General features: G+C 37.5%; 4 protein-coding genes across 4 annotated transcripts; 2 read left to right on the plus strand and 2 right to left on the minus strand.

The window, feature by feature from the left end:
* The first annotated feature begins 27,915 nt into the window (after positions 1–27,915).
* On the plus strand, positions 27,916–28,290 carry LOC142165238 (uncharacterized). The gene has a single exon (XM_075223836.1). It carries the CDS (start codon positions 27,916–27,918, stop codon positions 28,288–28,290), a length of 375 nt encoding a protein of 124 aa, XP_075079937.1.
* A 9,290-nt stretch (positions 28,291–37,580) lies between these two features.
* Positions 37,581–43,949, plus strand: LOC107797620 (SEC14 cytosolic factor-like). Its single transcript, XM_075223109.1, has 11 exons — positions 37,581–37,978; positions 38,071–38,099; positions 39,164–39,247; positions 39,349–39,402; positions 39,910–39,987; positions 40,124–40,177; positions 40,338–40,397; positions 40,482–40,577; positions 42,689–42,790; positions 42,870–42,950; positions 43,232–43,949. Exons 1-11 carry the CDS (start codon positions 37,924–37,926, stop codon positions 43,550–43,552), a joined length of 1,014 nt encoding a protein of 337 aa, XP_075079210.1. The 5' UTR covers positions 37,581–37,923; the 3' UTR covers positions 43,553–43,949.
* Positions 43,950–44,417: 468 nt separating this feature from the next.
* Positions 44,418–49,040, minus strand: LOC107797619 (uncharacterized). Its single transcript, XM_016620518.2, has 5 exons — positions 48,536–49,040; positions 46,161–46,246; positions 45,771–46,076; positions 45,575–45,658; positions 44,418–45,045 (listed from the first exon to the last, which is right to left on the minus strand). Exons 1-5 carry the CDS (start codon positions 48,905–48,907, stop codon positions 44,604–44,606), a joined length of 1,290 nt encoding a protein of 429 aa, XP_016476004.1. The 5' UTR covers positions 48,908–49,040; the 3' UTR covers positions 44,418–44,603.
* Positions 49,041–52,095: 3,055 nt separating this feature from the next.
* LOC107797618 (WEB family protein At5g55860-like) lies at positions 52,096–58,545 on the minus strand. Its single transcript, XM_016620517.2, has 3 exons — positions 57,871–58,545; positions 54,727–54,919; positions 52,096–54,168 (listed from the first exon to the last, which is right to left on the minus strand). Exons 2-3 carry the CDS (start codon positions 54,892–54,894, stop codon positions 52,309–52,311), a joined length of 2,028 nt encoding a protein of 675 aa, XP_016476003.1. The 5' UTR covers positions 54,895–54,919; positions 57,871–58,545; the 3' UTR covers positions 52,096–52,308.
* Between the last annotated feature and the right edge of the window lie 13,544 nt (positions 58,546–72,089).

The following is a 72,089-nucleotide window of genomic DNA, read 5'->3' on the forward strand; positions in this document are numbered from 1 at the left end:
TATACGCATGTCACCTCGTATATACATCACCTCCGCATGTAGAAAATAATATCATCCAGTAGGAAAAATTCTCCAAATAAAGCTAGGAAAGACACTTATGTCATTCCAGAACACAATCAACCACGGATTTCCATTTAGAACAAGCCTCCAAACCAATCAAATCTAGCCAAATATCTTTCCAATAATTCAAAACAAGCTTTAGAAACTACTCATGAATGATAAAGATTTAATTTTTATCATAATTTAAAAAGTCAACCCGAGCCCACGTGGTCAAAATTCGAGATTCAGACCAAGTTTTAATTATTCATTTACCCCCGAGCCTGAATATGTGATTTGTTTCGAAATTCGGCCTCAATTTGAGGTATATATCTCAATTTTATAAAATCTCTAAATTCTACCCAAAACCTCCAATTTTTACTTTGAAATTCATAGATTTCACATTAAAATTCATGAAAAAGTAGATGAAATTGATTGAAAACTAATTAAAGATGCTTACCAATTAATTTGGGAAGAAAATTCTCTTCAAAAATCGCCTTTATGGAGTCTAGGATTGAAAATTAATATGAAATGAACTATATCCTGAAATTCCCATATTTTACCCAGCTGCAGATGTCGCAATTACGAACTCTTATTGGCAATTGCGATCATCGAAAAGCGAATCACTGTTTGTAATTGCGAACAATGTCTGAGCAAAAAAAACTAAAGTAAATGCGAGGAACTTCCCATCTTCGCAAATGCGAAGCTTCCCCAATCTGACTAGTGTCGCAAATGCGCCTCAGACTTCGCATTTGACTAAGTCTCCTAGCCCATTCCAAGTATTGAAAATGCGAGCATTGTTTCGCAATATGCGAGGCTCGCATTTGAGATCAGGTCCTTGCAAATGCGAGATCTGCGGATCTAATGCACCAGCATTCCTCAACAGTCCAAAATCACCCTGTAATTTTTTGGAACTCGACCAAGCCCGTCGGACTCCAAACCGAACATGTAATAATATCATACAAACTCACTCACCAACTCAAATCATCAAAATAACATCAAATATCAAGAATCAAGAATTAAAACTCAAGAATTTTAAGTTAAAATTCATTTTTCCAACTTCTCACATATTATGCCAAAATGCGCTCGGGTCACTCGGGACCCTAACCAAACATACGTACAAGTCCAAATTATCATACGAACCTACCAGAATCGTCAAAATACTGATTCGATATCGTTTACCAAAAACGTTGCCCGTGATCAACTCTAGTCATTTTATTAAAGTAAAAAATCACATTTTCTTTAAAAATTAACGTTTTAAATTTTTCAAAAATCGATACGGACTCCGCATGCAAATCATAAATTATAAAATAGAGCTATGAAAAGTCTCAAAGTACAGAGAGGAAAGCTAGTACTCAAAATGATCGATGAGATGGTTATATAGATGCAAGTTTTTCAATTTTGGAAAAAGAAAACTTACAGATTTGATAGTAACAAAAATGCTTATTTTATGAGATTTTAAAATTTTGCAATTTCTTTTTTGAGAGTTTTCACTGAAGATCACATCTAAAATAATAGAATAAAGAAAAATATAAAAATAATAAAACGATAAACTAAGAAATTGGGATGTTGCCGAAAAAGAAAATAAATGAGACAAAAAGGAAATAAAAAGCACAAAGAAAAGGAGGAGTTAGAAAAAGTTCAAGATAAATTCGAACTTGGATTTTATAGAGAAAAGCTATCAAAAAGGATTACCACCCTTGGCACATGTATTTACTTTGCGACTGCGGCTGGTAGGATCAAATATATAACCTATCTTTCAAACAAAGAAAAATGATTGAAGTTTTTCTATTTGAAATCGTGTTAGGTCTAATTCCTATTACTTTGGTTGGATTATTCCTAACTACATATTTACAATATAGGCGTGGTGATCAGTTGGACCTTTGATTAATTAACTTCTCTTTTTTTTTATTGACCTCCTCCTTTCCAATCTAGCGGGTGTCATGTCGTCCCGTCTCTAAGGGTGGATTCGCTAGTTAACCTGAATCAGTTAGATGAATTATTTATATCCATTCCGTTTCAATCAGGCCAATCTCATTTCAAGAAGTTTCATCGTATATATACTGCTTTTACATTAATCATCAACTAATAGTAATTAACCCTCTTTTGCTTTAATTCAATTTTAGCAGTAACTACGTTTTGTGCGTATACGATATTGCTCATGCATATATTTTTTCATGGCCCAATTCCATCATAGGCCGTGATGGCGCCAACACCATTGATAGGCAATCAACACTGATCAAACTAGTGATTTCCTATTTTTATAAATTTCTAAATAGATTATAATTCTTTATTTGTTAAAATATTTAGAAATTTACCAATGAAACCAAAATAAAAGGAAGCAACGAATACAAGCTGTAGTGATGTATACAATACCAAAATCATAAGTCTACTAGTGCGTGTGCCAAGACCTATTGTTACAAGTATGTGGTCAATCTAGCAGAATGTACAAAAGAATACTAGCCTACTGTCTGAAAGAAAATAGACAGAAAAATAAAGCATAAAGAAGACTCCAGCTGTTGTAGAACGGCTCAGAAGATAGCTCACCGCGAAGTCTCGAAAGAGGAATCAAATCTACGCGCCGGACTGGTGACCAGATGCACCTGCCTCAAATCCTATACAATTAAGTACAGAAGTGTAGTGTGAGTACATAAAAATATGTACCCAATAATTATCTAGTCTAACCTCGAGAAAGTAGTGACGAAGGGTCGACTCCGACACTTACTAGGGTCAACAATATAATAATATGAAATTTCTAATTCAAGCATAATATATGGAGATAACAATAAGCTCAGAACAAGAGAGAAAATAACTGAATAATTCTTCCATAATGTTTAACAACCCAAAGCATTTCCTTTATTTAAAAGAAGTGATCTCTCAACAACAAATTCATACAAGTTATAAAAGAAGTTTCCAGTTCTACAATTACACAGGAATACCATCGAGGACGTTCGGCCCGATCCAACATAAATGTAAATTGTGCACTGTCGATGGTCAAATGGCGCAAATTAAATCATAAATGCATCTATTCACCCCGCATGAATCATACGTGTGACACGATCAAGTATAAATTTAAGAAATGACCCTGCTCGCGGATCATACATGCGACGCGATCAAATATAATTTATCATTAAATCATAACCCTTTCTTGATTCTTTTAAAAAATTAAAGACAATTTAACTTGAAGCCTTTAAATCCTTGAAAATCCTCAACTTAATTCCATTTGTTACAATTAGCAAATATAATCATATAACGGTGTCCACAAAGCATGGTGAACCTAAAACTGCCCGGACATAATCAGGAATAGTAGCTATGTACGAACTCTCGTCACTTCGTACTTACGTAGCCCCCACAAATAATCACATATTAATTAAGTTCACCTATGGGGAAATTTCCCTCTTACAATGTTAGAAAAGAGACTTACCTTGTTTCGAGCCTACTTTCAACTCAAGAATGCGCTCAAACCCTCAAACCGGAGCCGAACGATCCAAAACTCACAATGCTAGGTCGAAATCCCCTACCTAAGAGCTCTCAAATCGCCCAAGAGTGTAATAAATGACCCTAAAAATGTCCAAGTCCCGTTTTTAAAACTCACTGCCCAGCTACCTCCTTCATCGTGAACGCGGAAGGGGCCTCGTATTCGCGAAGGCAAACGGCTTCGACCCCTGGAGCCTCTATACCGCGAACGCGACCAAGGCCTCGAAAACGTGGAGGCTGGCTTGGCCTACCCTTCGCGAACACGAAGAACAAAGCGGCCCAGCCCAGCCCAGGTTATTCTACGCAAACGTGAGTCGCCTCACGCGAACGCGAAGGTCACTGGCCCCTGACCTTCGCGAACGCGTAGCACACTTTCACCCTAGTCCCAATTCCTTTTACGCGAACGTGATGGTCCCATCGCGTTCTCAATAAGGAAACCAAAACTGAGATTTTTTGGTTTCTCATACTTCGCTCAAGGGGTTCGAAACTCACCCGAGCCACTCGGGATCCCGTCCAAAAGCACTAACAGGTATGTAATCATAATATGGATTTGCTCGAACTCTCGAAACATGAAAAACAACAACGAACCTAAGAATCATACCTCAAAACCAAATTGAATCAAACTTTGAACTTCAAGTTTTCTAAATTCTCCAAATGCGCCAAATCATACTTAGACTACTCAGAATGACACCAAATTTTATGTGCACGTCTTATATGACATTACGGAACTATTCCCAATCTCGAAATTCCATTCAGACCTCGTTATCACCAAAACCTACTCCAAACCAAATTTAAAGAACTTCAAATCCTTCAAGAACCAACTTTCACTATTAGACACCAAAACGCTCTCGGGTCATCTAAAACCCATTTCGAAGATACGCCCAAGTTCGAAATCATCATACGAACCTATTGGAACCGTCAAATCCCAATTCTGTACTCAAAATATTGACCGAAGTCAAACTTGGCCTTTTAAGCCAACCTTAAGGAACCAAGTGTTCTGATTTCAATCCAAACTCTTCCAAATCCCGAACTAACCACCCTCGTAAGTCATAAATCAGTAAAAGCAAGTACGGAAAGTCTTATTTAGGGGAACAGGGTTCTAGAAAGAAAAATGACTGGTCGGGTCATTACATTCTCCACCTCTTAAACAAATGTTCATCCTCGAACGAGTTTAGATTCATACCTAAAGTGTTGAATAAGTGTGGGTATCTGCTCTGCATGTCCTCCTCGGACTCCCAAGTCGCCTCCTCGACTGGTTGGCCCCTCCACTGAACCTTTACCGCAAAAATCCTCTTGGATATCAACTGGAAATCCTATCTAGCAATAATAGCAATTGTATCATCCTCATAACCCAAGCTCTCATCTAGCTGAATGGTGTTGAAGTCTAACACATGTAACAAGTCGGCGTGATATCTCCGGAGCATATACACGTGAAAAACTGGGTGAACTCCTGATAGGATGGGAGGTAAACCAAGCTTATAAGCAACCTCCCCAACTCGTCTCAACACCTCAAATGGGCCTATAAACTTTCGGCTCAACTTGCCCTTTTTTCCGAATATCATAATACCCTTCATCGGTGAGACATTCAAGAGAACCTTATCGCTGACCATAAATGATACATCACGCGCCTTTTGATCCGTGTAACTCTTCTATCTGGATTGTGCTGTGCGAAGTCACTCCTAGGTCAATTTTACCTTTTCCAAGGCATCTACCAAATCAGTACCATATAACTTAACCTCGCCAAGCTCAAACCACCCGATAGGAGAACGACATTGACGACCATATATAGCCTCAAATGGAGACATCTCGATGTTGGACTGATAACTGTTGTTGTAAGCAAACTCAGCCAAAGGAAAGAACTGATCCCACTGTCCCCCAAAGTCAATCAGACATGCTCTGAGCATGTCCTCCAATATCTGAACTATTCGCTCTGACTGTAAGTTGGTATGTGGGTGAAATGCAGTGCTGAGCTCTACACGGGTCCCCAACTCACTCTGTACGGCTCTCCAGAAATACGAAGTGAACTGAGAGCCTCTATCTGATATGATGGAAACAGACACACCGTACAACTGGACTTTCTCCCGAATACAAATCTGGGTCAACCTCTATGAAGTATAAATACTTGCAACTGGAATGAAGTATGGTGACTTAGTCAACCTCGACAATGACCCAAACTGTATCAAACTTCCACAAGGTCCACGGAAACCCAACTACGAAGTCCATAGTAATGCTTTCCCATTTTCACTCTGGTATAGTCATTTGTTGGAGGAGGCCACCTGGCCTCTGGTGCTTATACTTAACCTGCTGGCAATTTAGGCACCTAGCTACATACTCAACTATGTGTTTATTCATCCGTCGCTATCAATAATATTGCCTCAGGTCGCGATACATCTTCGTAGTACCAGGATGAATGAAATACTGAGAGTTGTGTGCCTCCTCTCGGATCCTCTCCCTTAAGTCATCGACATTAGGAACACATAGACGACCTTGGAGTCGTAGAACATCATCCTCGCCCATAGAAACCTCCTTGGCGCCACCCTGTAATACCGTTTCTCTGAGGACTGCCAAGTGCGGATCATCAAACTATTGAGCCTTGCTCTTTGCCAATAGTGAAGACTGGGCAAAAACACATGCAAGAACTCGGCTGGGCTCTGAAATGTCCAGCCTTACAAGTCTATTAGCCAAGGACTGAATGTCCAAGACTAGTGGCATTTCCTCTACTGAAATGAATGCCAAGCTACCCATACTCTCTGCCTTCCTGCTTAAGGCATCCGCGACCATATTTTCCTTGCCCGGATAATAAAGAATGGTGATGTCATAATCATTTAGTAATTGAGATCCCTTTACTTGAAAAAATACTGTAAGCTACGATGATCAGTTTAAATCTCACGTGACACCCCGTATAGATAATGCCTCCAGATCTTAAGAGCATGAACAATCATGACTAACTCTAGATTACGCACAAGGCAATTTTTCTCATGGATCTTCAGCTGATGCAAAGCATATGCAATAACTCGCCCCTCCTGCATCAATACATAACCCAAGCCAATACGTGAAGCATCGCAATACACCGTATACATCCCCGAACAGCGAGGCAACACTAGAACCGGTGTTGTAGTCAAAGCTGTCTTGAGCTTCTCAAAGCTCGCCTCACAATTATTGGACCAATGGAACGGAGCACCCTTCTGGGTTAATCTAGTCAGAGATGCTGCAATAGATGAAAAACCATGCACAAACCGGCGATAATAACCTGCTAACCCTAAAAAACTCCTGATCTTAGTCAGCGAAGTGGGACGAGGCCAACTCTGAACTACCTCAATCTTATTAGGATCCACCTTAATACCCTCTTCTGATACAACATGCCCCAAGAATGCCATAGACTCTGGCCAAAACTCACACTTGGAGAACTTAGCATATAGCTTCTATTCTCGCAACGTCTGAAGCACCACTCTCAAATGCTGCTCGTGCTCCCCCAGACTGCGTAAATAAATCAAGATGTCATCAATAAAGACAATAATAATTGAATCAATATAAGGCCTGAACACCCGGTTCATCAAATCCATAAACGTCGCTAGGGCATTAGTCAAACCGATGGACATCACTAGAAACTCATAATGGCCATATCTAGTATGGGAGGCAATCTTCGGAACATCTGAGTCCCGAATCTTCAACTGATGGTACCTCGATCTCAAGTCGATCTTAGAAAACACCCTAGCAACCTGCAACTGGTCAAACAAATCATCAATACGTGGCAACAGGTACTTGTTCTTGATGGTAACTTTGTTCAACTGGCGGTAATAAATATACATCCGCATAGTCCCATTTTTCTTCTTCACAAATAGCACTGGTGCACCCCAAGGTGATACACTTGGTCTGATGAACCCTTTTGATAGCAACTCCTCAAGATGTTCCTTCAACTCTTTCAACTCTTTCGGAGCCAAATGGTACGGTAGGATAGATATAGGTTGGGTACTTGGAGCCAAGTCAATACAGAAATCAATGTCACGATCTGGTGGCATGCTTGGAAGGCCAAAAGGAAACACATCGGCAAATTTCCAGACAACTGGCTGTAACACTCCTCAAATTTATAAAAGTTTCAAGACTCGCTAAATATAGAAATTAATTGTTTTCCCTTAAATTATACTTCTATAACGGATTAAAACTCTTGTGATTGATTTTGAGTTACTTATCTATTTTTAAATAATTGGATGTACAATTAGGGGAATATTAATAATTTTAATATTATTAATTATTAGAAGTGAGTATCAAAAAAAAAGAAACAAAGTAAGTTTTTAAGAATTTGGGCTTAAAGCCCATATAGTACTCCTCTATTTCACGACCAAATCAAAGGCATAAAGCCTTGATGAAAGTCAAAACAAACCAAAAAAAAGAAGATTAAGAAACAGAATTGATAGAGAAATGCATGCACGGAAATAAGAAATAGAAGCAGCGAACAAGTCACGCAGTCAACGGAAAATCTAGGGTTCTTTACAAATCACTAATTGTTGAACTCAAGCATATAAAAATCCCGTATTGTGAATTACCCTAAAGTAGTAGTAGGTAAGAATAGAATAGTTAATTTCCTTCTTTCTCTATATCAACATTAAATCTCATGTTTAGGTGTGAAACTTTGTAATTAATTAAAAAATACTGGTTGTTATAGAATAAATTATTTGATGGGTATAAATTGGACTGAGATCTACGTATTGGCTCGAAGTTTTGAGGTGAGTTGATATAACCCTTTACCAAAGTGGTAACTCACAAAAGTATGCATACAAGGTGTTTGATGAATTGGCTAAAAGAGTGAATATGTACTTAATTGAAGTGAGTGAGTTCCTATTAGCTTAGAATTATTTATTTGTCAAAGTTAGATGATTTATTTTGATATATGTGCATAAATTTTCAGACTTTTGTGTTATTCTTTTATGTCATTTTCATGTTGAAAATTCATGAAAAAGCAAGAATATTTAGAAATAATTTTGAATGTTTATTTCATTCTTATGCCATACCTTACCTTTAAAAATTCTAGAATAAGTATATTTGAAAGATTTAGACTTGAAAAGTCACAAGAAGAAGTTTTATAAAAAAAATATTTTGGGAGTATCCTTTATTCTGAGAAGGGGTCATCGTCCAGGCCGAGCGTCCTGACCAAGGCGTTGATTTCCTTAAACTACTTGTGCCAAAGTAGAGAGCGCACAAGCCGAAGGTCTCATTGCTGAGAATTTACTTAGCCAAGCTAAGATATGATACATGAGCGCTGAGAACCATGAAGCGAGTGGCACCTCGTGGATTGGGCCTATTCGATCAGGTTGGGATTGAACCTGTGCTGATCACATGGTGATCGAACCCGTGCCGATCACACGGTGACTGAGACAGAATTAAGTCAGGATAGTTGGAAATCCCAAAGTATAAAGTGAAGTATTTTTTTATAAGAAAGAAAAGAAAAGAATTTATTTTAGAATATTCATAAACTGTTATTATGCAATTATTTTAGAATTATTCTTATAAACTTTATATTTTACATGCATGTAGAACCTTTGCCCGTAATGTATATATTGTTAAAGTTTCGCCCCCTGTTGTTGAGACTCACTGAGTACAATGGATGGTACTGACCTTCTCTTTTGGGAACCTACGTTGGTATGTGGTACAACATAGGAACCAGATTTGTAGGCGAGCAGGCTACGAGTTAGGACTTCGTTCTCTTCTAGTGCTATTGGTGAGCTCCGCTTTTGTTCGTGGAGTATTCCTTAGAGTCATTTTAATTTAGCTATTTCTTTGTCTACTTAGAGAACTGGCCAGGAAATCTCATGTCCTGAGCAGTGCATCAGTTTATCAGTAGAGGCTTCATGGACATAGTCGTTGGGTTAAGATTCAGATGTTTTTTATAATAACTTAGCAGTAATTCAGTAGTTACTATGAATAAAGTTTTAGAGTTAATTTATTTAAATATTTAAATTAATCAAAAGTATTTGGTTAGAGTATTGCCTTGTTGCATATAAAGTTTGGAGTTATAATAGATTTGATAAGCAGAGATGGTTCGCTCGGTCATGTTTAGTGATCGAGTGCTGGTCCTGGCTTGTTCAGAAAATGGGTCGTGACACTAGCACTAAATCAATCGTCGAAGACTCTGCAGTGGTGTCCCGAACATAAGCTAAATAAGCCTAATAACCTTTCTCGACCATATGTCGAGCCTTTAGAAAAGAGATGACCCGACTAGTTGTACTAGCGGAGGAACCCTTCCACTCCAATCTCGACAACTCTGGAATGCTAAAGTAACAATCTTGGCATAAAAATCAAGGATGGCATTATATGGGGATAACTAGTCCATGCCTAGGATGACCTCAAAGTTGGTCATACCAGGTAATAGAAGGTCCTCTCTAGTCTCGTAACCACAAAATGTAACCACACACGACTGGTAGATTCGATCCACAACCACAGAATCGCCCACATGAGTGGACATATAAACAGGAGTACCCAAGGACTCACGAGAAGTATCCAAGAAATGAGGAAACAGAGATGTTACATATGAATAGGTATATCACGGATCAAATAACACTGAAGCATCCCTACCGCAGCCAGAAATAATACATGTGATCACAGCATCTGAGGCCACTACAACTGGTCTAGCTAGAAAATCATAGAATCTAGCTAGAGCACCGGTTGGCTGGCCTCCAGCTAACTGAACAATAGTTGGCTGAACTCCCCCTGCCTGGCCTCCACCTCTAGGACGGCCCCTACCAGCATGTCCCCTACCCCTGGGCGTCGGGCAGCTGGTGCTGCAATCATGGGCTGATGACCCTGTTGTACTGCCTTGCCCCGAAGTCTGGGGCAGGCCCTCTTCATGTGACCCGAATATCCACACTCATAACAACATCTCGGTACCATAGACTGCTACCCCGAAGTCTGACCCTGATGGCTTGAATATCCACTAGAAGGACCTTGAATGGCTGGTAGGCGATATGAACTCTTTGGCACGGCACTAAAATAGGGTCGTGCTGGAGCACCCCGAGGAGGTGGTGGTGCTAGATATGTGGGCTTGCTAGGTTGACCTCTCCCAAACTGACCTCTTCCCCTAGCCGGGGCACCTCTAAAATCTCCAGAGAAATGGGTCCTCTTGTCCTGCTGCATCTGCTCTCTACCCCTGGCGGTAGCCCTCAATCCTTCGAGCAATCTCCACTACTAGTTGATAATTAGTACTCATCTCAACCTCTCGGGCCATACTAGCCCGAATACCGGGGTGCAACCACGCAACAAATCTTCGCACTCTCTCTGTGTCTGTAGGAAGTATCATAAGTACATGGCAAGACAACTCAGAAAATCTTGCCTCATAATCGGTCACTAACATCTGACCCTGCTCGAGCTGCTCAAACTAACACCGCAACTCTTACCTCTCGGAGGCTGAAATATACCTATCCAAGAAAAGCCGTGTAATATGGTCCTAAGTCATGGGAGGAGAACCCACTGGCCTGCCGAAAAGATAGGACTGCCACCATCTGCCGGCCCTGCCCTCCAACTGGAAAGTAGTGAAATCCACCCCATGCGACTCTAATATCCTCATGTTGTGCAGTCTGTCCCTGCACTTATCAATGAAGTCCTGGGGGTCTTCATGTCACTCACCTATGAAGACAAGAGGGTGTAGCCTAGTCCATTTGTCTAAGAGCTTCTGCGGCTAGCCGGCCGCAGCTGGTCTAGGCTCAGGTACAACCGCTATAACTGGCTGGGCTCTGCCCATGGGTAGTGTACCCGGAGTCTGATATACTACAGTTGCATGCCCAGGAGCCTGAGCAGTAGGGGTCTGTGCTCTCGTTCCCGCCTGAGATGTAGCTGGATCTGCTGGAAATAAACCAGCCTGGGTCATAGACTCCATGAATCGCAGCATACGGCCCATGACCTCCTGGAATCCCGGTGCTGACATTAAATCTATCGGGGCAGGCTCTGCTGCGGGCACCTCGCCCTGCTCCTCAATAAATGGATCCTCTACTAGGTCCGCTGGTGGTGAAACTGGGGCAACTATGGGATGACCTCGTCCTCTACCTCGGGCCGGTGCCCTCTCCTAGCCTCTGCCTCTAGCAACAGGGGGAGTAGCTCCTCCCGGGTCCAAAACATTTGATGCGCGCATTCTCACCATCTGTGAGAGAATAAAAGAAAGGAACTTAGTATACCATCAACTGCATAATAGGAGATGAATAAAGAATAGTTTCCTAACACCCTATAGCCTCTCGAAGACAAGTGCAGTCGTCTCCGCATCGATCCATAAGACTCTATTAGGCCATGACCATAACTTGTGAGACCTATGTGAACCTAGTGCTCTGATACCATGTTGTCACGACCCAATTCCATCATAAGTCGTGATGGCACCCAACACTATTACTAGGCAAGCCAACACTGATCAAACTAGTAATTTCCCATTTTTATAAATTTCTATGTGGATAATAATTCTTTATTTGTTAAAAGATTTAGAAATTTACCAATGAAACCAAGTTAAAAGGAAGCACGAATACAAACCGTACTGATGTATACAATACCAAAATCATAAGTCTACTAGTGCGTGTGCCAAGACCTGGTGTCACAAGTATGTGGGCAATCTAGTAGAATGTACAAAAGAACACTAGCCTACTGTCTGAAAGAAAATAGACAAAAAATTAAAGCGTAAAGAAGACTCTGGCTGCTGCAAAACAGCTCAGAAGGCAGCTCACCGCGAAGTCTCGAAAGGGGGATCAAATCTACAAGCCGGACTGGTGACCAGATGCACCTGCCTCAAATCCTGTACAATTAAGTACAGAAGTATAGCGTGAGTACATAAAAATATGTACCTAGTAAGTATCTAGTCTAACCTCGAAGAAATAGTGACGAGGGGTCGACTCCAACACTTACTAGGGTCAACAATATAATAATATGAAATTTCTAATTCAAGCATAATATATGGAGATAACAATAAGCTCAGAATAAGAGAGAAAATAACTGAACAATTCTTCCATCATGTTTAAGAACCCAAAGCACTTCCTTCATTTAAAACAAATGATCTCTCAACAACAAATTCATACAAGTTATAAAAGAAGTTTCCAGTTCTATTATCACACACGAATACCATCGAGGACGTTCAGCCCGATCCAACATAAATGTAAATAGTGCACCGACGAGGGTCGAACGGCGCGAATCATAAATGCATCTATTCACCCCACTCGTGAATCATGCGTGCGATGCGGCAAGTATAAATTTAACGAATTACCCTGCTCGTGGATCATACATGCGACGCGGTCAAATATAATTTATCATTAAATCATAACCCTTTCTTGATTCTTTTAAAACAATAAAGACAATTCAACTTGAAGCCTTTAAATCCTTGGAAATCTTTAACATAATTTCATTTGTTACAATTAGCAAATATAATCAAATAACGGTATCCACAAAGCATGGTGTAAACCTAAAACTGCCCGGACATAATCAGGAATAGTAGCTACGTACGGACTCTCGTCACTTTGTGTGTATGTAGCCCCCATAATTAATTACATATTAATTAAATTAACCTATGAGGAAATTTCCCTCTTACAAGGTTAGAAAAGAGACTTACCTCGTCGCAAGGCTCACTTTCCCGTCCAAGATTATGCCCAAACCCTCAATTTGGTACCGAACGATCCAAAACTCAAAAGGCTAGGTTGAAATTCCCGACTTAAGAGCTCTCAAATTTCCCAAGAGTGTAATAAATGACCCCAAAAATGCCTAAGTCCCATTTTTAAAACTCACTACCCATCTGCCTCCTTCATCGCGAACGCGGAAGGGGCCTCACATTTGTGAAGGCAAACGGCTCAGAACCCCTGGAGACTCTATATCGCGAACACGACCAAGGCCTTGCAAACACGGAGGCTTGCTTGGCCTACCCTTCGCGAACGCGAAAAACAAAGCGACCCAGCCCATCTCAGACTATTCTGTGCGAACGCGAGTTGCCTCACACGAACGCGAAGGTCACCTACCCCAGACCTTCGCGAACGCGGACTAGCTATCACGAATGCGTAGCACACTTTCCCCCCGGTCCCAATTCCTTCTACGCGAACGCGATGGGACCATCGCATTCGCGAAGAAGGAAACCAGAACTGGGATTTTCTGGTTTCTCATACTTTTCTCCGAGGGGTCCAAAATTCACCCGAGCCACTCGGGACCCTGTCCAAAGGCACTAACAGGTCTGTAATAATAATACGGACTTGCTCGAACTCTCGAAACGCAAAAAACAACAACGAAATCAAGAATCATACCTCAAAACCAAATTGAATCAAACTTTGAACTTCAAATTTTCTAAATTCTCCGAATGCGCCGAATCATACTTAGACTAATCGAAATGATACCAAATTTTGCGTGCAAGTCTTATTTGATATTACGAAACTATTCCCGGTCTCAGAATTTCGTTCGGACCTCGATATTACCAAAACTCGCTCCAAAGCAAATTTAAATAACTTCAAAATCCTTCAAGAACCAACTTTCACTATTAGGCGCCAAAACGCTCCCGGGTCATCCAAAACCCGTTCCGAATATACGCCCAAGTCCGAAATCATCATACGAATCTATTGAAACCGTCAAATCTCGATTCCGAGGTCGTTTACTTAAATTGTTAACCGAAGTCAAACTTGGCCTTTTAAGCCAACCTTAAGGAACCAAGTGTTTCAATTTCAACTCAAACTCTTCCAAATCCCGAACTAACCACCCCGCAAGTCATAAATCAGTAAAAGCAAGTACGGAAAGTCTTATTTAGGAGAACGGGGTTTTAGAAAGCAAAACGATCGGTCGAATCGTTATATATTTAATATTTTTAATTATTATATAAAATAAGCACTTTTTATCACAAAGGAATAGTGAGATCACTATCAAAGTCCCACAGATCCATTAATCCATGATCGGTCAACACATCATTGATCGGTCAACACATACATTCTTCTTTGTTGAAAGCTAAAGTTCGGTTCTCTATATATGCAAATACCAAATGTCATTTTTAGAAGTGAGATATATCGAAAGCTCAAAGAAGAAGAATAAACTAGTTAAATTTATCATAAACCAATGGAATTGGACCCCCAAAACTATAACACTACTACTTGGCATATTACGTGACATTATCTTACTAGTGGACAAGACTTAACATAATGTAAAGAGGGTATATATAGTGATTAATTAAGTTGAATTAAGAAAGTTCGACATGAGCATGTGTCTGCCAAACACATGTCAAGATTCTCCCTACCAAACTAGCCTTTAACATTTTGCCATAAAACCAATACTTTGAAGAAACAACTTCTTCTTGTGTATACTCATTTCTCATGTTAAATTAGTCTTAAATCTTGTCTGGATTGTCTTCACCTCACAATCTACGATAAAGGATTCCCACCCTTTTGGTGCTCTTCTTCAATCCTCTTTTTAAAAATACCTTAAATTATCTCTAAACTTGGCTCAAATTATTAGTATCCTCCTCGAACTATGTCTGATCTTAATTACCCCATCAACTTGACTTTTTGAGGGTCATTACCCCCTAGACACTAATATGACAAAAAGTGTTGGTGCACTCGCCTGCCACGTAGATTTTTCTGTCTATGTGGTATTTTTTTTTAAAATAAAATATTTTTTTACTTTTTTAAGAATATTACTTTTTTAGATAATTTTTTTCGAATAAAATTTATAATAAAACTTGGATATAACTACATTATTTAGGCTAAATATTTTTATTTGGCCAAAACTAATAAAGTTTTAGTTAATCTTTTTTTGAATTTGACCTGAAAATAAAGATTTATATAATTGAAATAAATAGTCAAGGCATCTAAAAAGTTATAAAAAATACATAGTTGAAATGCACCCACAATTTTTATCACATCAACGTCTAGGGGGATAATGGCTCTCAAAAGGCCAAGTTAAGGGGGGTAATTAAGACGGGGCATAGTTCGGGGAGGATATTTATAATCTGAGCCAAGTTTAGGGTGGTTTAAGGTATTTTGTCTTTAACTTATGGTTATGAATTCCAATTTTTTTAAATTATTAGATTTTAAATTAATAATTTATATATATTTAATAAATTTTTTAAATATTTAAAATAAATATAGAATTTATTTGAAGTTTGTGGGTTAAGCATAATCCATACCTCAAACATTAGCTCCGCCTCTACTTTTTAATACTGCTTTTACCTTTTTTGAAAATTTTGCATTTTAAGATAACCTATTGCTTTAGGTCGGTCTATTATATCTACTTATCATGCTTTAATTGCTTTATTGTAAAACTCAATTTTCCTTTTATCTTAGAGTAAAGGATTATTTTGTTATGTCAATCAACTCCTCTCTACCAAACTAGTGAGTTGGTTGTATGGACTCCCTGCAATAGTAGAGTATTATTTTATTCGAACTTTATTTTAATGGTAAATAAATATTTATCCCCAAAAACATATTTAACGTCACACATATCCCTTCATTAATATATATAAATTTCTAATTAGACCAATAAGATTCTAGACAAACACCATTCTTCGTAAATGCAACAATAACAATAAGAGTATTGTTGGTCAAATTTTCAAAATTTGCTAATTTTTATTTTAGAAAAAATAGTTCTATAAGAATAATTTGTGTTTGGCCAAATCACTTCTAGAATACTTTTATAGTATTATAAAGGTACTTAGTGTTTAGTTAATCTTTTTAAAAGTGCTTTTGAATGTAAATTAAAAAAAACATGATTTTATTTACAATTAATAATATTTAAATAATTAATTAAAATATTTATTGTAAAAGACTTTATTTGATTTTTTAAATTTTATTTAAGTAAAATGTAGAAAAAATATAAAATCCAGAGAAGGAGAATGTATAGACTTTGGTAATCAATGTGTTGTATATAAATCAGGAGGTTAGTTTTTGTAAGTATTCTTGGGATAATATATTTAATATAATTTTTTCTTAAAGGTATTTTTATCCTGAAAAAAAATTAAAAATACAGCTTATTCTATTAATAGAAAGCACTTAGCTTTTATGGAGAAGCTAGGCCAGAATAACTAAAATCTCCAAGATAAATATCTTCTTTTGAAAAATAAGAACTTGTAGTTTCTTAGAATCTTGGCAAAACATGCCATAAATCGTAAATATTTAATATCAATAAGTTTAAATCATTTAAGCTTCAAAAATACGCGTTACACGCAACTATCGATATATATACTATGTATATTTGTACCAGATATAAAGGTACATCGAGTTAATTAATTAGAAGGATAAAGGTGGTTATCTATTGAAAGAATGATTTATTTAGTTAATGGCAGGCACGCATCTAATGTATCGAATGGCTGGTAATATTTTCAGTATATTTTTGCGCCTTTTGAGTATTCTCTCCTCTGCCGCCAAAGGATATGGGACAGCGGATGAGGCTGCTCTTTCCATAATCAGAGGTCTTGGATTCAAGCCTTGGGTATGGAAAAAGTCTTGGTAGGGAGCGCTTCCCTACGCGGCGCGAATCCGAATATAGTCGGGCTCTAATTCAGTGGCAGAGCCAGAATTTTCCACAAGGAGAATCAAAATATAAATATGTATAAAAAATTAAGAGGGTTCAACACATAATATATATACACAAAAGGAAAATATTAACCTATCTCGGTACAATTTCCTGAGAAAAGGGTGTCAATTAACTCCTCGTGCCAATGAGTAGCTCCGCTCTTACTTCAATACGGATACCGAACACCGGATTAGAGAAACCAAAAAAGTATTCTCTTCTCTGAGTTGTCTTCATATATGTGCCTGTGACGTCCACTCACAAAAATATCAACGTACGCAAAAAAAAGACTGTAATTTTTTCTTGTTTATATTATGCATATTCCATTCCAACACTATCTATCGAATTTATCAAAAGAAAGGCTTCAACTAATTTGAAAACCAAGTAGTGGATTGATGTGTCTAAAGGACCAGAATATTATTGTGTAAAAAAAAAAAAAAAAAGGATTGCGTCATTGTATTAAAATGGACCCCAGAAAAACGCTTAATTAGTTTTTTAGTTACAGTGTCTTCATCCCAAATCATATATATTCCCCATGATTAAGACAATTTAGTATTATTAATAACAGTTAAAAGTGAATACTACTATTAGTATTGTTCTTGTTGTTATGGTTTATCTTAGCATGATGAGTAAGGACTGACAATATATAATTGTTATGTTGCATTTTAGACTATAACAAATATTCATATAAATTAAAATCAATTTATTTTCTTGTTAACGTGGTGTGGAAATTTCGGCTTCTCTTGGAACTTTAATTTTTTTGAGATCCAAGCAGTTTTGGTTTTATTATATTAGTAGAAAGAAAGATTCCTTTAAGAGATGATCATTCACACCTAATGTTGGTCTTCTTTCTTTATTTAATCTGTGCACAACACATCGATTTATCCTATAATTTAAGGTATGGTATCACATGGAAAGTTTTTAAAATACTTAATACACCCATCAAGTTGGAAAAGTAGTACATTTTCCACAGGAAAGGAGCAAAGCTTGCCTTCAAGCCTAAGCATATTGAAACTACTAGGGTGCAGTCTTAGCTAGCATTTGGCCATTATTTTCAAAAAATTTGAAAAATTTAATTTGGGTAAAGTTTGGTTTGAAAATAAAAATATGTTTGGACATCAGTGTTCAAAACATATCACTTTTTTTTAAAAAAAACATGAAACATGATTTATACCCACAAGTTCTAAAAACTATCACAAATACCCAACAATACCTTCATTAATAACATTCATTATATTATCGCAAATCATAGTCCTGAACATAAATAAATTGGTACAAAATTATCATTTTTATACTGAACTATATAATACACTATCAGATGACCGAGAAGACGAAACAACATTGTTACACAATAATAAATGGTGGACTCTTTTTTAAAATATAAAAGTTTGAGGCAATTTTTAAAAAATATAATAGTAATATTTTGGGCAAAACCAGCTCTTGAGCTGGTTTTCAGATTTGGGTTTTGAAAATTTGCCAAAATATGGATAAATTTATGAACAAACATGTATTTCCCAAAAAAATCCAAATAAATTTAGGCAAAAGCTATGGCCAAACGGGTCCTTACGTTCCTCTGTTTTTCATTTTTTTTGGTTTAACTATTTAGTATTCAAAATTCGCTGCCTCTGATAATTCATTCCCATCGTGTAGGGTTCATTAATTAAGAGAGAGCGTTTTCTATAAAGAATTTCTCTACTTTCATATATTGAATTCAAAATCTCATGTTAAACGTAAAAATATTGGAATTTTTACCTCATATGGCAAAGGTTAACACCTTATTTATTTTAAATAAATATCATTTAAATAAATTATATTCTATAGATACCTTTTAAGGTTTATAGCAAAATATTTAATATTTGTTACCTCTTAGCCCTGAGCTACTAAATACGCTAATCAGTTACAATATTTTCTTTCTCTCTCTACTTTGATACATCCCATTCTCTTCCCCCATCCCATTAAAATTTCCGATTTTCTTCCTCTTCTTTGTCTAGACAACGATTCTTTCCCTTTCATAAAACAACCAAATTCCTTACGAAATATTCGAAGACCAAGAGGAGTAAACGAAGTTGTTCAACTGAAGTTGTTCAAGCCAATATCTTTCTGCGTTGATTTAGGAATACATAAGTGAGGCAAGGCAAGGAAAACCCTACATCTGAACTTGAATTAGAATTGAAAGGCTTAAGGCTAGGGCACAAATGAGTAGAAATAGCGATTTTCTCCATTTTGGAGTAGAAATTGAGAGGAAAGAGGGAATCTAGGGAAAAAGGGACCTTTTCTTTTTTGGGTTCTTGATTTGGTTCTACTTATCCTCCAGCTCGACGAGACGACATTAGGGTTGTTCTTGAACAAAGACGACGGAGTTTGGGGCTGAGCAACTTGAATTTTCTGTTAATATATTTCAATGTATCTCGTTGTATTTCCATATATTTCACTGTATTCATTGTCTTTTTTTCATTGTATTTCAATGTATCCCGTTGTATTCTATGTATTTCATTGTATTCACTATCTCGCTATATGCCATGAATGTATTCATAAGTTTTTTTTAATTAATATAATTTATGTATTCAGATGTATTATATTATTTCTCTGAAGATTGCTATGTTTTTGAGATATTTTCCGTTGAGAATCTTTTTTAACTGAAAATACAAAATTTGTGTGTTATAATTGTGTTTGTTGAGTTATATTAGGAATCTATTATGTTAATTGATTTACTTTCCGTTTTAAAAACAGTGTAATCCCATATTTTACGTCGTGAATACAGTCGAATACAATAATCTGTCCAACTGTAATCCCATGTTTCACTCCATGAATACAGTCGAATACACTTGGATACAACAACTGATTAGCTGGACTTCCCTGATTCACGCTTATTTTTGTTACTGTATTCATGAATACAATAACTTAAATACATCAAATAATCACAGAAAATGTATCTATAATCCGTAATATAGCAAATGGTGTCTATAGATAGCTAATTACTACTAAAAGATGGTGCTTTATGAAAATTTCTCAAAAAATATTTCATCCATCCTATCACATTCCTTGATATTTTTTTTTAAAAAAATTGTTCTTAGTGGGTATAGGACGAAAGTCACCATTAGATGTATTCATTTGGTACATCATATAGCACTTTGCAGCTGCTATACGGAAAAAGATTTAATGCAACTGATGTTTATCAAACAAATAAATACAAGATATGTGTATTGCATATTAATTTTTATTATTTAATCGCATGATTAATGATAAATATTTATACTTTAATTTGTAACTTAAATTATTTGATTTGGAGTAAACATCTATTTTCTCACTGTACCGTATTTCTTGTTCTAGATTTTGCTATTATTGTGTTTGTCTCAAACAAAAAAGAAAAAGGAAGAACTAAATAGAGACAGCAATATTTGTATTTTAAATTATACTCATCATATGTGAATTTCGTTTAACCGTTCTAAGTTTGAATAAAAGACAGAGAATTGGCATTTGGCATAAAAGTCTAATCGTGCCAATTAAGAATTAAATAACAGCCATGGCTTTTCTTCCTCTAATAAACTAAAATTATATATTCATTCAAGAAAAAGAAAAAATAGTAAGTCACAATATTAAAAATACTTAGTTGGATCAACCATGGCCTTTTAATAAATGTTCAAATAAAAAAAAGGAGGTTAAGATGTTTGGATCGAAGATTGTAGCCCTTTACCAATTCCCTTTTCCTTTTGGGAAGTAAGTCAAAGTTGCTTTTCTATCTGTTTCATCATCAATTTTGTACACCAACTATATTCTTGACCTATCATTTTTATAATAATGGTGTCTGTATCAACTTATGCATATTTTGGCAAATATTAATGAACTTTGCCTATTAAAATTTAAACAAATAAAAGTAAATTATCAAGCATTTTTGTTTCTCGATAAGATTTGAACTCAAGTACTCTACATGTTAAATGGTATTTAATATTTACATTAACCCAATAAATACGTGATATTAATGGACCTAATAATTAGCTACATATTAGATCTTTGGTTTGTTGAGAGTTGAGACATTAGGAGTTGGCTAGTTATTTTTGTCATACACATAAAGTCACATGAACACGTGGTTAAGTGTCACACTTAACGAATTCGCATCAGCTCCCTATATTTTATTAAAATTCTCTTGCCCATAACTGTATATTTTTTCTCTAAAGATAGTGTGAATAACCAATCCACGAAATCGATGTATTACTAATAATAATAATAATATATTTTAAAGTCTTTCTTTTTATTTGTGTATGTTCAATTAGGATGCCACAACTTACTCATAGTAGGCTATAACTATGTATTTTCGTAACTATTTGCACTCTAAATTGGCTGCACTTTACTGATACTTGAGCGTTAAATGGTAGTAAATTGCTCTGATTGAGTATTTTATGCTCTGCAGGAGCAATTCCGGGCTACAATGAGGTTAAGGAGTGTTTTAAGCTAATATGGAGCGTTGAAGGCCAGGTAAAAGCTTATGGAGTAAATTGGGAGTTCGTTCGAAGATCGAAGGAGGTTAGCGCACTTAAAAAGAAGAACGCAGAAGAGTGCAGAAAATTGCCCAGGTGCGCGACCGCGCACTGGGCCGCGCAAGTCAGGCAGAAACTGGCCAAAGTGCGCGATCACCTGCCTAGGTGCGCAGTCGCGCACGCCCTTCCGAGAAAAATTATTCCACGGCTAAAATTGTAATTCCATAGGCGACTTTCCTTGACCTATATGAAGCCTAGCTCACCCAAAAAGAGGGTATCTTGGTTTTCAGAAAAATTTTGAAGGCAAGAACATGAAAGCAGCAAGACGGAAGATTCGGAAACGAATTTTTATCTTTCTTCTTCCCCTTTTTATCATTGATGATGAATTCTTATATTGTGATTGTGAAAACAATTATGAGTAGTTAAACTCTTTATTCTAAAGTTTGATGGAACCTCTTGGAGGATGAATTTTTGTTGCGTTTAATATAAATTTGCCATTGAATTTTCTCTACTTGTTTAACTACGTGATTCTTGTGGTTGATTGAAGAGCCCTTAATCAGCTATGCCTATTTAGTATGTATTACTTGGAAAAGGGTACATATTTAGGGAGTTGTTGAACAACACCACTCCTAACGTATGTAAGGGATCAATACGAAGGGTTTAAAGGTGGGATTAGGAATAACGAAACCTTGGTGCGATCTTAGTGAGAGGTAAAACTAATGCCAGCTAGCATAGTTCGGAAGAATACGTTTAGTAGATTGTTGTATTTGCTCGGAAGAGAATTACGACACCTAAAGTGCTCATGATCGGTAGAGTGTATTGAGGCGAATTCATAGGAGACGTAACAGAGAGGATTCCGATAAGAGGGGAAATCATAACCCTAGACTTGTCCAATCTTGTTTACAACATTTGCTTTATTAGTAGTAAATTTACAGCTCTTTATTTACCTTATTATTGGTTAGTAAACACTCAATTCATTATTCAATATGTTTGAAAGTTGATTACTTGGATTCTTGCGAAATTAAAAGTTGCAATTAATACGTTAATTCCCTATGGGCTTCGACTCCGGACTTGTAAACTGGATTATATTTGCAACGATCGCTTAATCCTTTTTATAAGACATAGTTGAGCGTGATCAAATTTTAGCATCGTTGTTGAGAATTTACGGTGTTATTAATTGCAACAAAAAGAAGTGCTAGAATTCTTAGTGTAGTCAATTTTCTTCATTGTAAATTAAATACACTGTAATTCTAACGTTTGTGGTCTTGGGTGTTATAAGTGCATGTCTAGAAACTCCTCAAGAATTGGTGAATTGTTCGAAGCATTATCAGATCCTGAGAAAGTTTTCAAGGCATTGAATCGTGAAAACAAAAAGGATAAACAACAACAGAACTCAACAGAACGAATCGAACCAGACATGGATGACGTGATAGAAAATCCAAACAACAAAAATAATGCGAATGACCCGAACAACCAGGGTGTGGCGCCTCTTGTGCCAGAAGCAGCCTTGTATGATTGGGCACAACCCATCGCCGAAAATCTGGCAACCGCAATTGCAGTCCCTCAAATACAAGCGGAATCATTTCAAATCATAAACAACATGCTATATTTGTTGCAGAACAAGGGACTGTTCTCAGGTTCTTACATTGAAGATCCTCAATAGCATCTGAAAAATTTTCTGTCGATATGTGTCACGCAAAGGCAACCAAATGTGACACCGGAAGCAATAAGGTTGTTGTTGTTTCCATTCTCGATGACAGGAGAGGCTCAGACTTGGCACAATTCATTCCCTATAAACTCCATCACTACTTGGGAGGAATTCAAGCAATTTTTGAACAAGTTCTACCCATCCAATTAGATTGCCAAATAAGTTGATGAGATATTGGGCTTCTGGCAGAAACCAACAGAAACACTACAAGAAACGTGGGAGAGGTTCAAATGTATGCTAGTTAAGTGTCCACATCATGGCATTCCAGATCAGATGTTGGGGCAAAGGTTCTACATGGATTGGCGGACAGCTTGAAGGCTAATGTTGATGCTTCAGCAGATAGAGCGTTTTTGAGCAAATAATTCAAAGAATGCAAGATCTTACTTGATAAAATGGCTCAAAACTCTGGATGGATGACAAGGGACTCTACGATCCCTCCTGTCGTTCACTCAGTGGATCTGGACCCAAACAACTCCATAGCCTAGAATATGGCCACTCTAATGACGCAAATGAGTATCCTCACTAAAAAGATTGATGAATCAGGCCAGAAGCAATAGGTACAGATAGTTGATGCGACTAATGGGGGCTTATGTACACCATGCATTAACCAACCATATGTATGCTCATGGAGGGCGGAAAGTGACAACCAGAACTATCAGGAAAATATGAACTATGTGGCTAACTATGGAGTACAGAGGCAAGGTGGGTAGAATTGGGGGCAGCAGAATCAGCAGTATAGACCAGAACAACAACAGTATAATAATGGCAACAATCTTGGAGCTATGCGACCACAAGGTCAAGTTGTGTCTTACCCAAGGCAACAGGGATACAATCAGCAAAATCAGTAGCTAGCTTATTAACAACCTCAACAACAACAGATAGTGAGACAAGATGATGGGTTGTCCGAAATTAAAAGAAAGCTACAACAACTGATCGGGTCCAATGGAAAAATGCAAGAGAAAGTCGAAGCACATGAATCAGCGATAAAAGGCATTGAGATTCAATTAGGGCAGTTATCCATGTCTCTAAATAATCGTCCACAAGGGACGTTTCCTGTAGACACGCATGTCAATCCAAAATAGCAGGGCCCAAAGCAGTTTATGGCGGTAAGTCTAAGAAATAGTAGAGATCTTGCTCTAGAGCAAGAAATTGCTCGCGAAAGCAGACCAACTAAGATACTTGTGCTAGTACCAATTGAGGTAGATGATTCAACATGGTTAACAGAGGTGACGGTACAACATGTACCAGCAGAAACAAGCAAAGAAAAAAGAGGTTGCGAATGAAACTGAGTTAATGCAAGAGAAGGCAGTAGAAACAATGCCCGAGTAGGTTCAAACTCAAATCACAGGAAAGAAGCAGCCTCCAGCACCCTTCCCTCAGAGATTGGCCAAATATAAGAAAGATGAGCAGTATAAGAAATTCATGGAAGTTTGAAGGAGATGCTTGGTTATGCAAAAATGATGAAGGACTTAATGTCTCGGAAGTTTGACTTTCAAGACTTGGCCGTTGTTACACTGACTCAGACGTGTAGTGCTGTCGTGACGAGACCCATAGCTGAGAAGTTGTCCGACCCAGGGAGTTTCACAATCCCATGCACAATAAGAAACTATGCTTTTGCTAAAGCAATATGTGATTTGGGGGCGAGCATAAACTTGATGCCCTTGGCTATCTATAAAAGGTTAGGCATTAGAAAAGCAAGACCAATATCCATGTTACTACAGCTAGCCGACCGAATGATGAAAAGGCCATCAGGTATACTTGATGATGTACCGGTACATGTTGGAAAGTTTGTGTTTCCAGTAGATTTTGTCATTCTGGACTGTCTGGTTGACGAGGAAATTCCCATAATTTTGGGAAGGCCATTCTTGGCCACTGGGAGAGCTCTAATTGATTGTGAAACTGGCGAGCTAAATATAAGATTGAACGATGAAGAGATAACGTTCAATGTGCAGAAATCTATGCGGCGACCCAATGAGTTTGCTAACTGCTCTCTAATAGAAGTTGTGGATGTGATTTTGGAGGAGGAAGATGAGACTCTGAATGCAAAAGATCCTCTAGCAGCATGCTTCATGAACTTAGAAGAGGTATATGGTGAGGACTTGGTGGAGTGGCTTTTGGCCCTTGAAGGTCAAGGGTACTGGAAAAGAGAGCTCGAATTCGAGCCTTTACACTTAGAAGAAAGAAAGACCCCTCCAGCTAAGCCATCAATTGAAGAGCCACCATAGTTGGAGCTAAAACCGCTACCGTCTCACCTCAAGTATGCTTTCTTGGGACCTAACTCAACTTTACCTGTTATTATCTCATCTAGTTTGTTAGATGTGCAGGCAGAATAGCTTTTGCAGGTGTTGATGGAGTACAAGACTGCAATTGGTTGGACCATTGCAGATATTAAGGGTATCATCCCGGCATCTTGTATGCATAAGATTTTACTGGAAGATGGGCACAAACCTTCCCGTGAACATCAAAGAAGGCTAAACCCCAACATGAAAAAAGTGGTGAAGAAAGAAGTGATCAAGTGGTTAGATGCAGGAATCATCTTCCTCATCTCTGACAGTAACTGGGTCAGCCCAGTTCAGTGTATGCCAAAGAAGGGTGGAATGATTGTAGTGCAAAATGAGAACAATGAGTTGATCTCAACAAGAACAGTAACAGGATGGCGAATATGTATGGATTACAGAAGGTTGAACAAGGCCACCCGAAAAAACCATTTCCCACTCCCACTCATTCATCAAATGCTAGATAGATTGGCGGGGAGGTCCCACTTCTACTTTTTGGATGGATACTCGGGGTATAATCAGATCTCTATTGCCCCAAAAGATAGAGAGAAAACGTCATCACCTGTCCATATGGCATCTACACTTTCCGTAGAATGTCGTTTAGCCTATGCAATGCACCCACCACATTCTAAAGGTGCATGAGGTCCATCTTCATATATATGGTAGAGGAGATAATAGAGGTTTTCATGGATGACTTCTCAGTGGTGGGGAATTCATTCGATGATTGCCTTATGAACTTGCAAAGAGTATTGAAGAGGTGTATGGAGACTAATCTGGTATTAAACTGGGAAAAGTGTCATTTTATAGTACATGAAGGTATAGTCTTGGGGCACCTAGTGTCGAGTAAAGGAATTGAAGTGGATTGCGCAAAGGTTGATGTAATAGAAACGTTTCCACCACACACTTCTATCAAGGCAATAAGAAATTTCCTTGGCCGCGCAGGTTTCTATAGATGATTTATAAAAGATTTTTCCAAAATTTCTAACCTGTTATGTAAATTGCTTGAAAAAGATCACCCTTTTATGTTTTCTGATGACTGTAGGGTAGATTTCGAGGAATTGAAGAAGAGGTTGGTGACTGCACTTATCATAGTTGCACCCCACTGAGAGCAATCATTTGAGCTGATATGTAATGCAAGCGACTATGTTGTGGGAGCAATTCTTGGGTAGCGAAAAGATAAAGTCATGCATCCAATCTACTATGCAAGTAGAACCTTGAGTGGTGCCCAACTAAATTACATAGTGATTGAGAAGGAGATGCTAGCAGTGTTGTTCGCATTTGACAAATTCAGGTCATACCTGATAGGCTCGAAGGTAATTGTTTATACTGACCATGCTACTCTCAAGTACCTAATTGAGAAGAAGGAGTCAAAGTCGCTCTTGATTCGATGGGTGCTACTGCTGCAAGAATTTGACTTAGAACCAAGTGGTTGATCACTTGTCTAAGCTGGAAGGAGCAGAGAAGAAGGTTGAGGTGGAAGAGATTGTGGAAACTTTCCTGAATGAACAACTGTTGACCACGAACCTTGAGGTAGTGCCATGGTGTGCAAATATTGCAAACTACCTGGAAATCGGTATTGTTCCCTATGACCTTTCCTCTGTCCAAAATAAAAAGTTCTTTCGTGACTGTCGCATGTATTATTGGGATGAGCCTTATCTGTTCAGGATTTTGTTGATAACATGATCTAGATATGTATCCCTGAGATAGACCAATCTCTATTTTGCAGGCTTGTCACGCATCCCCATATGGTAGCCATTTCGGGGGAGTACGGACAGCTGTGAAGGTGTTGGAGTCAGGATTTTACTAGCCGACATTGTTCAAAGATGCATACTTCTGGGTTAAGGGCTGTGATGAATACCAACAAATCGGAAATACTTCCCACAGACATGAGATGCCAATGAACCTAATTCAGGAGGTACAAGTGTTTGATGTATGGGGAATCGATTTCATGGGGCCTTTTGTCAGCTCATATGGTAACAAGTACATACTCATAGCTGTGGACTATGTGTCAAAATGGGTGGAAGTTATAGCACTCCCTACAAATGATGCAAAGGGAGTCATTGGTTTCCTGAGAAAGAATATATTCACCCGATTTGGCACTCCAAGGGCAATAATCAGTGATGGAAGCACTCACTTCTGCAACCGAGCCTTCGCAAAGTTGTTAGAAAAATATGGTGTTCGCCATAACGTTGCCAGCCCATATCACCCACAAATGAGTGTGCAAGTGGAGGTTTCGAACATAGAGATAAAGAGTGTTTTGACAAAGACCGTGAATTCTAGAAGAACGGATTGGGCAAGAAAGTTAGATGATGCACTCTAGGCCTATCGTACCGCTTTCAAAACTTCAATTGGCATGTCGCCGTATAAATTGGTGTTTGGTAAGGCATGTCACTTACCCGTAGAGTTGGAACATAGAGCCTTGTGGGTATTGAGGCAACTGAATCTCGATATGGAGGTTGTGGGTACAAGTAGAGTCATAGAGTTGCATGAGCTTGATGAGTTTCACTACCATGCTTTTGAGAGCACAAGACTATACAAGGAGAGAATAAAGATGATGCATGACAAAAATATTCTTGAGTGGAGCTTTAAACCTGGAGATATGATATTGCTATACAATTCAAGATTGAGGTTGTTTCCGGGCAAGTTGAAGTCAAGATGGTCAGGACCATATCATGTAGTAGAGATGCATTCAACTAGAGCCGTCGAGATCACATCGGAAGATGGCTCTCGCAAGTTCAAAGTTAATGGGCAAAGGCTTAAACATTATCAAGGCATGGTTGAGGAAGATAAAATTATCTCAACCTTGCACTTGAAAGATCCTTGATAAGGGATAGCCCGACTTGTTCCACGACGTTAAATCAGGCGCTTCTTGGGAGGCAACCCATGGTTTTGTTGTAATTCATCATGCCGCGACGTTAAATCAAGCACTTCTTTGGAGGCAACCCAATTTTTGTTGTTGTGTTTTTCTTTATTTTTCATGTTTGATTTTGAATTGTGGAAGTATTGGCAAGTTTATCAATGTTGCAGGGATGAAATTGTACGGTTTGGAATGACTCGGGGTGAAGAAATCAATTTGAAGAGGGTCCAAAAGTAGCTCAAGTTGAAAAGACGGAAAAAAATCAAACGTGCTCGGCCGCACATATGGCCGCGCATTTTTAGAATTTACTGCCACACTTGCGCTATCGCACACTGACCGCGCACCGGGCGACGTTTGTAGGGTATTTAATTAGTTATTTTATTTTGTTTTTTTTTCTTCTTTATTTTTTCCTTTTTTTAAAATACCCCCTGCTAACCTAAAAAAAACCCGATTCCCCCATCTCTTAACCTAAAATCCCAAACCCTCTCTCTTATTCTATACCAACATTGGTTAGGTACGACATTGGTATATTTGTGGTTGAATTGGGGTTATAAAATTATTATCTGGGAGTTCGGGTGAACTGTGCACATCACATGCTTGTATAAATGCCACAATGAGTTTGAGAATGTAATTTTGTGACCAAGTGTGCTGGTGAAGTCTGAGTCACCACTCTTGGTTCACATATCGTGTATTTTGCTGATAGTGGTATTTGTTTCAGGTAGTATGACACCATCCAAGAAACGAAGAACCAGGGGTGCCTCCTCCAGTGGTCATGCAGGCTCATCCCGGCTGCGAGCTTTGGCCAATGCTCGCCAGTATGATAGTACCAAGTCTGTATCCAGTGTAGCCCAGGAATGTTTTGGTCATAAGGCCTCCCAAAAACCCATACCGGAGAGGGAAATTGATATAGGGTCCCTCTTTGTCCCAATATGTATCGTGAATTGGTCCGGCGTAGGCTGGGTATCTTGTTTGAAGAACTAGACGAAGCCAATTTAATGATTGTTCGGGAGTTTTACGAAAACTGCTCGAAATATGTGAACCATGTCTACACGGTATGAAAGAAGAGTGTGGACGCATCCATAGAGGCCATTCGGAGGGCTTACCGGTTGCCAGTGTTTGGGGAAGATCCTGAAGCGGAGGACTACTATGACACCTATGGCAGAGTACCAATCTCGTGGGAGTTGTTTTTTAGAACAATATTTGTGCCCAACAAGGAAGTAGTGTGGATTACGCCGGGGCGGAAGTTTCATTCGGCATTGCTCACCTTTGAAGGGAAACGTTGGCTCTACGTTATCAATAGTCGTCTGCTGCCTTCTTCCAATACCACTAAAGTGAATGGTCCTCGCGCTGCACTGATCTGGTGTTGTATCAACGGCCATGATTTTGATGTGGCTAAGGTTATTCACGACGAAATGTTCATTTGTTGTTTGGTGCAAAGGTATGGGTTCTTCTTTCCATCCTTAATCACTAGATTATGTCGTGCATCACGTGTACCCAAAAATAGGGACTTGGATGGGAAAGTTTAAAAAAAATAGAAGTTCTAGGCTGATAAAATGGTAATAGGGAAGGATCCTGTTGCACCTGTTGAGGCAAGTAGCAATGAGTCTGATGCTCCAGAAGAGGGTAATGAAGGTCAAGCTGCGGTTGTGGCTGCTTCACCCCCGCACGAGCAGGTTGTTGAGGGAACCTCAGTTGTCAGATGGGACACGAGAATGACGGCCTTAAAGCAGGAAATGGCAGGGATGCGTACTTCTGTCACGGACTTGAGAGCTCGGGTGGATGCCCTTCCTACCCAAAATGCTAAATCTGAGAGGAAGGTCCTCGCATGGCTGCGTGTGCTTGGCAGGCTTGCCATCTCGATCCCGGCACTATCTCCGACTAGGACTGACTCTATCAGGGAAGTTTCCTTTACCTTACATTTTTCTTTGTGTGACATGACATGCCACCATTTAAAGTGTAAGGTGGGGGATATGTTATATATATATATATATAGATAGATAGATAGATAGATAGATAGATAGATTAGTGTTAGTTTCTTTGGTTAGTTTAAGTAGTAAAAAAGAAGAAAAAAACTCAAAAGTTTCAACTTTTCTCGACGATGGATATTATTCAACGAGTTTCTTGAAAGATTAAAGTCGAAAGAAAAAGATAAAAAGATTTTCTTTTGTTGGTAGTGTATCAATTCCCTCTTAGTTTTTCTTTGGGTCGCGGTTCTTTTCCAAGGATTTCGTTTGAACCGGGTGTAATCAGTTTTATTTTTTTTGAAGTGGAACCCTTGGTCTATGGGATGAAATGAAAACAAGGTCTCTTAACTTCGTTATGCCTTGAGAAAAGCGAGTGCTTTAGTGTGACGCTTAGGCTCAGTTGTTGACTCTCATATAAGTGCCTTAAATTGTATGTTCTTAACTTGGATTAAGTGCTTTGACTAGAGTGTTGTTGATGATCCAATCTTGAGTGAGTCATGTGCCATGTGCTTGTGAGGTTTGTTGTATTCTATGCATTACATTTGATGTCTAGAACTTGCTCCGTGTGTTTACAAAGTGAAATAGTAATTTGTTCTGTCTTAGAAGTGATATAGGCGTTTCTTTGTTGAGCCAATGATATGCTTTTACCTCCTAATTGTTATGTATCTTAGTTAACCCCCTTTGAGCCTGTAATCATGTTTCTACAACCACATTACAAGCCTTACACATTTGTTTTAATTAACCATATATTTGAACCTTTTCACCTCTCATGAACACTTGAATTGTTATGAACTTTGTAAAAGTTAAAGTGTGGGGTAGTTGGTTTGGCTTTTAAGTGGAACTAATGAAATAAGGAGAAAGGTGCACTGTTTTGAAAAAGTAAGAGCCACTTGAATTGAAAAAGAAATAAAAGGAAAAAAATAATTGTATTGTTGTGAAAAAAATATTCCTTGATAAGTGCTGACTCTAGATGAAAAGGTGCTTAAATAATTGAGAGTTAATGTATATTTAATTGAAGGGGGAGTATGATTTGACATAAGTGTGGGGTTTCAACTGCTAAAGTGTATGTATTAAAGTGATTAGGGAGGCCTCCTTTTTCCGTCCCCCACGAGGGGCGTAGGAGTTTTTCCAATTAAAGGACAATCGGAACGGGATTTATTTATTTATTTCAGAGTCGCCACTTGGGAGATTTAGGGTGTCCCAAGTCACCAATTTAATCCCGAATCGAGGAAAAGAATGACTCTGTATTACAGTCCGCAAACCAGAAATCCGGATAAGGAATTCTGTTAACCCGAGAGAAGGTGTTACTCAAGTTAATTGCCACGTCCCATATATAAACCCCTCATCACACCCCGCGCCCCCTATCCGAACCCCCCCTTTTCCATCGTCTCTCTCAAGAGACTAACCTAACACCCCTTGCCAAACCCTAGAGCCGCCCTTCCATGCCCTCACCATAAACCCGGTGGCAACGATGCCGGTGACCACCAAATTAACACCCCTAGTGCACCTAGACCCCCTGGACACGGATCTGCAAACCGTTGGGTTCGAATCAACCTACACCGTCTTGAATCTTCTTCTGAAGATTCGAGCCAAACCCTGATCTACACCAACCCACCCCAGATTCACACTAGTCATTACCCTGCCCTCACTCGTGACCAAACCAACTACCGGGTTGGACCTTCTCAACTCCACGGGAGCAAAACACCGTCCCGACCGAGTCAGCCCCTGCGCCTCACAACTATCCTCCTCCACTTGCTTTCCCTTATATATTACCACTGCCTTTTCATACTTCCAAGGCACGGCCTTGCTATCAATCATTGGCAATTGGACTACCGGCTTTATGATGGTCGGTTCACCATTAATTCCTAGATGCCTGCAACATGTTTTTTTTTTTTGTATTTTTAACTAATTTAAAAATAAACATGCGCAGACAAAAATGCGAACAATACACGAAAAATAACACAAAACTCACAACAATTGCAAACAAACAAAAATTGTTTTATATTTTTTTTTTTTGGAATTTTGGGAGTAATTCTTATATAGGGCAAAAATCACGTGCTTACAAGGTGTAGTCACTCTTATATCTAAATGTATCCTACCTTTCCCACGGCCTACATTACAACTAGTTAAAAGTCCTACTTGATCCTTGACTGAATGAACTCAATTAGTAGAGTAGTACACTACGGGCAAGCCAATGGTGCATCTTTTGTGGCAAATGAATGTCGTTTCTGAGAGCGAGTGAATTCTGTCTATCTTGGAGTTCCTAATTGTTCTTGAATTTTATTGATTGTGAAACTATTTTCTTTGTTGTGGGAGGGTACTTGATTTATGAAGGAAAGGTAATTCTTGACATCTGTGTTAGAGTAAGTGAGTAAGTTGTGAATAATACATGGTGCTTGTGAGCCAAATCTTGAGGTGAAGATGTTACACTTCTGTGTTTAGACTAGTTGAAATATTTTTGGTGTGATGAGTTAGGAAAGTCGTTTAGTGAGGTTGTGTCCATGTAAAGTGTAGTTTGATTGCTCGAGGATGAGCAATGGTTTAAGTGTGGGGTATTGATAGTAGGCTATAACTATGTATTTTGATCATTATTTGCACTCTAAATTGGCTGCACTTTACTGATGCTTAAGCGTTAAATGGTAGTAAATTGCTCTGATTGAGTATTTTATGTTTTGCAGAAGCAATTCCGGGCTACAATGAGGTTAAGGAGGTTTTGAGCTAATATGGAGCTTTGAAGGTCAAGTAAAAGCTTATGGAGTAAATTGGGAGTTCGTTCGAAGATCGAAGGAGGTTAGCGCACTTAAAAAGAAGAACGAAGAAGAGTGCAAAAAATTGCCCAAGTGCGCGGCCGCGCAAGTCAGCAAAAACTAGCCAAAGTGCGCGGCCGGATGCGCTGTCACCTGCCCAGGTGCGCGGCCGCGCACGTCCTTCCGAGAAAAATTATTCCAGGACTAAGATTGTAATTTCAAAGGTGACTTTCCTTGACCTATATGAATCCTAGCTCGCTCAAAAAGAGGGTATCTTGGTTTTTAGAAGACTTTCAAGGCAAGAATAGGCAAGGACCAAGACGGAAGATTCGGAAACGAGTTTTTATCTTTCTTCTTCCCCTTTTTATCACTGATTATGAAATCTTATATTGTGATTGTAAAAACAATTATAATTAGAGAAACTCTTTATTCTAGAGTTTGATGGAACCTCTTGGAGGATGAATTTTTGTTGCGTTTAATATAAATTTGCCATTGAATTTTCTCTACTTGTTCAACTAAGTAATTCTTGTGGTTGATTGAAGGGCCCTCAATCAGCTATGCCTATTTAATGTGTATTACTTGGAAAAAGGTACATATTTAGGGAGTTGTTGAACAACACCACTCCTAACGTATGTGAGGGATCAATATGAAGGGTTTAAAGGTGGGATTAGGAATAACGAAACCTTGGTGCGATCTTAGTGAGTGGTAAAACTAAAGCTAGCTAGCGTAGTTCAGAAGAATATGTTTAGTAGATTGTTGTATTTGCTCGGAAGAGAATTACGACACCTAAAGTGCTCATGATCGGTAGAGAGTATCTAGGTGAATTTATAGGAGACGTAACAGAGAGGATTCCGATAAGAGGGGAAATTGTAACCCTAGACTTGTCTAATCTTGTTTACAACATTTGCTTTGTTAGTAGTAAATTTACAGATCTTTAATTACCTTGTTATTAGTTAGTAAACACTCAATTCATTATTCAATATTTTTGGAAGTTGATTACTTGGATTCTTGCGAAACTAAAAGTTGTGATTAATACTTTAATTCCCTGTGGAATTCGATTCCGGACTTGTAAACCGGATTATATTTGCTACGACCGTTTAATTCTTTTTATAAGACATAATTGGGCGTGATCACTTACTTTGAAAAAAAATTCTAGATTCAATAAAAAGTGATCTATCTGTGAATATTATTAGTTAAAGAAGACCAAATTTGTTAAGGATCGTGTCCTTTTCTTCACTTGGGACTATACATGCCTTTTTTTTTTACTTAACCTTAGTTAATTAAATTAAGATTAAATGAGAATCCCATGCTAATATAACCTACAATCCCCTAAATTTTAAAGAATATGCTGCTTTAATTAATTATTGTCCTAATTGCGCTGCTGCATCTCGCCAAGGTGCATTTAATGGCTAGTAATTATTCGTTGACAATCTCTTAAAGTAAATTAATTGGAACAGTTGTAGAGAGGCTTTGGAATGATATTCCTTTTTTTTTTTTTGATAAACTAGAAAAAATAAATAAAGCTCAATAATAAAGTCTAGCACCAACGCTTAACATTTTTTTTTAAAGGAGAAATGGGGAAAACAATTACAAAGTGGGGAATAGAACCTTTAACAACAAGATGAAAATTCATGTAGCCTATTTAATATTATTTCCTTATTATTAAGTTGTTTCCGGAAAAATTATCACATCTTCATATTTGAAAATAATTTAATACTTGATAAATATTTTTTTAAAATATTAATATTTTAATATTTAGCTTTTCATTTAATCATTTTATAGTTATAAGAATCTCCCATGAAATATATATTTAAGAAGATAAGTTCCGAATTTGTTTAACTTAAATTTCGTGCTCAAGCAAACTATATAAATTGAAGTGGTAGTACTAGCACCAGTCCTTTTTCTTTTTCCATTGAATTGAAAAGGGATTATTGATAAACAATGGGAATCTCTTTCCTCAAGATATGGTAAACACAAATGGGAAAGGAACACTTGTATAATTATATTGCAAAATTGTTATATTTCATCAAAAGATAACTGTAAAGAGAGACTTGTTCAATTAAAAACAAATGATTTCAAATATTTATTGGAAAATCCTTACTTGAAAAAACAATATATCACTGTTAAAGGTCATTAATTGTATATACAACTAGTGATGGACTAACTGCTAAAGCTCTTCAACTCAATAGTTTACTTTCAAATCCCTTTTTAATTGTTAGATATAGCATTTCCATTGACTTATTTTCACGGGGGGTTTTCAAAATTTTTGTTTTGACAAATTGTCATTATGCTCTAACTTTCATTCAATAAATCAATCGACTATACTACAATCTCAAATTAATTATTATAAAAATCATATGTGCCTTCTCTATTAAAAGCACTTAGATTACTCACCATGGTTGGGTATTGTTATATTTATTCTTAATCTAGTGTAACCTTCTTTTTTTTTACGAGAAACTTTCGGAAACCACTATGTTTTAGTGGTTATTAGCTAGTTGTAGCTAGCATTTACTATATTATTTTTTATAGCTATATTTTCAGATTTTTTAGAGTGTATTCAGTGTATTTAAGCTATTGTATTCATGAATACAATAGCATTTCTAGGCATGAAACATGGGATTACAGCTAGACAGCTTTTTGTATTCGAGTGTATTTGACTGTATTCATGACGTAAAATATGGGATTACAGCTGGACAGATTATTGTATTCGGCTGTATTCACGGCGTGAAACAGGGGATTACACTATTTTTAAACGAAAAGTGAATCAATTAACATAATAGACTCCTAATATAACTCAATAATCTCAATTATAAATCTGAATACATAAATACATCTGAATATATAAATTATATTAATTAAAAAAAATATGAATACATTCATGGAATATAGCGAGACAGTGAATACAATGAAATACATGGAACACAACGAGATACATTGAAATACAATGAAAAAAAGGCAATGAATACAATGAAATACATGGAACACAACGAGATACATTGAAAAAAAGACAATGAAATATATAGAATACAACGAGATACATTGAAATATAATAAAAAACCGGTAACAAACTCTACAAGTTGCTCAGCTCCAAAACTTTGAATAAAGTGAGATACATTAAAATACAATGAAAAAAGGTAACATACTCTACAAGTTGCTCAGCACCAAAACTCTGTCGTCTTTGTTCTAGAATAACCCTAATATCCTCTCGTCGATAGCAGATTTCGAAATTAACACAGCGAGATGCTATTGTCGGCGGCTATAGTGCAGAAACAGTTTTAGGGGTTCATGATTTTTATTTGAATTGTTGGTTGGTGAATTAAGAAAAACGAAAGAGAAGAAAAAAAAGAGGGTACAGATGGATCGGTTACGGCGGAAAAGCCGTGGAAAGCTCGATCTAGTAATCAGTAAGAATTTCTCAAAAGTTTGTTTTTCTAATCAACAAAACAAACAATTGAAGAGAGAGGGTGGAGAAATAGATGACATCGTATTTTATGAGAGAGAGAGCAGCGTATTTTATGGCTTTAGGATAGAAGGTGACCATAAATAGAAATTTGGCTATAAAAATTAAAAAGTAGTTATGAAATATAATTTTTTAAAATGGTATTTATTTAAAATAAATAAGGTATCAACCTTTGCTATAGGATGTAAAAATTCTTTTTTTATTTGGATGTAAAATCGATTATGTATTGGACTTTCATAGGCGAAGTTATTTTTTAGTTTAACTATTTGATTTTATTCACTGGCAATCTCTTACGGCAAATTTGTATTTACATCGGATATTGACCCCATTAAAGGACAGTTTTTGGACCGGCCATTCAAAAATAGCCAACGTTTGTAAAGTCATTGAAAAATAGCCACTATTTTGCTACAACACGGAAAGTTTCAGCATAATATACCGGAGATCGGTGCACCTGTGTATGAACTTTCAGCATAACTCCAACACTCGGAAAGTTTCAGTATATTATGCTGGAACTCCAACATATAGAAAGTTCAAGCATAATATACTAGAGATTGGAGCACATGTGTATAAACTTCCAGCATATTATGTTGGACCGGTATATTATACTGGAACTCCAGTATACTTATGTTGGAACTCCAGTATAATATACTGAAGTTTATACTGGAGTTTCAGCATAAGTATACAGGATTTCCAACATAATATACTGGAGTTTCATTATATTATACTGAAATTTTAATATATTATACTAGAATTTCAGTATATTATACTGGAGTATTTTTCAGATTTTGAACAGTATTTTCGTAAAACATAAATAAGTGGTATAAAACAATAGGCGGGGTTAGTGATCTGTAAAACATAAATAAATAGGTATAAAACAATAGAAACTTTATTGGTTGAGTTTAAAACTAAAATTAGTGGTAGCTTTAATAACTATAAATAGAAACAAAACAAAAGAGTGGCCACAGAAAATAAGTTAAAAACAGTATATGCTGCAGTGCCTAATATTCCTAAGAAAAACGATAATAACTATTCTACAAAATTATTCCGTCAATCAAGTTTATAAAAATAAAAGAACCTCGTGACGGTAATCACGCTACTAGTACTATTTTAGCTTAAGCTTTAATAAGGGATCACGTATTATATTAAGTACAGTAATTATTTAAATTGTGTTGCCCAATTTAAGAAGATCTGACAATGAAGCAGCTGCAGCTTCAATTCTTGAGCCACTACTGTCCTAGGAGGGAAGAGGGTGCAAACTCAGAACAAACACAAATAAAGGAAAAGTAAAAAGAAGGCTCTTATTTTCACACCATTCTTTGCCAGGAAAACACACACACACACACACCTAGTCCAATAGTCCATAGATTCAGACCCAGAACCCAAAAAAAAAAAGACAAGTTTTTTGAGGTTTTTTTGAGTAAATTCAAGAATGGTGTTGGTAACTGAAGAAGTGATCAAGCAGTTGCAAACCTTAATGGATGAAAGTTAGTTTCTTTTACTACATTTCTTTGACTTTGGATCTCTGAAGACTTAACATTCCTTTTTTTTTTTTTTTAACTCAATTATCTATTTGCAGTTGCTGAGCCACTTCAGAAGACTTACCAGGTTTTGCTTCTAATTTCAACTTTCAAGATTTTGCTAATTTATGATTTGAGAATGTTATGATTTGATCTGGCTAATTCTTGATGTTGGTTTATTATATTATGTCCATAAATCTCATTTTCTGAATCTTGGTTAGTTAATGCCAAGTCAAATACTAGTTTCTATGTTTCTTGCATTTTCAACTTAAGAAATTCTAGTTTTGGTTTGTTGCCCAAATTGCAACCGATTTGCTTTTATTTTCTTTTTGGTGGTGGGCTAATTATGAATTAGGATGCAATGACTTAGATGGGTTTTTGCATATTAACAGCTTAACATGATAAGATAAAGTATTCACGGAGATAAATGTTCAAATTTATCAAAGCTTGCATCTTGATGCAGAATCTGAAGTCACCTAAATGAAAATTGGTCAAAATATGCAGCTACAATTTAATTTATTGTTTGAGAAAAAAAAAAGACATCCTTGTTCCTATTTATGTACGTATACAGTATGCAGTTGGAGATTGTTTAGCCTAGTTAAACAGCAGGCTATCACCAAAGACTTATATCTGTAACTAAAGGTCAACTTGATGGCACCAGTCGCTAATTAAAGTTTTGGGCCAAAGATTGGTCCTTTACTCTCTTATTGTGGTGGGCAATCTTTTTGGTTATCTGAGACTTCAAAAAATTTGGCATGCATATGGGACTTTCGTCTGATTCTTCATTATCAACTCTCTGGGAGTGACCGGTATTTCTCTTTTTTTTTTTTTTTTTAAAAATTATAAATTATTTGGCTAAAGAAAGTTATAATCTCACATAGCAGAACTGCAGAAGGGGTTTAATTACTATTTTAGAGAAAGGTGATCGATCATCAAAATACTCTTACAAAAATATAAGTCTTACACATCTGGCATATTATTGAACTGGCCTAACAAAATAAGATGAGCTAAGCATTTTGGCATGTGCAATAGTTTGATAGTGAGGGGAAAGTTGGCTATCATTTCGTTGCCAATGGTAATTATAGGTTTGAGGAACAAAAATGGATCACTCTGTAGTGACCATACTAATATGAGGTCTCACAATTTTTGCAGAATGTACATCAGGGGTACCGAACCGAGACACTGGTGAGGTTTCTCAAAGCTAGGGATGGCAGTGTCTCTAAAGCACACAAGATGGTAGGTGCATACAGTTTTCATTCACATTTGAAGCTAAATATTTCTTCAGGATGAATATTTTCATCTGGAGAAATCTTCTAATTGTAATCAGCACTTTGCAGCTTGTTGACTGTTTAAATTGGAGGATAGACAACGAGATTGATCAGATACTTGCAGTAAGTTTTCTCTTATCATAGCATAGGTGTTCTCTACGTTCATGAGAGTGTCATAATTTTGAGTTTCTTAAAAGTCCACTTCCATTTTCTGTTCATTGCAGATTCTGTTGTGTTACTTTTTCTTTTTGCTTTTCCCAACTATTCTCTGGGATATACTTAGATGTTAAAATCATAATGAATTGTCAGCTTGTATTGACCAGATCCAATGGCTACATTATGCAATATAATCTGCTTCGATCATGAAGATATCTACCTTTAGCTCTAATTCTACTGCATCACATATACAACAGATCTGCATAGTCGAAAGTTCCGATCTCAGGGTCCAAATGGGAAAAGGAATAATATTCTTTTGAAAAAGCGACAAACAAACCTTAAAAAACCTCAGTTAAACACAGAACTGTAATATTTGAATGAAACACGTTCAGTTAGTCTCAAATAATAAAGAAGTGAAGGCTAAGTTGGTTCTGACTGTACTATTTGGCTGATATTTGTCATTTATTGTTGCAGAAGCCAATATTACCCACTGATTTGTACAGAGCAGTGAGGGACACTCAGCTTGTGGGGATGTCTGGATATTCAAGAGACGTAATACTTTGATTTGAATATATATAAATTTTCATCGATTAGCTCTCTTCTCATTTGGGTTATGCAACTAGTTCCCGTTGTGGTTGTCCAATAAAATTCTCATTGTGTGGTTTCTACTTGGTTTTATTCTGTACAGGGTCTTCCTGTCGTAGCTGTTGGTGTAGGGCTCAGCACATATGACAAAGCGTCGGTAAGGGTCATATTTTTTATGTTTCAGCCCTGTTAAGGTGTCAACCTTCAACAGTGTCAGTTCAGCAAAAGCATAAAAATCAGCTGTTCAAACATTTTACCATTTGTCTACAATAGATGGCATTGAAATTGTACTGACATATTTCTTTTCTCCATTTTAGATTCACTACTATATTCAGTCACATATCCAAATGAATGAATACCGTGACCGTGTAATATTGGTATGTCCTCTATGTTGGTTTATTCAGATACGAGATAAATACAACAAGAATAGCAATGTAGACTGACTGTTGTTCATGTTATAGCCTTCTGCATCAAAGAAATTTGGGCGGTATATTGGGACCTGTATAAAGGTTTTGGACATGACTGGTCTAAAGTTTTCTGCACTGAACCAAATTAAGGTATCTTTAATTTGTTTGACATTGTAAATATATTTCATTGAGACTTCCTACCAAATACCTGCTATGTTATTTTCCTTCTCACCGCTTTACTCGGCAACCTCATTATTCTGCTTAAAATTTTCATTTGAGGCTATCTGAACTTTAAAATTGAGTAAAGAGTAATGAGAGTGGGAAATACAAGGAAAAATAGGATGGAAGTAAAAGAAAATCCTGTCCAGCAGAGATCACACTGAAATAAACTGTCAGAACGTCTTGGTTTTGAAGTTGTTGTTTTATAGTGGTATCATCTTTTTCTAGTCAAAACTCCTCCTGGATATATTGATTAACTTATTTCTGCATTCGTCGTCCACATTGCTATTTCTTGTTAAGTTTGATAAGACGTTCAATTTTCTCTCTTTCTCCAAATGAAGATTAAGTTCAAGTTTCAGGGGTAAATATACTCTTCTGAGTGCATTAGTTCATTTGCTAAATATTGCTATTCACAAAATTTTAACTTCTGAAAAAGAAAATTGTAATCATCAAATACTCAAATGACCTAAAAACCATATATAATAGAACATCAAGAAAAGTGTTTTGTGGGTGCTTGAGAAAGAAAGGGATTCGCATCAAATACATAATGTTGGAAAGATATGATCGAGGAAACGGTCACAAGTGCAAGACCAATAGGAGGAGGTTATAGAGGACTTCTGGTGAGTTTACACCAGGGAGATACCTTGAACCCACACTTCTTTATTCTTGGATGAGCTATTGAATAGTATGCAGGATGAGGTTTTATAGTGCATGGTATTTGTAGATGATAGTGACATATTGTGTTGATTGACGAGACTAGCTAGAAAGTCAACCTACAGCTGAATATAGAAAAGTATTCTAGAGAATAAGGCTTTTAGGACAAGTAAGGTAAGACAGAATATTTGACGCTACAAGTTTAGTCATTCTAAGAAGAATGTAGGTGAAGTGCGATGTAGGTAATGGGGCCTAAATACGGACAATGCAAATACTTAAAGCTGGGTCTTGTAGGAGAATGGCGTGATAGATGAAAATATAGTATTTAAGTTAAAATTGGATAGCCGAAATGGAGTGTGATGAGATAGGAGGATTTTATGAAACCAGCAACCTTATATGGGAGTGAGTGTCGGGTTTCTAAAGCCCAACAAATCAATAAAATGATTGTCATAGAAATACAAATGTTAAGATAGATATGTGGCCATGCAAAATTAGATAAGACTAGAAATGAGCACTTCTGAGAGTGTGCAAATAGCAAACAGAAGATAAAATGAGAGGTCGCATGAGATGGTGCGACAATAATGATTGAAAGTTCTGGATCAGCTAGCATCCACCTGGATTAATCCACCGGGTGCCTGCTGCCTCCCACCAACACAGGCACTAGATATATCTGCCCACCAAGACTTAGGCAGTGGGTAGAAATAGCTTTTAGTTGAAAAAATGAACTACTTAGGGTGTGTTTGCTATGGAGGAAAATGTTTTCCTCGAAATGAGTAGTTTTATCGCTTATTTTTCCATGTTTGGTTGGTGAGTGGAAAACTTTTTCCGAAAAATATTTTTTAGTGTTTGGTTAGTGAGGAGAAATTTTTTTTATTAGAAAATATATAATTTAAGTAAACACTATGGGGTTAGGGGATGGGAAGGGAGGGGCGAGGGTTTGGGTTGGGTGGTAGGGGGGATGGGGGTTAGGGTGAGGTGGGGATTGGGTGGTGGGGGCGGGAGGCAGGTGGGGGTGGGTGGTGGGTGGGGAATAGGGTGGAGAAGGTTGAAAAATAGTTTTGGACTCTTGGTAGGGAAAATATTTTCCTCCAATTAAAATGAGTTCACGGGGAAAATATTTTCTAAAATATTTAAACCAACCAAACATGGGAAAATTGGAAAACGCTTTCCAGAAAATGTTTTCCTTTCATACCAAACACACCCTTAGTACTGAAATAAAATGGATTAAAATATAATGGAATCACAAATGTGGAGAATTCATATAGCGGACCCGACCAGTTTGGGATGAAGCATTTGATTGATATTGATTATTGAAATGATTTATTCATTATAAAATGGAATATGGTCCTTTGATCTTAAACTTGACATTTTATTTATTCCTCTTGTAGCTCTTAACTGCTATATCTACCATCGATGACTTAAATTATCCTGAGAAGACAGAGACGTATTACATTGTGAATGCTCCATACATTTTTTCAGCATGCTGGAAGGTTAGTGTATAACTTAATACTTAAATTCTTTATGACCTAAATCATTTAACCTAAAGCCTAACTCTATATGAACTTGCAGGTTGTGAGACCTCTTTTACAAGAAAGAACCAAAAAGAAAGTCCAAGTGCTCTCAGGCTCGGGAAAAGATGAACTTTTGAAGGTAAGATGTCTGTTTTTGAGTCAATTACTTTTCAAAGAGATGAACTATTGAAGGTAAGATGTTTTTTGAGTTAATTGCTTTTTATCCCTCGGTTAAGAAGCTTGCTGTTACAGATGAATTATTGTACTATTCTTTGTAGGATCCATTTTTATTCACAGAAAACGAGCACATTAATAATGTTGGGTCACACACCTTCATTTTTAAAGGAATACAAGATTTCTCGTCCAACTAGATTTGTCTCTCGCTTAGAGCACTAAAAAACTCTAGTTCTCAACTTGCAGATAATGGATTATGCATCTCTGCCACATTTTTGTAAAAGAGAAGGCTCGGGTTCATCTAAGCATTCTAGAAATGGTACAAATGATAATTGTTTCTCGTTGGATCATGCCTTTCATCAGCAGCTCTATGATTATATTAAGCAACAAGCTGAAGCATTGGAGGCTGTTGCACCAAGCAAAGAAGGGTCTGTCCATGTGACCTTACCTGAGCCAGATCCAGACGATGCGAAGATTGCTGAAACAATAGAATCTGAATTTCAGAGGATCAGGAAGAAAAACGGAATTTGTCAATCATTTCATGAAATTAAGATCAATGGTGATTGAAGCAGAATGGAAATGAATTTGCATATTGGCTGATTCACAGTAGTATTGGTTATTGCTTATTCTGAATCCGGCTTTTACATGAGGAGAGGATTTAAGTAAGCATTGTAATACTAATGGCTTGCATCATCTCGATGCAGGATTTAGATAGAACCTAAGTTGTAACATGGCATTACTACCTTGGAGTGGACTATATGGATGGTCAAAAATGCTTAAAGAATTCCACGAAGGAATTTTACGCGCATTTTGCTTAATTGATCTGCTTTTTTCTGCTGCTTTCGAGATTCCTGAATCTTCTCAAGATAGAATAAACTTTCTTCTTGTTGAAGGACTGTAAAGGAAGGGGAGAAAAAGCAGAAACTATGATAAAATAAAAATGGCCAGAGGAACTTTTCCTGTCTCTGTGTTCTGTTCATCTGATATAGCGATCTTGTCCAAGCAGAATATTAATAAGAACCTTGCTTTAAAATACCCGTGATTCACCTGGTATATGGAATTGATTTTACTATTCCTGGCTTTGATATATTAATATTATCGCATGAAGCATCCAAGCTATGGGTGATGCCAAATAAACCATTTCCTCTGAATCCTGACATGCAGTTAAGTTTGTGCTCCGATACTTCAGATGGCAAAGAAATTTTTTGTTCTACCTGGAAAACATCAAAAATTTGATCCAAGAGCCTGGCTGTGGTTTTACAACTAAAAATGGAACAAACCTGTATACAAATTGGAAATTCACATGCCCTTTGGGATCACAGTTGCACGTTCTTTCTTTCTTTTTTCTCACAAAGACAGCCAGCACATTCATAGACCTTAGAAACAAATTTAGACACCAGGAAGCGCATAAACATAAAAGAATACATGCCTAAATTTACAGCACCAATTGTCTTTCATTACTCTGTTCTGGCATAAGTCGCATCCCAAAGTAAATTAAATTAGACTTCCTTTCAGTGACTTGCACATGCAATAACCTCAATTTACATCAGGAAAGCAGAAAGATGTTTTTTACCCAACAACGGAATTTGCACGACAAACGTGAGTCTCTTTACGAATATTACTTCAGCTGCCTGTAGCAATTGAAGGCGTAGGCAACTGATACGACAGCACCAATAACAGCAAGAACTGCATATGTATCTTCCCGCTCCCAGCTCTCGTACCATGTAGGCATGGAGCACACTTTGCGAGAGCGAGCCCCTTTTCCACTATTACTTCGAGAAATTTGTCGCCTGAAGCTCTTTTTCTTTTCAGATGTAAAGTCAGTGTTTTCTTGGTGGAGATCGAAATTTTCAGTATTGACTGGTAATTGAGTGTTCTGACAACAAGAGATATTCCCATTTGCCCTGCAACAGTCAATACCCTCTAATTGGGAGCCACATGTGCTAGTACCAACATCATCTGAGTTTTTGGTGCCTCTTCCCATATATGTTCCACCATTAACACTGAGCCTATATTCTTGGGATGCTTTCTGTTCGTCTTCAGACAGTCCCATCTGGCCCCTGAAATAAAATTTTGGTATTCTAGATAAACAGAAAAGTAAAAGTTTCATTGATGCATGCAAAAGTGCCTTCTGCACCCCCCTGCAAGCAGAGTAGGACAAATGATGCTTGAAAAGCCAATTTTTCACCTCTACAAAATTAGGATTGTTTTTACAAAACACTTCCTCATTAGTAACGTTAATGAGTACATTGGAATCAACATTATTGAGTTCTTACACCCTCATAATTTTATGGAACACTGAATTTCCATTGCCAATTATATCTAAAAAATTTGTTTCCCCAAAAACATAAATTTGGCTCCATAAGCAGATAAGGGCACAGGTTTATGGAACTTAAGCCGTTTAAAAGGTAACTAAATATTGACACAACAATGCCTTGGAAACATACATAACTTGAATCTTAATCACACTTTTAAAAGTGCCATTGCAAACGTTTTAGAGCTGACAAGTATAGAATAGCTTAAAGACACATTAAAATCATTTAGAAGTAGTCACATGCAATTTCTCCAGATGTCAGATAAGAGAATTACCTCCACAACCAATCAACAATTTCTCCTTTAGCAACATGCTGTTCAAGCAACTGAGGTACATCATCAGGTGTAACATAGCCATACCTAATGCCCAACAAAATCAAATATATAATTAACTACCCAGCTCAAATTCATCAACTGCCTGCATCAGAGATAACAAAGCCCAAAAGAAAAGGGGCATAAGGTTTCTCCTAACCAGTGTCCGGAGATTTCCTTGTTAGTGTTTGGTCCGAATATGATCACATTTCCAGCAAACTTGTGTCCCCCGATGTGTGAGCATGGACTAACAGATATTTTTCCTTGAAGATCATGTTTCTCTATCTCCTCCCTAAGTCTACTTACTATAGCTGGTCCACAAACACCACATCGACGATCTCTTGAACCATGACAGCACACAAATATGTACCATCCAGTCAGAGCTTCAGGATTTCCAGGTAACCACTCACCATCCTTCACTAGCACCTCCTCAACAAATGTGTCAACATCAAAATGAGTCAATCTCCTGCAACATAGGTGAATTTAATCACTTAATAAGTATGCAGTCAACAGCACCAGATGCACTAGAATAGTATATCGTATTTCAGACCTGTATCTGATCATGTCCGGAAAGATCAACACATCCCCATTTGATGTCTCAGTTCCATCATGCCCTTCACATATTGTTAACCGAGTCTTGAAGAAAGAAAATTTATAAGGTAAATCACTATAGATATTACCGTGATCATGAAGAAATCATAACCAATTCAACAATTTACTCAAGAAAAAAATCTCTGAAAGCTGGCAGACCAAAGGCAAAACTGTTTTATGTTCAATAATACTTTTATCACAAAAGATGAAGTACATAATAGCAAGACGGAATCTAAATTCGCATAAAGCATTTCAAAGGCAACGCTAAATTACATCATAGCTACTTCCAGGACCAAAGTCAAAAAATAAGAGCACTACCCTGGGTATTCAAGACTTTAACTTTCAAGAGCTACGCCTAGAGATCATATAGATAAGTCAAGAAGGACGCCAGAACTCAATTTTTAGAGCCAAGCAAAGAGATTATATATGCCTCGAGAAGGATACCAGTTGTAGAAGTCGGCATGCTAGTAAAGGTGTTGAAACAGACTACAAATTATGAAAACAAAAGCAATAATCCGGATTGTTACTTAGCGTTCTATAAATTGCTAGCACATTGTGCACAGGGAGACCATACTGATCTGCAATTCGCCTTAACAGGATATAGAAAATGGAATCAACTAACCGAAGATAAAATGTTTTACAATTCTTCGGCTCTCTCTAATAAGAAAGTGCACTTCTGCCCCTTACAGTAGCATGTCAAATGCACCTTTGTCCTCATACTTTGAAAATTAAACTTCACAATGTCATTTTAAATTAATTTATTGCAAATCTTCAGCTTACTAATTTTCGTATGCAATTGAAGTGAATGTTTTTCTGCCAGGTAATCTAGTGGCAAATCATACACAACCTTGAAAAACAAATAGTAGGCTGTGTGTCCACTCCTCAGTGTTGGATTTCATGATTGACTGTTAGGGAAACTGGGCAATCAACCACAATGAATCAGGTTTTTCTTCATTTCACCATTTAAAATTCTTCTTTAAGGGTGTTCATGGCTTATTTTTCCAATAATAGTAAGTAGACTGCAAGCTAAGCAAGTGATAGAGTCTCAATAGTACAATATATAGCAACATAAAATAAGGCAAAAGTTAGGTTGCTCGTTAGATCTTCACTGATCGACTCGATGATTGTGACTTGTGGGGATACTTAATGGGAGTTCTATCACGACTAATCAGTTTTTCCCGTCTTAAGCATTAAATGTTCTTGTTCAAGAGTGAATGTCCCTCATTTTCTCCATCATTAGAAAAGTAGAATGTTCTCTCTTTCTTTCTTTTTTCTAGTTTTTCGTCATAAAAAGATGGGATCAAACTCAACGATGGGGGTCAGAAGAGTAACATGTGGCCATCTGCTGCTCCATAGTGGGATAAGTGAATTTTTACTGTTTTTAGTGCTTCTTTCTTAACGGTCAATTGGTTCGAGGCAGTAAAACAAAAGTTACGAGAAAAACAAACATGTACAATAACGTGGCTACTTAAGGTATTCTGCTGTACCTACACAAGTTCAATCAAAATTACGTCAAACGAGAACAATTTGCTCTTAAACTTAAGACAAGCTATGCAGGATGGAAAATGGCAAGTCATATGATCTACTTAATTATACAGGTGGACTCTAGCAATTGAAAATTGGAGACTGTTAAAGTTTTTATCCAAAGGAAAAGAAACTGTACAAGGACAAAAAGTGTATACGAACAAATAATGTAGGAACTAACTGTGCATTTTACTTTTCAGTCTATTGCTATATGCAGGAAGAACTCAGTTCAGACATCCGAATAAGTAACAATGTAAAAAACCAAGGAATGCCCATCTTTTAAAAGAAAGCATCTGCATAAATTTAAGAAAGCTTTAACTCGAAAGCTGATGGAAGCAGTTCTTCCCACCCAATTCAAATGGCGTGTTGGGCTTGTTTGCTTATCAACATAGCCAAAGGTTTAAGGATGATATGAGATGTAAATTATTTGATTTTTTCCAAAATAAAATTTGACATTTTGAAACTACATGATAAACGACTAACAAGTTAGAAATATACTCATTTCAGAATGCTAAAAGACCTAATACCCAATCACGCGCCTAAATCCGTTAGAGCTAGAGCTATATAAATCCTTCATATTAATTCAACTCTAATCAGGCTTATTTCAGGTAAATTACAATTAGATGTTAAAAGACTAATTTTTTGAATAAAAGAAATGGTATTGGTCAAACTTTAATATAGTACTAATTGAATTTCCAGTAACTCATTAGCAATTATATCCATGGGCATACTAGAAGATAATAACAGCTAGCACAATGCAGTATAGCTACTTATTCAAAATTTTAAAACAAAGTGACACGTGGCACAAACCTGCTTGTTGATATCATTCTTGCGAGCAGAAAGAGCAGCAGCAAGAAGCCTAGGCAAGCGATCAAACTCAGTGGCCTGAATACGCGGAGGCCAAACTTGAGGATTTTTGTAGCAAAGGAAGACGTGGCGGTCATAGAAATCGACAGTACCAACGAGTGGAGTCTGGCGAAAATCAGGACGGGAAAAACCGAACTCGGCATCGGAAGTGCCGGCGGCGGCGTCGAGGCCGGAGAGAAAACCCTCGTTCTGGAAACTTCCAGAAGCGCTACCGATCTGAGAAGAATCTAGAAGGAAGCTGTCCGCATCGGAGACGGTTATTGGGGAAGAAGTGTTAGGGTTTATGAAATCGTTGTCCCTGTTGCTACTCGCCATTACTGAGTGGACTGAGGGAGTATTAATGGTGTCTTTCTAACTTTGACCTCTGGGATAGTGAAATGGACTCTTCTTCAATTGATTATTACTCCTCTGTTATTACACCCTGTACTTTAGTTTCCTTTTTTTTTTGTTCCTTTCCACATTTGGGTGGACAGTGAACTTTTTTAAGAGTTAGCAATACTTTTATTTATTATGGGTAAAATTATATGTACTTTATTTTTTTTTAAAGGAAGTGCAAAATCAAAAGAATAATTAAAAAGATGGAATAATTTATTATAATCAATTAAATTACATTAATACTTTTAAATTTATTTCATATTGTTAATATATAGTCCACTTTAGTTAATTTTTTGGTTGTTTTCACGCATTTTAAGAAATTCACTTATTAGCATTAGTTAATCTCGGGTTCGAGCCCTGAGTATGGAAAAATCCTTGGTAGATAGCGCTTCTCCCTGAAAGCGGCCCTACGCAGCACGAATCCGGATATAGTCGGGCTCCAATGCGGGTACCGGACACCGGATGGGAAACCAAAAAAAAAAAAAAAAATTGACCATATTAACCTTAATTTGTTCATTGAAAATATAACAAATAGTCCTAAGCTCTTTACTCCAAGGACAACTTTGGAAAAAAAAAGTTAATTCCTTTTTGATATTTGAAAAAATCAAATACTGTAAACCACAAAAAAGGACAAAAAATCGATTAAAATGGATCGAAGGGGATATAAGTTAAATTTTTGAAGTTATTTTTTGAGAAATTTTCATAAAGCACTATCTTTTAGTAGTAATTAGCCATTTATAGATACCATTTGCTATATTACGGATTATAGATACATTTTCTGTGGTTATAAGATGTATTTGATGTATTTAAGCTATTGTATTCATGAATACAATAACAAAAATAGGCGTGGATCACGAAAGTCCAGCTAATCAGTTGTTGTATTCGAGTGTATTCGACTGTATTCATAGAGTGAAACATGGGATTACAGCTGGACAGATTATTGTATTCGACTGTATTCACGACGTGAAATAAGGGATTACACTGTTTTAAAACGGAAAGTGAATCAATTAACATAATAGATTTCTAATATAACTCAACAAACTCAATTATAACATACAAATTTTGTATTTTCAGTTATAAAAAAGATTCTCAACTGAAAAATACACCAAAAACATAGCAATCTTCAGAGAAATTATGTAATACATCTGAATACATAAATTATATTAATGAAAAAAAAAACATATGAATACATTCATGGCATATAGCGAGACAATGAATACAATGAAATACATAGAATACAACGGGATACATTGAAATAAATTGAAAAAAAGACAGTGAATATAATGAAATACATGGAATACAACGAGATACATTGAATTACAATGAAAAAAAGACAATGAATACAATGAAATATATTAACAGAAAATCAAGTTGCTCAGCCTCAAACTCCGTCGTCTTTGTTCAAGAATAAACCCTAATTTCCGGCGACGAGCAAAAACCCTGAATCTCACAAAAAAGACCCTTCGTATTCAATAAAGTGCCCTTCGTATTTTAGGAAACCCAATTGGGAGCCCTTCATAACAGAAAATCAATAAGAAAAAGCAGAATAACAGGCTTTTTGATAAATTGGTTATACTCTCTCAAAAGATAGTGATGCCTGTGTCTGGTTTTATGGATTACTCATGCTGCAAGTTGTTATTTGGTACATCACCATTTTTCTAGCCAATATCCCTAATGACAAGCACTTCGTAACAACCCCGCCAAAAAATTTCATGAATCAAGTGCCCTCTGTCAGTGCCCTTCGTAAGAGAAATTTTTCACGAAATCCAATAAGGGAGCCCTTCGTAATAGAAAATCAAGTTGCTTCTGACGAAGCCTTCAGTTGTGTTTTCAGGGAATAGGGGAAAAGAATGACATGTATCAAAATAGAGAGAGAAAGAAAAGAGTGTAACTGAATAGCGTATTTACTGGCTTAGGGTAGGAGGTAGCCAAAATTAGATATTTTGTTATAAATATTAAAAAATATTTATAGAATATAATTTTTTTAAATGATATTTATTTAAAATAAATAAGGTGTTAACCTTTGCTATCGGAGGTAAAAATTCCTTATTTTAAAAATTCCTTATTTTTTCCAGTAGTTAAGAATAACAATTTAATGTAGTGTCACCGGTTTGAATTGAAGTAACTAAAAAAGTTCAATGCTTTTTCTTGCAATAATGAATTTGAGGCGTACCTTCGTTTCCAAATAACTTGATACGGAGTTTAAGGAATTAAGACAAAACTGTTGAATCTTGTGATATTTAAACTAATAGCCTGTTTGATCAAGCTTTTTTTCGGGCCAAAAGCTTCTCTCCAAATTGAGGTGTTTGGCCAAACTTTTGGAAGGAAAAAAGTGCTTTTGAGGAGAAGCAGAAGCAGAAAAAAGTAGCTTCTCCCCAAAAAAGCAGAAGCAGAAAAAAGCAGAAAAGCTTGGTCAAACACTAATTACTCATCAAAAGTGTTTTTTTAATTAATTAGTCAAACACAAACTACTTCTCACCAAAACACTTTTTAAAAACACTTCTCAAAATAAGCTTATTTTAGAAGCTTGGCCAAACGGGATACATGCATGTGTATCACGTAGCAAAATGTCTTGTGAGTCTTTATTGTGTTAACATGTTATGTGGGATATTGAAATTAAAAGAGTTTTCTACTAAAAAAAAGAAAGTGGATTTTTTTAAAAACTGACTAAAAAGATAATTACAGTGCTTCAATTGTTGAAAATGTCTTATTAATCTGATCTTACCCTAAGTCCTTCAACGCTTACTTGGTATGAGAGTATCACACCAAACACTAATCTCTGTGGTCAGTTTTGTATTAATTATTCGCTATAGTCAAAGAGATTTTCCCCCATGTATAGCAGAAAGGCCCTAATGTTTTTATCTTGCTATTCATTATCATCGGTTTTCTAATGACTATAAGGCAGCTTAATGTTTTAATTAGCCATCAATTAATTATATGATTAGATCAGTTTCGTTGACTCAACATGTTTCTTAATAAATACTAAACAAGACTTATCTTATTGATCATTCTGAGTCAAAATGAACACAGATATTAGCAGGAGCAAGTAATATAAAAGGGCAAAAACGACTTATAGTCTGTATTATTCTTAGGTTGCATATATTTACCTTTTCCGTGGAAGTTGAGGATGGTCAAGAAAAGAGTCTTATAAGCATCTTATTTATGCGAGTCAATTGCATATAACTCTTAATAACTTACTTTCAAACACACAAAATAAATACCAAAAGTGAAAGGGAAAAGAAAATGCCGTTCCACAGGTTTCAGATATACACAATCCATGGCATATAGAACGGTTCCTCTCCACCACACATATTTTGCGCACACAAAATTTTGGCAAAGTGCTACCAAACAGGCTTCTCTCCAGGCAGATATGAAGGAGAACTTCCCTCTACTTGGTTTTTCTTCTTCTGAAAAATGCCACTGATATTAGGCATCAATACCTTCTTCTTTGACACAGATGTCTTTGCTTTCTGCAACTTGCGTGATTCCGTTATCTTCTCTTGTGAGTTTTGCTTCCAGGTTTCCACTGGTGGTGGGTGCATCTTTGAATGCGACTCCATGAACTTCTCCAATGGCTTCTCCTTCTCAACTCTGTAACCTTGAGGAGATGATTCGTAGTTCATCTGCTGTTCAGCAAGAATACGAGAAGCTGCCTCGGCTGCCTTCTTTTGATCACGTTCTCGCCATCTTCTAAGCTCCCCTTCTACGGCCTTCTTGGCAGCTTCTGCCATCTCTGCCTTCTTCAATGCTTCCTGAGTAGCTGTTTTTATATCGTCAATCTCCTTCTGAGTAGCATCCAACTTTTTGAGGGCCTCATTCTCACTTGCTTTCACGGCCTCTACCTGAGCTATTACAGCTCCCACTCTAATTTCTGCTAATTTATCAAATTCTTCAACTTTACGGCTCAAAGAGTCAAACTCGTCTTTTGATAAAGTGATATGAGAACCAGACTCGGACATTGAGGATCGTGCAGTCGCGTTCTTTTCAGATAAAATCTTAATTTCATCACGAGCCCCAGCCTCAGCTGATTTTGCTTCTTCAGCTTCTTCCATCGCCACTTTAAGCTTCTTTTCTGCTTCTTCAAATGCCATTCTAGTGGCTTCTGCTTCTCTCTTTAATTCTTCTGCTTGCTTTTTCATCTCTTCAGCTTCAAGCTTGGCATTTTCAGTCTCCAAGGTCAGCTGATGGAGAGTAGAGATCATTTCTTCGGAAGCCCCTCTTGCTCTGGATTCTTCTGCAACTGCTACTTCAAGCTCAGATTTGACTTTCCGGAGCTTGATGTGCAGACCCACAGCAAGTGATTCTGTCTCCGCCTCCTTCTCTTTCAGATCAGAATGTTCTTTCTTCACATTCTCCAGCTCCAGTTTAAGGGTCTCTAACAAGGTCTGCAGAGTGCTCTCTTCTTCTGCCACTTTATGCAGTGATTCCTTAGCATCATCCAGCTCTGCAGTAACAGCTGTCACTGTATCAAGGTCAGAAGACTTCGTGCTATCCATCTCTTTTCGCAGAGCTTCAATTTGGGATGTTGTTTCAGCCAATTGTGCTTCCAGACTCCTGGCTATGTCCCCATTGGTTTCTTTCCTCAATGCAAGTAACTTCTCTGCTGACTCTTCAAGTTTAGCTTTGTAGGACTGCTTCTGAACATCCTTTTCAGCATAAATCTTTGCTTCCTCCTCCCGCTCCTGCACACAGGCAAGTTTTAGTTGATTAATTGACTCCTGGACAGCTGCTATTTCCTTGGAGAGCTCACTAGCTCTTTCCACGTTTGCTTTGGCAGTACGCCCAGCTTCTGCTGCCTGCTCAATAGCGACAGCTTTTTCTTCCATAGATGTATTACAATCCTGACGGATTTTCCTAAGCTCTTGCTTTGCGGTATTAAGATCAGCTATTTCAGCCATATACTTTTCTCTCGCAGTTTCCAAATCCACCTTCCAAGAACCATCATTCCCAATAACAGAGCCATCATTTGCTTCTTCAAGATGGTTCACCTGACTCTTTGCTGCTTCTGTTGCCTTTATAGCTGAATCCTTTGACTCACATACAAGTTTGAGCTTATGGGTGAGGTCCCCAACAGTGCGTTTTGCCCTTTCAAGCTCGGTGAGTGCTTGGTCTTTTGTGGTTTCAGCATTTTTCAACTGCTCCTTCAACTTGTTTAGCTCTTTCTGGGCTAAATGAAGCTGTGTTTCCTTTGCCAATACCCTCTGAAAGAAAGAAAAAATAATGTTACTAAGGTGAGGCTATCTGGTTGCAGACCCTGACACTAACCAATGCTTAGATTTAAATATTCTGTATTCAGTCACTTCAGAGCATCTAATGCCTATTACAACTCCAAAGAAAAAAAGTTCTGAAAGTAAAAATGAAGCAGAAATTTTTTTTATACACACTACCCAAGTAAGGTGGACTGGGGTGCTTCAAGAAATTAATCAAGAAAGAAGGTGCTTCAAGAAATTAATCAAGAAAGAAGGTGCTTCAAATATGCATATACAGGACAAAACCTTGATGAATAGATGGAGATGCTTGCATGCACAAACCTTTATAATATACTAGATAACAAGAATATTAGTGTGTGTACTAGGCAAGAGGAAATTTGGATTAGAAGTTCATTCTCTAACTTTTCCTTGTCTACTAAGTTAATAATCAATCTTAATCATAAAACGACCATTTACTACAAGCAGAACGGATAATGTTAGTCGCAATAAAAACATTTTAACTTTTCCAATCAGGATAATGATACATATTTGAACCACAGTATCATATACCTCTGCGGACTGAGGTTTTGCCTTCTTGATTGCTGGTTTTTCCCCTGAGAAAGCACCTTCCCCAAACAAGTTAACAGCATCTTTGACAGACTGAAATGGTGCACTTGTATCTATCTCTCCAACTTGTATAGGAGATCCAGTGATCTTCTTATGGTCTTTTGCAACCATATTGCAATCTTTTTGACACAATCACCTATCAAGAAAAGCAAAGAAAAGTTGACTGGGAGTGATTAAAAACACAGTCAGAGTTTTCAACCTAGTAGATAAGAATAATATAGAAGCTCGAGATACACCAGTTTACAAGTGGTCATCATGCAATACAAGCTATAGTTAAATATGAGTCCCTCCTCGTACTTGAAAATCTTAAACATTCGATTCCCCTTTTGGTTATTCTCCTCATTGAAATATTGTACAGATAGGATGAGTACAGCTTCAGAAAGCACATTAGTCCATTAACATACAATGAAAAGCAAATACACAAGATCATTCAAGCAGTTCTGAGATTGGGAAGATTAGAAAAGCGTAAACCCAGAACTCAATGCGAAGAAGATGGAGAAATTTAACTTTTGGAGATGAGTTGAATTTTTTTTTTCTTAAGGCACACCTATCCCCTTCCCCAAGGATACTGAAACCTAATTCAATATGTTTTAAGCTACAATTATCTACCAAAATGTTACAAGACCAATCAATCAACACTCTTAGTTCATCACTGCAGCTAAAGTATTCCTCCTCAAGACCTCAACTACCTAAGACTGAAAGATGTTTGAGATTGTCAAAAAAACTTGCCATGATAGAACCCACTTACAGCACAATAATGGATGAGAACACGATAGTGGTGCATCAGACTAGGTCAATCATCAATGATCTGTCATGGCCAACTATGTTAAATGGATCCTTTCATTTGCCTTGTCATACACGTCAAACAGGTGTGACATGGCATTGGTATGTCGTGCAGATTCTTCAAATTACAGTACAAATTGGAAAAAACTACACATACGCGTACCAAAAAGTTACACATGCACTTGTTGGGATTTGTACCTGTAATTGTACACGAGTACGTGCAACATAGATGTAAAATACAGTGAGGATCTAGAATGACACCTGATAGAGAGAATTAAATGTCAGGTATTGTCTTAAACTATCACATGTCCACTACATTCAACCATCAATCTTGTTGTTGACCCATCCAGGTTGAAATGTTGCATCTTTTGACCTTAACACTCAAAAACCATTATTCTAGTTTTTTAGACGAATGTGTAGAAGTCATTTAGTTGCTTCAACTAGGTGCGCTATACCAATCTTATAGATACTCATCCATTCCACCAGCCACTGCAACGGCTTATTTGCCTGTAGCATGTGTTAGTATACTACCCAGATACTAGCACCCTTGTGCCTTTCACAGCACATCATAGGGAAACAAACCACAGATATGAGAATATTATCAAGCATTTTTCCTGCTCCTTTGAGCTACATGAATAGAAAGACACTTTCCTTTTGCTACATTGAGAAGAGTAGACTGTTTTCGACTTTACTTTCATCTGGAAAATGTCATGTTAAGTTATACTCAGACAGCTGTGTGTATACATGGAATGCATGTCTATAAAATGTACTTCATTCCTCAAAATCGATAAATCTAATCTCCAATTCTAGCCACTAAAAGCGCCATATCACCACTTTAAAACCTCCAAAGTTTCCTATATGACAAAAAGATAACTGACTTGAAAATGATAAGCCACCTTAGATTAGCACTCACATTAAGTCATTAGTGAAATCAAAAGTATTCACGCTGAGTTTGGTTGCCGTACATCTCAAGTTAAAAGCAAAACCACTATATTGAACTCTACTTTGGTGTATCTGACGGTGTGAAAGTATGGAGATGTCAAAATCCCGTTGAAGTAATTGTCTCTGCATGACATGCTGATGCAAGTATCACATTGAGGCTTCATCTGGGGATTTTAACAATTAAATTGGAGTAATCAAATCTTTAAATGCTTCCCAACCCAATAAGATTTTCTCCTGACAGAACCCATTTTGCATCGAGTTTGTCTTAGAGTCAAATTGTAATTTTTTGGTGAATCATGCCAAGGCTGAAATAGATTACACAAGAGATATAGCAAGGCTAATGTACTACAATTCTATTTGGCAAAAAATGGCAACTAAAATTAAACTTGGTTATAGTCCAACATTCCCTGGATATAAGTGTAACTAGTCAGCATGTAAACGTAAAATCAAATAAACTCCACGTGAAACAATGCAGAAACTTTCCAAACTAGAACTCAGTTTCTCCAAGTGTATCCAGCATCATGGGTTGCAAATAGCTACCTAAACATTCATTTTTGGAAGTGAAACAAACAGAGAAACAGATGCAAAGTTAGTGCACAAAAGCAAATACCTCTACAACTATCACTTACAAGGTACACTAAGCCAGAAATGTAATTATCACACCCTCTAAGATCGCAATCAGCATCAGTTGCATATACAAACATGTCTTCTCGACATTTTTTGGGTAAACTAAATTTGAAGTCTGATATTGGTAAATAGTTAAAGTAAGCAAGAAAATCATTTTAGTGCATAAAATTGCATTTGGTACATATTACAACAACATAGCTAGTGTATTCCCACAAGTGAGGTCTGGGGAGGGTAGTATGTATGCAAATCTTACCCCTACAAGGTAGAGAGGCTATTTCCGATTGCCCCTCGGATACTTCTAAAAGGTGAAACTAGCAACTTAGTGAGTGGAAGGCATCAAATTATGAAACTCGTAAAACAAAAAAAACAACTATACCTCAATCGGAAGCTCATAAAATTAGAAGAATTTTCTTTAAAAAATAATGCAAAAATATCCCCTCTGAAACCAGTAAGTAATACTATCATTTAATTTTATACTAATCATCACGAGATGTGAGTACGAAAAAGAAAAAATCATTACATTTCTCAGTTAAAACTTACCAACCAGAACAAGAGCAACTACACGGAACAAATTCTATTTACCAAGTCTACAAAGACTTAAAATGTAGCCTTAAAAGACTTAAAATTTAGCCTTACTTCAACGTGCTTCAGCACAAATTCAACACCAACAATTAATAATAGCAAGAAGGGAAAAAAAAGGCAGGCAAGCAAGGGTAAACATGGAAAAGAACTTACCTAATGATAACTCGAGCCCCAATCATATACGAAAGAGGGGAAAAAAGGGCACATCCATAAACCCTAGGAAAAAATCGTCAAGCTTTTGAATCCCAAAAGGGTCGATATGGCAGCAGCAAATTCTGAAGCAAAAGGCGAAAGTGGTTGACCCAACTAAACGTATGTCCAAAAGTCAATACTTTAACTACACAACATAAACCCAACAACCAAACAGTCCTTTCTTCAAGTTTTTAATTTTCAAGAGGTAAAAAAAAGGAATTTTGCAGAGACTAGGATGAGGGGAAATACTGTTTGTATAGTGAAAGGAGGAAGAAAATAAGCATGGGTAGTTGCAACATCCGAGATAGAGAGAAGCAGAAAATTCAAACGGTAAAGACAGGAATTGTTCACTGGTGGTATGAGAGAGAGGGGTGGGTGATGGTTTGAAAGTGAGAAAAGGCTAAAAAAGCTGTGTGTTGAATGACAAATATAGAAATGTATACTACTCCATCAGCTAATCAGAGAGGAGAGAGAGAGCAGAGAGAGAGAGAGCGAGAGTCCAAGTCAGCAAATGGCACCGTCCAAAGGCTGACTCTGTCTCTGAGCACGCAAAGGCTGGGTGAAAAAGAAGACGCACAAAGACAAAGGTTGCTAAAGATAGGGTAATAATATATGGATTAGCTATGTCATCCTCCATTATTAAGATTGTATTGTATTGAAATTTATACTTGCTAGGAGTAGTTTGTTTGGCCAAATATTTGGGAGGTCAAAACTATATTTTTTTTTCCTGAAAAGATAATATTTTTTTGAAAACTCACTGATATTTGTTTTTTTTTTTGTTAATACAGAAAAGCTAGGTAATCTTGGTTGAAAATTGTTCCCGCGAAGGTTTTCGAGGGATCAAAATTGAAGTTTCTAGGTTGGTTAAGATAGACATTTTAGTTCAAACATAATTTTTTATATTAATGACAATTAGTTTAAAAGAATTGCTATAAAAAGTCGAAACAAAACAAGTGAGGTTAATATTTCAAAGCCAAACCTAAAAGGTATTTTCTAAAATTAATTTCACTCCGTATTAAAACATGAATACAATGTCGGTTTACAAAAATAACCTTATAATATTAAGCATAATAACTCACAATAAAAGAACATAACCAAAATTTTAGATATTAGTCTTATAATCCTATTAGTTTTAGGATATAATACTACACGTTTGGAATCCTACGTGATTACCTTTAGGGATCCTACGTGATTACCTTTAGGAATCCTGTTAGTATAATTACTTTTGGGCAGTCTAATTCATATAAAATTGAACAAATAAATATCTTTAGTAATGCAATCCTATTACTTTTAGGATATACTTCTTAAAAATTTCTATTATCAATTTAATGTAACGATCCGACCGGTCGTTTTGAGCTTTTGCACTTTGCTCGCCAGTTCTCGGGCATGATTTGCCCCGTGTGATGGATTATGACTTATGTAAATCGTTGGTTTTGGTTTTCAGGGTAATCAGAATGAATTTGGAAGAACAGTTCTCAGTTTGAAGCTTGAAATTTGAAAAGTTTGACCAAGATTTAACTTGTTGATATATGATCTCGGATCAGAATTTTTATGATCTGGTTAGCTCCGTTAGGTGATTTGGGACTTAGGAGCGTGATCGGAATGCATTTTGGATGTTCGTGGAAGGTTTAGGCTTGAATTGGCGAAATTGAGATTTTAGCGTTCTCCGGTTGATAAGTGAGATTTTGATATAGGAGTTGAAATGGAATTACGGAAGTTGCAGAAGCTCCGTTGTGTCATTTGTGATGTGTGTGCAAAATTTCAGATCATTCGGACGTGGTTTCGTTGGGATTTTGATCGAAAGCGAAATTTGGAAGTTCTTGAAGCTCTTAGGCTTGAATCCGATGTGATTTTGGTGTTTTGAGCGTTCTGAAGGTTGGAACACGTTTGTATGAGGTTATGGGATATGTTGGCATGTTTGGTTGAGGTCCCGAGGGCCTCGGGTAAGTTTCGGATGGTTAAACGTATCAATTTTGGACTTTGGACTTGGCAGTTTTTGTTGGTTTTGTGTTGCACACGATTTGTTCTTCGCGTTCGCAGTCAGGGACCCGCGTTCGCGAAGGGTTTTCTGAGGCGGCGAATTTTGCCTTCACGTTCGCGTTTTGGGTGTCGCGTTCGCGATGTTTTGATGTTTTGATTCTCTGCATTTGCGAGGCCTGTGTCACGTTCGCTAGAGTAAGTGGGAGCAGATGGGGTCCCAGCCTTTTTGTGCTACGCGTAAGGAGGTCGCGTTCGCGATGGTTTGGAAAGCGGACGTTTTGCGTATGCGAGCCGGAGGTCACGTTCGCGTAAGGGGAAATTTTGGTCAACGATTTTTGTGCTTCGCGAACGTGAGGCCTTGACCGCGTTCGCGAAGAAGGTTTTTGATGCCTAGGTAGAATGTTTAAATAGCCATTGTCCGCGATTTTGGGGCTAACTTTAACCATTTTTGGGCGATTTTGGAGTTTTTTGAGAGGATTTAAAGAGGTATTCAAGATATAACACCTGGAGGTAAGATTTTTAAACTCAATACTCGATCCTACGTTGATTCTTACTTGTTTAATCATGAAATGTGTGGAAACTAAAGCCTAAAGTTGGGAAATTAGGGCTTGACTTTGGAGAGTGTAAATTGGAAACTTGAAGGGGCAATTAAGGTCTGATTTTGATGTTCTTGGTATGTATAGACTCGTGAAAGGATGAGGATTCTATGGATGTGATTTTTATCGGATTCCGAGACGTGGGCCTGGTGGCCGGGTTTGAGCAATTTCGGGATTTTTGATGTAAATCGGATATTTTCGAGTGGGCTTCGTTCCCTTAGCATATTTTAATGATTATGTACTGAGTGTGGCTAGATTTGGAGCATCCGGAGGTCGATTCGTGCGGTCAAAGCATCGCGGGCTAGAGTTTGGACCGGATCAAGGTGAGTAATGATTGTAAATGATGTCCTGAGGGTATGAAACCCCGGATTATACATCGTTGTGCTATATTGAGGTGACACACATCTTGATGACGAGCGTGGGTTCATGCACTATTGGGGATTGTGACTTAGTCCGTCCCGAATGACTATTTTACCACGTATTTGACTGAAATCTATTTGCTATCATCATGTCTTGGGCTGAATGCCATATTTGGGCTTCGTACCAACTATTTGAACCCTTAGGGGATTTTTATTGATATTTTCTCACTGTTTTGACTTTATATTTGAACTCAGTCATGCTATATTTCATTGTTTTCATAACTCAACCATGTTTACTCTGTTTTAATATATCAAATGATATTTCAATTAATATTTTGGGCTGAGCATCATATTTTACTGTTGCTCGAGTGGCTTATGTGATTTTGACTGAGTAAGGCTGAGGGCCTGTGCTGTGAGGATACTTTTGGGTCGGGTTGCACACCGCAGCGGTGTTACACTAATTATGATTATGAGGCCGAGGGCCTGAGTTTGTACGCCACAAGGTGGCTTGTTGATATGAGGCCGAAGGCCTAGTGATGATGCCACGAGATAGCTTGATATTGCGCTTGGGCCGTAAAGGGCCCCTCCAGGAGTCTGCACACCCCCAGTGAGCGCGAGTACCTATTGTGATGTGAGATATAGCCCGAGGGGCTGGTATTGTTGACATTGTGCCTGAGGGGCAATCCTTTATGTATTTATCTATCTTATTTGTCTGTCATTTACCTGTTTGACTGTGTATTTATGCCCGAGGGACGGATTTTCTGTGCTTATCTGTTCTAATTGCTTTGCATTCAATTGCTTAACTATTGAAAGTCATTTTTAAAGAAGTTCAAACTGAGCTAAGATGCTTTAAGAGATTTCATAGCTTCACTGCTTTCTTACTGATTTTGTACTACTTTTATACAGCATGTTGATGTACTTTTCGTGATTTCCTATCACTCAGTCTTTAGTTATGATTATTACTCACTGAGTTGGAGTACTCACTTTACTCCCTGCACCTTGTGTGCAGATTCAGATATTTCTGCACCCGGTAGCAGGTATTGATTGATCAGAGGCAGAGTCTTTGGAGTTTAGCAAGGTAGTTGCCCGACGTCCGCAACACTGCTTTTCTCCCTTTGATGTCATTAGACTGTATTTAGTACATTTACAGAAATTCCATTGTATTTTAGACCTTAGTAGATGCTCGTGACTAGTGACACCCCGATATCGGGCTGTATCTATTTCTGCACTGTTCTTTTAAACTTACATTATGCAATACCCGATTAACTAAGAAGGCTTAAATTGACTTATTAAAACTTTTGAAACAAACTTGGGGATTGTGTCGGCTGGCCTTGTCTTCACGAGAGGCTCCATCACGACCGGGTTCGATTTGGGGTCGTGACAAGTTGGTATCAGAGCCTAGATTACATAGGTCTCACGAGTCATGAGCAGGTTTAGTAGAGTTTCGCGGATCGGTACAGAGATGTCTGTATTTATCCTCGGGAGGCTGCAGAACCTTGAGGAAAAACTTCACATTCTTGAATTCTTATCGTGCGTCCTTGATTCAGCTTGAAATGTAACTCTTTGAATTCCTTCCACGTGTTCGCATGTGCGCATAAACGCTCAGTATCTGATGTGCATCAATGGCTTGTGAATCCTTGATCAAGGGGCGAGATGTGATCTCTGTGTGTTGATGTTGGGCCAGTCTGGAAGACTTGAGGCCGGATTTTTGCCTATAGCTCATGCCTTGAGCTGTTGATTTCGTGAGCGCGTGTTTCTGTGTCTATATGTTCTATTGCGTCCCTATTAAGGGGAGTAATGACTGGATAGCTACGTGATGAGTATGTTATGACTGCGAGGTGTATTTATATGATTTGGAAATGACAAGAAGAGTCTGCTGGAGGATAGAAGAACTATTAGGCACTTGATTTTCATCTCGATTTGAGGTATAGCCTCGAGTTATGGGTGTGTGAAGAATCTTTTCATGTGTTCTAGTTGGGAGTGAAGTGAATTTCATGTGGCAGTATGAGTTCAGACTCAGGAAGATTAAGTGACTGCGTAATGTTTATGACGGTGGAAGGTATACAGAAATGTTAGTTTGAGGCAAAGCAGGTGGGGTTCTCTCCTACGGATTGTTTTGATGTTTGCGTAATCCCTTGTGTCATTTATTGGAAGATCTCTATTACCAGGGAAATATATGTTTTACAATTTGAATTTGGGTTGCTCAAGAGAGTATGCTTGACTACTACGAAAGTGAATGCGAGATGTGCAAAAGATATAAAGTACCAGATGGTCTATGTTCCATGAGCTTATGAAGGATTGAGTTTAATCTCACTATGGTATTATGGCAGCAATAAATTATATGCGTTATGAGTTATTGTGTATGTTTTGGTCTATGGCTTCGAGCCAAGTGGGGGAGTTCACTATTAATTAGTCGATTGTACGGTTATGTGCTATGTTGGTTCCAGTTTGAGGCATACGGGTGAATCGGTTATGGCTTACGGAGATTGAGACTCAAGATGGCTCGAGTAAAGGAAAATTTTGACAAAGGTTATGTCATGCTTCATAGGTGTATGAGAATCATGGAATGTCTTGAGTTGTTGTTGGTAATGGATGCTTGGTGCATAGAGCAGGAAGTTGCTTGGTTGTTTTAGGATGAGGTTACACTCTTCAATGTCGGAGTGCTATTGAGGCACGGGTGGTCCTATTCGTTTGATCAGGCTAATTGTAGTTCGAATATAGTGAATGACTCTCGATAATGGTTCTAATGTGTTCAAGATTTTACATGTAACAATTGGGTATTTTCAAGTTGCATATGTGACTAGAAACTGAGTTTTCATTGGAAGATGTCAAGACTTGTGGTATTTTCTATATTAATTATGGGATTCTATATATCAGTATCAGGAAGGTGAAGGTAATGGCCTTAGGTTCGTAGGAAGTCTCTTCAGGGTAAGCATTTTGAACGTGGTGTTGTTGGGAATATTTAAGAGAGAGTTCGGCGGCTTGTGAGCCGTAGACGGTGTGGTTTTATGCTTAGGTCTCATGTGGTGCGTCTGGGATGAGGAATTGTGGTGTTACGACAAGGAGAAGTATCAATTTGAAGGTAATCTAGAAGGAACTAGGATCAATAGGATAGCTTGGTAGTAGGCCGGATCGGCATGGTAAAGACATGATTAGTCATTTGGGTAATTACGAGGTAATGAGTTTCTGCAGGTGTTTCGCGGCAATTCTCTTGGGTTTTTTGTGGCCTGCGTAGCTTGGTTGAGTTAGAAGGATTCAGTTCTGATGGTTTAGTTTTGTGCGAATGGAATTCAGAAAGTTTTTTTGATGGTTTCTACCACGGTTAGAGATGCGTATTTTTTACGAGTGTGAGAAGCATGTGATATGTAGTGATTTTCTTCTGAAAGGGATCAATGGAAAGTTCTTGTTTGGTTGAGTACATAGTTGATGTGTGGCTCGGAAGGGATATGAAGTTCTCATGGTTACCCTCGAATGGTATGGTCTATGCGGTATGTAGTGTAGGCTTGAGATTTGCATGTGTAAGGTCTCGGTTCAGTTCTGAAAGGAAGATCATAATATCCTTAGGCAGCGACAGCTTCAGATAATTAGAGAAATGAGCTTCAGATAATTAGGGAAATGATATTATTGATTGGTGTGGCTTGATGAGGGTATACGTTTCAGATAGTGATTAAGTTGATGGTACTTTGGTAGTATTGTGGCACTCTCTTGTTAGATCGAGTGCTGATATTCGAGTTTGCTTAGTGGCATAGAAGAATTTTAGAGTATCTCTCGTGGAATGATTGAGTGTTAGAGGTGTGGTATGTATTCGGACGACGGAATTAGGATTCAGGTATGGTGATTCGTGTGCTATATGGAGTTGGAGACTGGGAGTTCTAATATTCAACCTATGTTGTGGTTGTGGGTCGCGTGTATCGGCACTGTTTAGTGACTATCGGGGTTTGGAGACCCCGAGTGGATCTTTTGTTGCTTGACATGTTAGATTTTGGATGTGATATTGGGTATAGACTGATTGTCTTAGCGTTGTGTCATTCTGGGCGATTATGCTAAGGCAGTGATGTTGGCTATGCCGGGAATGCCACGGATTGAGTGGTGAGGTTTGACGGATTTCATGTCCTAGTAGGGTGGTTTTATATTCTAAGAGCCAACAGATGGCTAGGAAGGATTGTCTTTCTTATTTGGGCTTTCGTGATGGATGTCAGTGCAGAGACTCATACCATTGATTCAGTTCTGGTGGTGAGGGACTTTTCGGATATGTTTCTTACGGCCGGGCATGTCGCCGGGCGGGGTTGTTGATTTCGGTATTGATTTGATATTGGGCACCGTATCGTATGGCACCGACAGAGTGAGAAGAGTTGAAGGAGTAGCTTCCGGAACTTCTTGATAAGGGGTTCATTGGTAGACCTATATGGATGTGTGTTCTGCATCGAGACGGCTTTGTTGACTTTGAGTTGCTATTGGGAAAGGATGTGTTGATTTGGTTGTTATTGAGCTATTAGTGTTCTGAGGTGATCTATGAATTACTTTTCTATGTTGCGAGACGTTACGATTTATTGGTTATAGGCACAAATGGTGCGGTTTCGTTGGGGTTTCATAGTGAAAGTCAAGCGGGAAGATTCCTGATTATTACTCGGTGAATGACGTATCGGTTATGTCCCTTCGGGTTTGTATGGTGTTATGTATTTGCTTCACCATGAGTATGATGATTTTCTTTGGTTCTAGACATCAATTGCGCGTGGTCGTCAATTTCAAGCAGAGTGACTTGAGGTGTTTCATGTGGACCAGTGTCTGGATAGGGTCGCGCATTGCAGCGAAGTTATGTGGAGATATGACCTTGCTGGTTAGATTCGTGTGTTCTGTTTCTATGATGTAAGACGGGTTCTCAGCCTTGTGTTGTGGTGGTACTGGTGAACTTGCGGTACAGCTATTTCATTTGAGTCATTTTCATGATTTGAGTATGTTCGAATTGTTGCTTATTTGTGCATGGATTTCACAACTTGAGGCTTTAGCCTGTATTGATGTTTTATGCCACCAGAGTAGTGTGTTGGATTAGATGAGATCGTTAGGATCATTAATAAATATGAACGGATTTGATTTCAGCATGTTTGAAGGATAATATCGAGGTTCAGCTCAGAAATTTGCTATGGTCTTTGTCAAAGGAGAAATGGCTTATGAATGGTTTATCTGAGAGAAGGTTATGGTTTACTGCATGTTTCATTTATCATTGGCAGTATATGGAAGTGTTGGAATGAAACTTTATTTGATAAGAGTTTTTCTATCGGTATTCGGGTGTTATGTGCAGCTGCCGTGATTAGAAGTTATCATTACAAGTGTTTGAGTTATATGGTATATCATGTGATTTCACCTGAGGTTACAGGTAATGGTTATTACAGCTTGTTCCGGCTTATTCAGAGTATAGATGTGAGATTCTGATATGGTGGATGATTTCGGAAGTGGAAATGTGGTTTTAAGGTTTATGGGCTAGGTTGGATTCTGAAAATTCAGTTACATTGTGTTATCGGACCTATATGAGATAGGGTGACATGGTATCACCCCCGGGTATGTGCATGGTAGGTTTTTTCAGTGATGGGTTGGCTTTTGGAACAACTCTAGGCACGTTCGAGGACGAACGTATGTTTAAGTGAGGGAGGAGGTAACGACCCGACCGGTCATTTTGAGCTTTTGCACTTTGCTCGCCAGTTCTTGGGCATGACTTGCCCCGTGTGATGGATTATCACTTATGTAAATCATTGGTTTTGGTTTTCAGGGTAATCAGAATGAATTTGGAAGAACAATTCTCAGTTTGAAGCTTGAAATTTAAAAAGTTTGACCAAGATTTAACTTGTTGGTATATGATCTCGAATCAGAATTTTTATGATCTGGTTAGCTCTGTTAGGTGATTTGAGACTTAGGAGCGTGATCGGAATGCATTTTGGAGGTTTGTGGAAGGTTTAGGCTTGATTTGGCGAAATTGAGATTTTGGCATTTTCCGGTTGATAGGTGAGATTTTGATATAGGAGTCAGAATGGAATTTCGTAAGTTGCAGAAGTTCCATTGTGTCATTTGTGATGTGTGTGCAAAATTTCAGTTCATTCGGACGTAGTTTGGTTGGGTTTTTGATCGAAAGCGAAATTTGGAAGTTCTTGAAGCTCTTAGGCTTGAATCCGATGTGATTTTGGTGTTTTGATGTTGTTTTGAACGTTCCAAAGGTTGGAACAAGTTTGGATGAGGTTATGGGATATGTTGGCATGTTTGGTTGAGGTCCCGAGGGCCTCAGGTGAGTTTCGGGTGGTTAAACGTATCAATTTTGGACTTTGGACTTGGCAGTTGTTGTTGGTTTTGTGTTGCGCACGATTTGTTCTTCGCGTTCGCGGTCAGGGACCCGCATTCGCAAAGGGTGTTTTCTGAGGTGGCGAATTTTACCTTCGCGTTCGTGTTTTGGGTGTCGCGTTCGCGATGTTGTGATGTTTTGATTCTCTGCGTTCGCGAGGCCTGTGTCGCGTTCGCATAGAGTAAGTGGGAGCAGATGGGGTCCCATCCTTTTTGTGCTACGCGTTCGCGATGGTTTGGAAAGTAGACGTTTCGCATTCGCGAGCTGGAGGTCGCATTCGCGTAAGGGGAAAATTTTAAATAGCCATTGTCCGTGTTCGCGAAGAAGGTTTTTGATGTCTGGGCAGAATATTTAAATAGCCATTGTCCGCGATTTTGGGGCTAACTTTCACCATTTTTGGGCGATTTTGGAGCTTTTTGAGAGGATTTGAAGAGGGATTCAAGATATAACACCTGGAGGTAAGATTTTTGAACTCAATACTCGATCCTATGTTGATTCTTACTTGTTTAATCATGAAATGTGTGGAAATTAAAGCCTAAAATTGGGAAATTAGGGCTTGACTTTGGAGAGTGTAAATTGGGAATTTGAAGGGGCAATTGAGGTCCGATTTTGATGTTCTTGGTATGTATAGACTCGTGAGAGGATGAGGATTCTATGGATGTGACTTTTATCGGATCTGAGACATGGGCCTGGGGGCCGGGTTTGAGCAATTTCGGGATTTTTGATGTAAATTGGATATTTTCGAGTGGGCTTCGTTCCCCTAGCATACTTTAATGATTATGTACTGATTGTGGCTAGATTTGGAGCATACGGAGGTCGATTCGCATGGGCAAGGCATCGCGGGCTAGAGTTTGGACCGGATCGAGTTGAGTAATGATCGTAAATGATGTCATGAGGGTATAAAACCCCGGATTGCACATCGTTGTACTATATTGAGGTGACACACACGCTTGATGACGAGCGTGGGGTCGTGCACTATTGGGGATTGTGACTTAGTCCGTCTCGAATGACTATTTTACAGCGTATTTGACTGAAATCTATTTGATAAGATCATGTCTTGGGCTCAATGCCATATTTAGGCTTCTCACCAACTATTTGAACCCTTAGGGGATTTTTATTGATATTTCCTCACTGTTTTGACTTTATACTTGAACTTAGTCATGCTATATTTCATTGTTTTCGAAACTCAACCATGTTTACTCTGTTTTAATATATCAAATGATATTTCAAATAATATTTTGGGCTGAGCATCATGTTTTACTATTGCCCGAGTGGCTTATGTGATTTTGACTGAGTAAGGTCGAGGGCCTGTGTTGTGAGGATACTTCTGGGTCGGGCTGCACGCCGCAGCGGTGATACACTGATTATGATTATGAGGTCGAGGGCCTGAGTTTGTACGCCACGAGGTGGCTTGTTGACATGAGGCTGATGACCTAGTGATGATGCCACGGGATGTTTTGATATTGTGCTTGGGACGTAAGGGGCCCCTCCAAGAGTCTGCACACCCCCAGTGAGCGCGAGTACCCATTGTGATATGAGATATAGCCCGAGGGGCTGGTATTGTTGATATTGTGCCCGATGGGCAATCCTTTATATGTTTATGTGTCTTATTTGTCTGTCATTTACCTGTTTAATTGTGTATTTGTGCCTGTGAAGCGGATTTTCTGTGCTTATTTGTTCTAATTGCTTTGCATTCAATTGCTTAATTGTTAAAAAATCATTTTTAAAGAAGTTTAAACTGAACTAAGATGCTTTAAGAGATTTCATAGCTTCATTGCTTTCTTCCTGATTTTGTACTACTTCTATACACCATGTTGATGTATTTTTCATGATTTCCTATCACTCAGTCTTTAGTTATGATTATTACTCATTGAGTTGGAGTACTCACTTTACTCCCTGCACCTTGTGTGCAGATTCAGGTATTTCGGCACCCGGTAGCAGGTATTGGTTGATCAGAGGCAGAGTTTTAGAGTTTAGCAAAGTAGCTACCCGACGTTCGCAACACTGCTTTTCTCCCTTTGATGTCATTAGACTGTATTTAGTACATTTACAGAATTTCCATTGTATTTTAGACCTTAGTAGATGCTCGTGACTAGTGACACCCCGATGTCGGGCTGCATCTATTTTCGCACTTTTCTTTTAAACTTACATTATGCAATACCGGATTAACTAAAAAGGCTTAAATTGACTTATTAAAACTTTTGAAACGAATTTGGGGATTGTGTCAGCTGGCCTTGTCTTCACGAGAGGCGCCATTACGACCGGGTCCGATTTGGGGTCATGACATTTAATTTTAAAACGAATTAAAGTGTCATATATATTGTCCAAATCCATTTAGAATAATGAGAGCATATATTATAAAAACATAAATACAATATTAATATATCAAAACAGCCCTAAAATATTAAACGGAACAACTCATAGGGAAAGAACATAAATGCAATAACCTATTTTTTGAATACCTTCTATACTAATTTTTAATATTTAAAATTTTAAAATTAATAAAATATTATTTATTAAATTCTTATTAAAAATATAAAGGAAGGTTTAGTAAAATCAATTTCATAAGAATCCTCCGTATTGGAAATACATTACCCCTACATAATATCCAATACGAAGAAAAAATTAAAATAATATTAAATGCAATGCGTAAAGAGTTGAAATTGAGAAACAAAATACCACCACGATAATATATTTTTATATTATATTTGAACTATTTTTCTACGCAAAGAATATTTTTTAATCAATTTTTCGTGTAATATTAAAAAAACCAATTAATAAATAACAACTAAAAAAATATTTAAGAATATAAATGTGTGAGAAATAGAAAAAAAATGATTGGTAAGAGTCAATACTACTAATGATTCTACAAACATAAAGATCTAAAAATGAAATGTCATATCAATCTTTTACTCTTTGAAAATAAAATTCATAGTGGATAAAATTATAATTAACATTAAATATTCAAAACAAGAGATGAACTAATATTAAGATCTGAATCAACATAGAACAAATTATGTTTTATGTTAAAGCCAAATAATTAATTTTTTTAATTAATTATTTAGCAAGAGAATCCAATTCAATTATTTTTAAATTCATCATATAAGCAAAATTTTTATTCAAGTTTAAAACAAAAATCTTATGGTACATAAATATATTCCATAAAAAGAGCATTAAAACACAAAGGAAAAAGGTAAGTATTTATTATTAAGAATCAAAATGTTATACAAATGTCTAAGGAAGCACAATTAAAGTTAAATGTCACGACCCGGATTTTCCTCCCTCGGGAGTCGTGATGGCACCTAGTCGTAGAAGCTAGGCAAGCCACTAAATATAGAAAATTTCTAGCTCTTTCATTTTTAATCATTTTTAACAATCTGAATTAACCAGTATCCAACATTTATATATTAACGATAAATGAAATCAAGCGGAAGACTTAATCTAATATAATAAGAAAAACCAGTACGATAATGACAACACATCATCTCTACCCGGAATCCAGTGTCACAATATCACAGACGGACTAAGATTAATACAACAAATGTTTGAAAGAAATACAATCTGTCTCGAAATCTAATGAAAAAAGAGTACATAATAAAGTAGCAGAGAACGACGGGCCTACGGACGCCTGCAGGACTACGTCGGGATCTCTGGCTGGACTGAAGGCAGGCTCCCCAAGTACTATTGTCCAAAAACTGCTTCATAATCTGCACATAGTGCAGAATGTAGCATCAGCATAAACGACCCCATGTGCTGGTAAGTGCCTGGTCTAACCCCGGTGAGGTAGTGCCAAGGCTAGGACCAGATTTCAGATAAACCTGTGCAATTATATAATATACAGTGGAAAATAAACAAGAATAAACAATTAACATGGGAGGGGTACATGCTACGGGGAAAATATCGAATCCAGCAGAAACTTAAGAGAAATATGAGAGAACAATTCAAGATTTACAATAAAACCATAATAACACTGTTGTGGCGCACAACCCGATCCCTATCATTTAACACTGTTGCGGCGTGCAACCCGATCCATTTATATCACTGTTGCGGCGTGCAACCCGTTCCATATATAGTATTGTTGCGGCGTGCAACCCGATCCAACATAACATTGTTGCGGCGTGCAACCCGTTCCATATATAGTATTTGATAGCTTATATGAGTCCACCAAACTATAGAGTACCTGGTCCCATATGAGACTGATACGTAAAATGTTGTAAAGGCTGAAAGTAAAGAAGGTAAGATATTTTTCTACGTGGAAAATCCTACACAAGGGGATCAAAAAACTACGGCCTACTCTTGTAGGCTTTTAACTCAACTAACTTGTAATCTACCTATTACAATCCACTTTGCAAAAACCTTATTGCAAATACTTTAAACTAACTTGTGATGCAACCACCACAAGCCACTCTTAACTCTCCTAGTTATAGAGGATTTAACTTATGACTATTTCTAGTCACAACATAAACTCTAAAGTTTATGAATTTTGTTTGTTCCTAAAACAGCGCTTCTAAGAAAGCAAACTAGGAATTACAATGTAGAATAATTAACAAGATTACAACTCAACTATGGATATACATAAGACTTCGTTTAGAAACTGATCCTTAGTAGAGTTGTCTTCTTGTTCTTGACACACCAGTGATTTCAATGCCGGATCGATGCTTCTTCTTCTTGAGAGAACATCACTGCATGCACACATAATGGTGTGTCTAGCACCAAGTTGTTTTATCACAAAAGATATCACAATAGATAGTGGTGTCAACTCTTGGTGTACTTCTTCTCAGTGAGAAGTGACTGTTGCACTGTCTGCACAACCACTTTTGGGCAATTGCATTCCAGCTGGACTTTGTGCTTTCTGTCAGGACATACCAACGGACCAGGTCCTAATACTTTTGTCAAGATATACACTAGGACCAGGTC

Source organism: Nicotiana tabacum, chromosome 10 (genome assembly GCF_000715075.1).
Source record: "Nicotiana tabacum cultivar K326 chromosome 10, ASM71507v2, whole genome shotgun sequence".
NCBI classification, from domain to species: Eukaryota; Viridiplantae; Streptophyta; class Magnoliopsida; order Solanales; family Solanaceae; genus Nicotiana; species Nicotiana tabacum.

Coding starts and splice junctions, on each gene's coding strand:
- LOC142165238 (XM_075223836.1), top strand. CDS start 27,916: ATGGAGGTTGTGGGTACAAGTAGAGTCATAGAGTTGCATGAGCTTGAT.
- LOC107797620 (XM_075223109.1), top strand. CDS start 37,924: ATGGTGTTGGTAACTGAAGAAGTGATCAAGCAGTTGCAAACCTTAATG. Junction 37,979..38,070: donor GCAAACCTTAATGGATGAAA/GTTAGTTTCTTT, acceptor ATCTATTTGCAG/TTGCTGAGCCACTTCAGAAG. Junction 39,988..40,123: donor TGTCTGGATATTCAAGAGAC/GTAATACTTTGA, acceptor TATTCTGTACAG/GGTCTTCCTGTCGTAGCTGT.
- LOC107797619 (XM_016620518.2), bottom strand. CDS start 48,907: ATGGCGAGTAGCAACAGGGACAACGATTTCATAAACCCTAACACTTCT. Junction 45,659..45,770: donor AAGGAAATCTCCGGACACTG/GTTAGGAGAAAC, acceptor GTTGGGCATTAG/GTATGGCTATGTTACACCTG. Junction 45,046..45,574: donor ATTGTTGATTGGTTGTGGAG/GTAATTCTCTTA, acceptor ATTTTATTTCAG/GGGCCAGATGGGACTGTCTG.
- LOC107797618 (XM_016620517.2), bottom strand. CDS start 54,894: ATGGTTGCAAAAGACCATAAGAAGATCACTGGATCTCCTATACAAGTT. Junction 54,169..54,726: donor CAAAACCTCAGTCCGCAGAG/GTATATGATACT, acceptor TCTTTCTTTCAG/AGGGTATTGGCAAAGGAAAC.